The sequence below is a fragment of the Canis lupus genome, chromosome 11 (genome assembly GCF_011100685.1).
Source record: "Canis lupus familiaris isolate Mischka breed German Shepherd chromosome 11, alternate assembly UU_Cfam_GSD_1.0, whole genome shotgun sequence".
Taxonomy (NCBI): domain Eukaryota; kingdom Metazoa; phylum Chordata; class Mammalia; order Carnivora; family Canidae; genus Canis; species Canis lupus.
In genome coordinates this window covers 62,620,916-62,693,004 of record NC_049232.1, presented here as the reverse complement: position 1 = coordinate 62,693,004, position 72,089 = coordinate 62,620,916, and the positions used below count along the sequence as shown (strand labels likewise).

General features: G+C 40.2%; 1 long non-coding RNA gene across 1 annotated transcript; it reads left to right on the top strand.

Annotated features, from left to right (window-relative positions):
• The first annotated feature begins 54,232 nt into the window (after positions 1–54,232).
• LOC119873963 lies at positions 54,233–67,846 on the top strand. The gene is made up of 3 exons (XR_005367093.1): positions 54,233–54,345; positions 67,204–67,332; positions 67,717–67,846. It is a non-coding gene; the product is annotated as an uncharacterized LOC119873963 (long non-coding RNA).
• The last annotated feature ends 4,243 nt before the right edge of the window (positions 67,847–72,089 follow it).

Sequence of the window (72,089 nt, the reverse complement as noted above, 5' to 3'; positions counted from 1 at the left end):
CTTCCATTTGGACTTTTCCTCCTCCTTGGTACCAGGCACATTCACACTGGCTGTATTTAGTCCTTCTTGAATTGATCTGAAGTATCATCCACTTTGACATATGAACAAATTGAGAAAAGCTCAGGAATTTGCCCAGAGATACCTGACTGGTGAATGGGTGGGATGAACCCCAAATCTGTGATTGGGACAGTTCACTTGTTACCTCTAGCAAAGACATGGATTATGAGTCAATCACATCTGTGGAACTCAGCGGGTAGAAGAGATACTAGAGGTAACAAGGGCCTCTCTCAAATCTGTGGAGTATGGGTGAGTTTGAGTTCAAATCTGTAACAGCATCACTGGCCTGTGGAATTTTATGGTTGGAAGGGGTATTAAAGCCCATCTAATCCAACTCTCTAAGTGACACCCAAGGCCTGAAACCCTTAAGAATATAACAAATGGTTTTTAACTGGGGATGATTTTGACCTTCAGCATATGTTTGGCAATATCTTGAGACATTTTTAAGTGTCATAGCTTGGATGGGGGTATCAGTAAGGTAGTAGAGTCTAAAAAAGTTGCTAAACATCCTACAATGCTCAGGACAACCACCCCTCCTCAGCACAACAAAAAAGTATCTGGCTTAAAATGTCAGTAGTGCCTTGGCTGAGAAACCTTGATGTATGGGAAGGCAAAATAATAGACATAGCTACTGGCGATAATTTGGAGCAAGGCCTTTATAGTTATAGACAGAAATAAGAGGCCCAGAATGGTAAAGTCACTTACCCTTGATTACACAGTAAAATTTTGGTTGAGCTAGATTTGTACCCTATTTGATATTGATGCATTAAATATTTATACAATAAACATAGAAACATTGTTTTTAAATGCAATGCCTTTGTAGAAAAAGGTACAAAAAATATTGAGAGTCACGTAAATAGGACTAGGCATGGGGATAACAGGCATTTTGCATTTGGAGCTATAAAAAATATGAGAGGAAAATACTGTCCAGATAGAATTCCTATTTAAACTAGCTCAAACTCTCATAGCTGGCAAGTGGCGGAGCTTGGAATTGAACCCGTCTTCTCTAACTCTTAAATCAAAGGCCTGTGGGTTGATTAGCCTGAGCCTTGGTTAGTCTATGACTAAAGAGGCCTGAAAAAGAAAAGAAAGTTTATGTCTTTGTATGGGAGAACTGTAAGATGTTCAAACACCTTTTATTGTATTATACTCATCTACATTTCATATACCTTTGGAGTCCACTGCTGTGAAGGATGCTGCACTTAACCTCTGCAAGCACTTCTGTTGGGTGTATAAATTGCCCTAGAATTTGTAGAAGATAATTAAGCACTATGTAGAAGAGCCATCCTTTGATACAGTGATTTTACTCATTGGAATCTCTCCTAAGAAAACAATCAGAGCTGCAGATAGATTTACGTGCAAAGATATTATGCTAATAATAATGGCTGGGATTTATCGAGCTCATACCATATGCCAGACCCTGTGTTAAGTGCTTTACATGTATCGTCTTATTTACTCCTCATAACAACGTTGTGAGGTGAGTATTATTCTCATCTCCATTACCCAAGGGAAGCTGAGCTTAGGGGAGCCTCAGTAATTTGGCCAAGGTTACCTGGCTACTGTGTAATAAAGAAGATTCAAAGCAGGGCAACCTGATTCATAGAGTTCCTTCATTTTAATGATGATGTGAGACTGATTGATAGCAGGACATCACAACTTTATTGGGAAAAATTGGAAGGAACCTGGATGTCCAACATTAGTGCCCTCGGTTAGGTGAATAATGACCCGTTTCCTTCTTTTGGTGTCTTGACCTGAAATAACCTTGACTGTACCTTCCTTGGGTAACAAAGACATCAGAGGTAGATGTGCTCTACCTCTAGAGCTTTGAGGTAGAGGCTTTGCAGATAGTTCACGCTCCGGCATTAACATCATTTCGAGCTTAACTCTGGTCACAGGAAGGAGAACCACAGCCAACTGGAAATCAGACAGACCTGGGTTTGAATTCTGGTTTGGCACATCCTAGAAGTTCTGCCTCGGAGGAGCCACCTTTCCTTCACCAAACCTCACACTAAAATTGGGAAGTCACACCCACCTCTTGGGGTTGCTGTGGGAAGTCTCGACTTGCAGAGCCATTGGCCCAGTACTCTGGCCCCAGTACAGTGTGCGTAAATGCGCACGGAGTTAGATGACTGGAAACAGGCAGAGGTGGAGCCCCCTACTGGTTAGGGGACCAAGGAGCAAGGCCTGCAGTCGGAGGGAAGTGGATTCCTGGCTTGCTCTGGGATGAGGAAGTAAAGGAAAACCACCTGAGAACCTTGCATTCTTGTGGCAAAGTCCTGTGAGCAGCTTTAGAACAATGTAAATAGGATAATTGGGTGTGGGGATTTGCCCAAGCAGGAAAAACAGACTCTGAGAAATTCAGAGACTTGAAAGAGAGGGCTCTTTCTTTGGTGGAAGCTCTGACTGGTCTATTGGACAGAGTGTGGTTGTGCATTTGAGAGGGAGAAGTTTGGAAAGGTTTGTGTAATCAGGGAATAGCCTCTGACAGCTGCCTCAGCCTCAGACTGGACCTGCTGGTCCCCAACTCCTGAGAATGGATCTTGGGATGCTACTGCAGTGACTGCACTCCCATTTCTCGGTCGGGCCAGAATAATCTCAGCTTCAGAGGTGACTCAGCTTGGGAAAGGCCAGGGCTGGTGGCCCCTTATCACAAGGGTTTGACTCACAGAGTGTGAGAGCTGGAGGGGAAGTCTTGGAGAAAATCATCCCAGCCACCTCCTCCATTTGGGACACAAAAGAGGCTTAAAATGGAGAAGGGACTTATCTACTGTCCAACCAGCTACTAGGAGAGTACCTGAATACCATCCCAGTGGATGCTGACCCAGAGTCCAGAAGAGCTAGTACCTTAATGTTGCTTTTGCGTATTCCTGGAGTACCTACCTAGTAAATTATGTGTCTTTACTTAAGCATTTAAGGAGCTTACAGACTTTTTTGCACTCAAAATGTATATGGTGGGGGCCTGGGTGGCTCAGGTAGTTACGTGTCTGCCTTCAGCTTGGGTCATGATCTCAGGGTCCTGGGATGGAACCCTTGCATCAGGCTTCCTGCTTAGCAGGGAATCTGTTTCTTCCACTCTCCCTCTGTGCTCTCTCTCAAATAAATAAATAAGTAAGTAAGTAAATAAATAAATAAATACGATCTTAAAAAAATGTATATGGTGGACACTGAAGTATATCTCCATCCTGTCAACAAGTGCTGGCAATTCTAATCCAGAAATGTCTCTTTGAATCCTTATCTAATTCAGATATTTTTTTTGGATATTTGTAAATTCCTAATGCATGGTCTTATCTTCTGTAACCACTTCTCTTCTTGGACATTTTTTTTTTTTACATATTTTATGTGTTTATTTGAGATGAGAGAGAGAAAGAGAGAGATAGAGTACACAAGCAGGGGGTGAGGGGCGGAGAGGGAGGGACAAGCATATTCCTTGCTGAGCAGTGAACCTGATATGCAGGGCTCGATCCCAAGACCCTGGGGTCATGACCCGAGCCGAAGGCAGACGCTTAATAGACTGGGCCACCCAAGTGCCCGTGGACCTTTTATCAACCCTGCCACCTGAATAATTTTTCAGAAATCTTTCCATGATCCCATTGCTTCCTGGACAACTCGAATTTCTTTGGAATACACGTCCAAGGCCTTTTATAATCTAAGCCTAACCTCTGTTGCCAGACTCCCGTTTAACTCTTCTGCCCGCCCATGCGTGATACACTCTGGTCACACAGGACAATTCACAGTAGCTGCTTTGTACCTCATGCTGTTTCCCTACAGCATCCCCTTTGTCTAGAAGGCCTATCTTTTGTGCCCCAGCCCAGAGAACTTTTGCTCATCCTTTAAGCACAACTCAGATATCACCTTCTTTATGAAGTCCTCCTTCATACCTCTTCAGGCAAAACCCAACACCCTCACTGCTCTGTTTCTCCAGTGCCCTACACATACTTGATTACAGCTCTCAGATAGTATAGGGGTGAGTTAGTTATTTGCCTGACTCTCAGAGGAGGCTGTGAGTAGGCATTTTCACAGCAGGCACTATGTCCATTTCATCCACACCCAAGTTTTAGCAGAGGGCCTAACACAGAATTAGTGTTGAACAGTGTTTTCTGATTTAATGAATAAATTATTGAATTAACATAAATACAATCATATATTGCTTGTCTGTTGTCCTGCTAAGCAAAATATCTAGATAGATGTTCCCCAAATCTGGAGGGTATATCTGAGATGGTCTGATATAATTATAGCCTATGTAAGATAAAGAAATTTGCATGGATCGAGAAAATATCAGTTATTTTAAATACAGGCTCGCATAAAAATCATAAGAGAAGATGCTTTGAAATGCAGGTGTGGAATAGAAATGGAACTGCTTCTTATGTGGGCAGCTCTACATTGCATAGTCTGGGTGACTAGTGGCACATGTTTATTTTTTTTTAATTAACTTTTTAAAGGATTTTATTTATTTGAGAGAGAGAGCAAAAGCCAGGGGGAGAAGCAGAGAGAGAGAGGGAGAAGCAGACTCCCCACTGAGCGGGGAGCCTGATGTGGCGCTCAATCTTAGGACCCTGGGATCATGACCTGAGCCAAAGGCAGATGCTTAGCTGACTGAGCCACTCAGGTGCCCCTACATGTTTATTTAGTTAAGGAAGATGTGATGATTTCCAAATGCAGTACCATGAAAACCAATGAGAATGTTATAAAATGTTTAAGTGAGGCTGATAAATGCCAAAGTGTTGGTTGTAACATGATGTGCTCTAGACAATCAGTATGGGAGAGCTTGTCCTTTACCAAGGACAGCTTCTTGAAGGAGACACACCTGAGACAGACCATCACCACCAACATGGATCAATTATATGATCCCTCACGCTTTATATATAATCTTCTAGCTTACACGTGTTGGAACACACCTGAGTTTTGAACTTTTACGTTTTAAGGCAGCAGCTCTTAGGGGGACCTGAAGTTCTTGAATCAGACTATGTTCAGCGAAGAAATGAAAGCCAGAAAGTTTCAACCAGAATTTTCCTAGAGCTTACCTGTGACCCTCAAGTGATTTAATTGATAACAGTCCTTCAAGTCCTTATCCTTGTCACCCACTAATATTTTATATTTGCTGTAAGAGATATGGGAATGAGTGTAGAAGACACAAATGAGAAATGACTCCAGTACATTTTTTTGAAATCATTGTTTTTAGGGGTTGACATCCCTTACTAAAAAGATTTGGATTAATTATTATTTTTATCTGTCCATTTAGTCCTGTTTTTTATTTGCATGGATAGGTGAAAGTAGATATACTAGATTTCCTGATAGTAACAGAGCACATTTGTGAAATGCTCGCACATTTGCCATATTCCTATATCTTTCTAATAACCTGGAGGGAGGACTTAAATAGATCCATTCTACAGACGAGCAATATGAAGTGCAGAGAGGTTAAGTAGCTTTCTAGAATAAGTGAAGTGGCACAGATGACACTTAAACCTAGATTTTGTGACTTCCATTGTAATGCTCTTGGATGGCTCATTGCTAGGGGATTTCCATCTTGTCTCAACCACTTCTACTAAGCAATATGATTTGATGGGGGTGGGTAGCTGTGTGGAATGGGAAAAAATAAGACAGAAGGAAACCTAACAGAACCTCTAAGAAAGATGTTGTATTCCATTTGGCTAATTTCCATCTCAGAAAGAGCTCTAGATGGGAAATAAAGCAAGAGAATGTATTATATTATGAAACTAATGGTTCAATCTTTAATAAATTGAATGATTGCATTATAAATAATATATAACATATCAAGCCAAAAATGCTTGTTCTGTAGACCTGTTTATTCAGCTGCTAAGATATATATCCCGGTTCGCTTTCTCTTTTTCCCATTTTTTTTTCTTTTTCCCATTAAAAAATATATTTCATTGAAAAAATGCAACATCACTTTGACATAAATTCTGATGTAATTTTTCAGAAATGTGAAACTTGATGAAAATAGCCTCTCCACAAAGGCTTGCAAACAGCTGGTTAATATTTATCTCAAAGAACAAAGGAGGATGTAAAGTGAAACTGTGTGTATTTGGAGTAGAGTGGACAGGAGGTGTAGATTCTCGTTCTCTTTTACTAACTAGTTGTGTTACCTTTGGGTAAGTTACTACTAACCCCTCTCTGACCTAGACTTACCCCATTAGAAAATTGTGCTGTTTTGACTAGAGGATCATAGAATTCCTTTCTTGATATCTGGTGAAAACATACAGCAGCCGCTGAGGGCTGGAGAGGTCTTCAGAATTCATATTTTATAACCTCTTGCCCTAAATGAGCACCCAATGCTCATTGTCTGGCACTTTCGTTAAAAGATCACAAAGGAAAGAGATTCTACAACTTGTCTTCGTAACTCAGTCCACTGTTTAGCAACCCCTCCCGTTTACTGGAGTTCTTCCTTTTACATTGAATGTTGTAGAATGCTTTAAAGAACACACACACACACACACACACACACACACTCCTGACTGCAGAGGACTATTCAGATGCAACAGGTGCAATGAGTTATAGATCTTACAAAGAGCACAAAGAAGCACCCAGTCAGCAGGAACAGCGGTTGCCAAGAATTTAATTCATCAGTACAAATCCAAATTTACAAAGAACTAATCCCACATAATGGATAAAGGACAAAAAAGAAGGATTAATGGGGGAAAAGGGAGTTTCTGAAAATTCACATTTCGAGTCCACTAAACTCCTCATTTGGCCTGCTTCATTTTCCTTCTTTTCCCAAGACCTTAATTTATTTTTCTTAAGAAAAATAAAGTTGACCGTGATGAATAGTTGCAACCTAAGAACATGTATGTGCTCAACTGCTCTGAAGTTGGTCTGAATGTGTCTGCGTGTGGAATAACGTTAGTGTTGGGAATGTGGGAAGACTGCAGTTGAAAATAATGAATCCCTTCCTCATGACTTGCATTGCCCTTGCAGAGTCGGGGCAAAAATCTGTTTCTTCTCAAATGAAAAGAAACCTTCTTTCTCTCAGCTATGGAAAGAATATTTTCCTCGTGCCAATCCAAAATGAAAAGCTCAGTCGGCCACCCAACAATATTCTCTTCAAGACTCACTATCGGTTCTTTATTGGAATACAGTTCCTGCCCAGGTTGGAAATCATTTGCCCTATTGGTTTTAGAGAAAAAGTTTACAGTTTTTTCTCCCCCTGCCCCCTCTAGCAGCTGTACCTTGGGGGGTGACCTAGTTTATAGAGGAGAATGACTTCTCCGCAAATGCCCCCTCCTTGGCCTTAGGGACTTGGGTTTCTTTGCTGTCCCAATATTCTTTGCTGTTCCCTTTGCTGGACTTTTTTACCCTCTGTTTGTCCTAAAATGTTTCCCTCCCAGGATATGAGCCCCATTCTCTACTTTCCTCACTTCAAACTCTCACAGTTGTTGATCTCATTCATATCCATGACTTTAAACAGTATATCTTGATAGTTGGCCACCGAACCTTCACTTTCCATTTTAATTCTTCTCTCAACTTTCCAACTCTATATGAAATTGGCTAATTAAACATGGCTTTCTAGATGTTTTGTGGCCACATCAGGCACAACTTGTCCTAAACTGAATATATCATTTTCCTCTTTAAACAAACACCATTTCTCTGTTCAGTTGCCCAAAGGGAGAGACTCAGGTCTGTATTCACTCATACTGAAAAGTCACTTTACTTCTTATTTTTCTTGCTTTCTTACTGTCCCAAATCTTTGCTAGGTCTTTCATCTCTTCTTTTGTACTTCCATGCACACTGAGAGCATGCTTTTAGATTAATTCCTTCTCTCGCTTTCTTCATTTTCCACTTATTCATTTTTGAAGAAAAAATGGAAATATGCTAAATGTGCATTCTTTCTCATTTGTGGGGTTTATCTTTGTCATACCAAGCATTGAGTATGGTATTTAGTTTTGGGTCTCAAAATGGTGCCTAAGGGAATACTCAACCCTTTGGATGTATTTGGTTGGGCCTGCACAATATTTTTTGTCTTGCTTTGTTTTCTTTACAAAAGAAATGTCACCTTAAAAAAATTGAGACATTTTATACAAAATCTGTTTTTCAAATTTCCTTTGAATAATCAAAATGACTGATAATGCTGGACCCCCATTTCTACTCAGCAATAATGCATGGGGCTGTGAAGTAAGTACTAGAATTAAACATGGCATGTCTGCTCCAGTGTACCCCTCTCCCCACCGCTCTCTAGTGATCTGCAATACTCAACCCATTTAAGTCACCCACCTCACAAATCACTGGTAGGCATTTGGGTTTGTGCTTTCTATTGAACTCCAAAGTAGGTACTCAGAAGATGTTAGTTGAATGAACACTACAATGATACAGCATCTCAAAGATTTATCAGTCTCACATTCTCATTAGATGTCAAAGTCTCCACAGCAGGTTTGGAGATTCATCTCAATTCCCCCACAATTACTGTGATTGCATGTAAACTTTTGTTAAGAACCAGTTCTCTTCCTTCATAAGCAACTCATCTCTTCATAGGCAAAAAGCTCTAATTGTTGGAAAGGTCTTTCTCAATTGAATTGAAATCACTTAGAGATCATCATAAGGCACATATCAAAGTGCTTAGTGTTTTGGAGGAGTGAGAAATCCTATCAGTTTGGGAAGGGGAAAAATCATGGGGGTTCTTTGAAATTGGAGACACTTAAAAATGGGCATTGAAGGAAGGTTAGGATTTTGCCAGAGTGGTATGAGGAGGACTGTTTCCAAGAAAGAAAGCACATTGGCATGGTAAGTCTGGAGTGCACTGCTAACAGCTCAGGTGGTCCAGATTGGCTGATGCACAGCCTGTGAACAGGGGACAGAAGATGGAAGAAAGCCTATAGGTGAAAAGTTGGTGAGTTCTAAGGAGGGATTCATCTTCACCAGGCCTTTCTTCTGACTCTTACTTACTGCTCATTTCCATTTCCATTTCTAGCCTCACTGCCCCAGTTCCTAGTTTCAATTGCTTCCCAACTGTGGTGCAGGTGTAGCTTCCTTGGCTCATCCCTGTCACGCACTTCCTTGTTCTCTTATAATGCACCTTGCCCACCAAGGTCAGGAAATAACATTCTGATTAGGTATTAGGTAATTCTCCTGTCAGACACCTGCCTTTTCTGTTTTGCTTATTTTTAAACTCCTTTCCCTGAGAGTCAGTGATTTAAACCTGTGTATTCTCTCTGCATAAGCTTATTTTTCACTAGTTCCCCCACATTCCTCACTATGGCTAAAATGGACTCCCGATTACTGTATACACATACACACATAGTGAAACTCAGGCATGAGTGTGAAATTCACCTTCATTTCTTACTAGCTGAATAGGCTTGTATAAATAAGCTTCTGCAGGCACTACGCTGACTCAGAAGAGTGACTCTTGATCTCAGGGTTGTGAGCTTGAGCCCTATATTGGTGTAGAGATTACTTAAGAATAAAATCTTTTCTAAAGATTTGCTTATTTATTTGAGAGAAAGAGAGAGAGGAGGGGCAGAGGGAAAAGGAGAGAATCTCAAGCAGGCTCCCCACTGAGCATAGAACCCAGTGTGGGGTTCCAGTTCATGACCCTAAGACCATGACCTGAGCTGAATGAACACTACAATGATACAGCTGAAATCAAGAGTCAGTGGCTTAACCGACTGAGCCACCCAGGTACCCCTAAAAATAAAATCTTAAAAAATTAAGCTATTGAACTGAATCTTAGTTTTCAAATATTTTTTTTTAAATGGGTTTAATACAGCCTACTGGATGAGATTTTTGAGATTATTGAGGCCAGGTGACTTATATTCTTTGAAGCCATGTTGACCTCCCCAACAACTGAGCATTCCTCCTCTCAGCCAATGCCTTATTCAGAACTTCCATACATATCTTAACAGACTCTGTACCAGTTATTTGATAATAGCCACCCTTTCTTTTTTTTTTAAGATTTTATTTATTTATTTATTTATTTATTTATTTATTTATTTATTTATTTATTTATGAGACACACACACAGAGAGAGAGAGAGAGAGAGAGAGAGAGAGGCAGAAACACAGGCAAAGGGAGAAGCAGGCTCCATGCAGGGAGCCCGATGTGGGACTCGATCCTGGGTCTCCAGGATAATGCCCTGGGCTGAAGGCGGTGCTAAACCACTGAGCCACCCGGGCTGCCCAATAGCTACTCGTTCTGAACACTAATTTTCATATGTCAGGCACTGTGATAAACACTTGATATGTGTTTTTTTTTTTTTTTTGCATATAATCCTATCTATTATAGCCTCATGAGGTAGGGATGATCAGCATCCAATTTATAACTCTCTGAAGATAAACATCATGTCAAATTCTTTTTTGTATGTCTTCTGCCAAGCAAACATTCCCTTGGCAGATGACAGATCCTTGTGGTAGGCAGAATTCTGAGATGGTCCCCAAGATTCCTGTCCCCTGGCATCCGTGCCCTATATAAAAAACCTCCCTTGAATGTGGGCAGGAACTGTTCATACGATGGAGGTCATGTATGTGTGGATATGATAGATGTCACTCCCATGATGAGGTTACCTTATATGGGCAAGGTGAAGGGATTTCTCATGACTCCCTACCCTATAGGCAGGTTTGTGAGGCATCTGTCCACAGTTGATAGCTAAAATAATGGCAAGGCTGAGCTTGACAAGAGACAGAGCATAAAGAGAAAAGATGAATATAGGTAAAGCATTACCCATTGCATCTACACTAGTGAAATAGAAGAAAAATTCTTGAACAAAAAGAAAGAGAGGAGCAGCCTGGCATAATGCATTAGCCCATAAATTAACAAAGTAGTACTTCAAAAGTTATAAATTTGGGCTCTCAACTCTATGGTCAACTAGTATTCAACAAAGCAGGAAAGACTATCCACTGGAAAAAGGACCATCTCAGGATGTCTGGGTGGCTCAGCTGTTGAGTGTCTGCCTTTGGCTCAAGGTGTGGTCTTGGAGTCCTGGAACGGAGTCCCACATCAGGCTCCCTACATGGAGCCTGCTTCTCCTTCTGCCTATGTTTCTGCCTCTCTCTCTCTTTGTGTCTCTCACGAATAAATAGATAAAATCTTAGGAAAAAAAAAAAAAAAAAAAGGACAGTGCCGGGAAATGGTGCTGGGAAAATTGGACAGCCACACGCAGAAGAATGAAACTGGACCAGTCTCTTACACCATACACAAAGATAAACTCAAAATGGTTGAAAGATCTAAATGTAAGACAAGAATCCATCAAAATCCTAGAGGAGAACACAGGCAACAACCTTTTTCAACTTGGCCAAAGCAACTTCTTGCTGGACACATCTATGAAGGCAAGGGAAACAAAAGCAAAAATGAACTATTGTGACTTAAGATAAGAAGCTTCTGCACAGGGATCCCTGGGTGGCTCAGTGGTTTAGCGCCTGCCTTTGGCCCAGGGTGCGATTCTGGAGTCCCGGGATTGAGTCCCACGTCCGGCTCCCGGCATGGAGCCTGCTTCTCCTTCCTTCTGTGTCTCTGCCTCTCTCTCTCTCTATGTCTATCATAAATTAAAATAAATAAATAAATAAATAAAAATAAATCTTTAAAAAAAAAGAAGCTTCTGTACAGCAAAAGAAATAGTCAACACAACTAAAAGACAACCCACAGAATGGGAGAAGATATTTGCAAATGACATATCAGATAAAGGGCTGGTATCCAAGATCTGTAAAGAACTTGTTAAACTCAACATCCAAGAAACACAAAACCCAATCATGAAATGGGCAGAAGACATGAATAGACATTTATCCAAAGAAGGCATACACATGGCCAACAAGCACATGAAAAAATGCTGCACATCACTGACCATCAGGGAAATACAAATCAAAACCACAATGAGATACCACCTCACACCAGTGAGAATGGCAGAAATTAACAAGACAGGAAACCACAAATGTTGGAGAGGATGCGGAGAAAAGGGAACCCTCTTGCACTGTTGGTGGGAATGTGAACTGGTGCAGCCACTCTGGAAAACTGTGTGGAGGTTCCTCAAAGAGTTAAAAATAGATCTGCCCTACGGCCCAGCAATTGCACTGCTGGGGATTTACCCCAAAGATACAGATGCAGTGAAACGGCAAGACACTTGCACCCCAATATTCACAGCAGCAATATCCACAGTAGCTAAACTTTGGAAGGAGCCACGATGTCATTCGACAGATGAATAGATGAGAAGGATACAGTATATATACAATGGAATATTACTCATCCATCAGAAAGGATGAATACCCACCATTTGCTTTGATGTGAATGGACCTTGAGGTTATTGTGCTGAGTGAAGTAAGACAATCGGAGAAGGACAAACATCATATGGTTTCATCTATCTGAGGAATATAAAAAATAGTGAAAGGGATTATAAGGGAAAGGAGGAGAACTGAGTGGGAAAAAAATCAGAGAGGGAGACAAACCATGAGAGACTCTTAATTCTGGGAAACAAACAAAGGGTTGCGGAAGGGGAGGCGGGTGGGGCGATGGGGTAAGTGGGTGACAGGCAATGAGGAGGACACTTGATGGGATGAGCACTGGGTGTTGTACTATATTTTGGCAAATTGAATTTAAATTTTAAAAAAGTAAAAAAAAGAAAGAAAAAGCAGAACTCGTATAAACACAAGAGAACAAGATATAATTCTATACAAACTATGTATCTATCCAGAAAGAATACAGGTAATAAAACTTTAAACTTTGGTTAATGCTAGTAAAATACAAACCTGCATAAATAGGAAATCAATCAATCAATCACTATATAACTATAAAAAACAACAAAAAGCCCCCATAAAAGTTATAAATTATCCATCACCCAGTGGTTCCTAAATTCCTGTTAATTTTTCATTTTTTTATTTTCCTTGATTATCATTCCTAGCAATTAAGATATTTTTGATCAATGTCCTATTTTGCAAAGTGTTTTATTTATGTGGTCTTATTACATGTCAATAAATTAAGTGTTATCATTATTTCCATTTTACAAATCTGTGAACTAAAGTGTGTGGATATGAAATAGTTTGCCCAAAACTTAGGCCATTTAATCCATGATTAAATCAGGATTCATACCCAAGTCTCTGACTCCTGATGCCATAACGCTTCTAAAATCCACAAAGACAAGCATGGAGGTATCAGTGTCTGGGCAAATATAATTCAACTATATTCTGAACTGCTGACTGTCTCAGAGGCTGAGAGAGGTGTGAAGAGGAACAGACAGAAGAGGAGAAGGAGGAAGTTCTGAAGAAGGAGTAAGAAGGGCAACGTAGTCCTTCAGGGCACAACAGTTGGGAATCTGTTCATAAGAAGCAGTTGAAATAAGAACTAATAGCCTCGCAGGAAAGAGAAAGATATATATGCAGATGAAAGAACACACTTCTCTGAGCTACAAAGGGACTTAAGAATTCCCTTTCTTAAAATGATCAAGTAGGGTTGTAGCCTAGAAAAAATATTGCACAGAGAAGCTGAGGTGAGGTGAGATTAAATGACCCAAGGGTGGTAAAAGAGAAGTAGAGGAGAATATTCTAGATCTCCCCAGATTCTTCAACTGGCAACTCAATGAACTTTGCCCCAGGAATTTGGAGATGCCATTCTTGCCTCTGGTGGCTTCAGTGCTCCTAAAAGACATGGCACAGCTAACGTTTACTCATTTGCTAGTGTAGAAAATTGAGTAAAAGCTTTTCCATCTTCATATCAAGTATCAGTTATCAGCAAATTGCTTTTTCTGCTGTTGACAATTCTGTATTCAACCCAAGAGGCTTTTGCTTTTCTTACTAGGGGCACATAATAAGTAATAGTAATGATGATGATGATAATCATGATGGATATTGGATGCTTGCTAAGTACCTGGCATTATGCTGCATGGTTTACATATTTGATTTCATTTGGTCATAATTATAATCCTGAGAGATTTTAATTTTTATTTCTATTTTGCAAATGAGGAAACTGAGGCTTGGGAAAGTTCAGTGATGTACTGGAGGACTGTGGCTAGAGAGCCCACAGTAAAGTCTGGGGTAAAGACCTGATGCCACAGCCCTCTGACTCTTAGCCACTGGGCTAAAAAAGTACTTAGCTATGTGATCATTGAGCTATATGACCATGGACCTACATGACCCGTAGGGCAAGATAACCACGAGTTATTGGACTACAGAACTATATGACCACTGAACTAGTATGCGAAAATGCTGCTCCATACAGGTAGCTTTAGGTATAAAAATAGACACAGGGACACCTGGGTGGCTCAGTGGTTGAGCATCTGTCTTCCGCTCAGGGAGTGGTCCTGGAGTCCCTGGATGGAATCCCACATCCGGCTCTGCACAGGGAGCCTGCTTCTCCCTCTGCCTATGTCTCCATCTCTCTCTCTGTACCTCTCATGAATAAATAAATTAAATCTTAAAAAAAAGAAAATAAAAATAGACACATTCTTGGTTTAGCCAACTCATTTAGCATCTTTTTTTAAAAAATGAGACAGTAGTAACAATAGGTAAATAAACATTAATAGCGCTTTAAAAGGACATGTGATGTGGAGTCTGACATCTCATCTCTGTGCCTTACTAGCTGTAGAAACTTGATAAGTTCAATTCTGCTAATGGTTATTGAGCACATACTGTGTGCCAGCTGCTATGCTGGGTTCCTGCTTCCATAAAGCTTCGAGGGGAAGACCAGCTTCAAGTAAGTAGACATGAGTGAGTGGTAAAGATAGGGTACTCTGGAAATACCCAGCAAGGAGATCCATCCTGGTCACTTAATTGTTTGACCAATCTCAGTTTATTTGTCTAAGGAATGGAGAGGATAGTAGTGCTTGCTCCCCTCATTTCATAAAAATCAAAGTAATATATATGACTGTATCACATAAACTATAAAAATGTAAATGTTAATTATCCTATTGTCTGGAATTGTTATTATGACCTTGATAAGATTCCCTTGTGAGTTATTAATAGCCCTGTTACATATTGCTTGTCTGTAGGTATCATGTACCCAGCTCACAGAGTTCCCCCACCCTTAACTCACAGTGTTAAGAAATAAATTCTTAGAAGGTCTAAATTCAGTGCTACACATTAGCCAGAATGTGGACATCAGCCAGCTTATTGACTTTAGAACTAATGTGTTCATTAAAAACATAAGCAATAGAAATATATTAGCATTTAGTACCCTGAATTCACATAAATGCTGAATAATTGGTTGGGTGGGAAAGATGTATATGCATAACCCAGACATATAGTCAACTGGACGAAAGATAGCTGTGCTCTGTATTGATAAATTTGGTGGGAGATTTTACTCCCCCCACTTCTGTTTTCTTCCAGTTGTTCTAAGTGTTCGCCTCAAGAAAAAGAAATAGTTCCATTTACCCAAACACACATGCATTTCCCATAAACTCTGCAGTCATGATCTTGAAGTGAAATCTCAAAACTGAATTTCTAAGAGGATCAGTTGGATACTGATGCTTGATGTAGAGAAGGAAAAGCTTTTACTCAATTATCTACAATAACAGCAGGGGAAATGCTGGAAATTACTGACACAGTAAATGGATTTTTTGCATAAATGCTCTCTGTTTTCAAGTTTACCTTCGTGTGAAAGACCTTTATTATGAAGCAGTCCCTCTATCTCATCTCTTGTTTTTCAAGGAATAGGAGATGGATTTATTTATTTTTGTCAGGGGCCATGGACAAATCACAGTGGTGGATTGCTTGGTCTTAGACATCTGACAGCTCCCAAGATTTGATTTTCTACAGTTAGGTGGCCAGCATTTGGTGGATCAGACAAAGGATGATGTGACCTTAAATGGAGTGATTATCTCTTCTTATCTTTTTCCTTCTTAAAAAACAGCTTTATTAAGATACAATTTACATGGCACAAAGTTCAGCCATTGAAAGTGTACAATTTAATGGCTTTTAGTGTATTTACAGAGGTGTGCAGCCATTGGCATACTCTAAACTTAGGACATTTCATCCCCTCGAAAAGAAATCCCATACTGAGTAGCAGTTACTGTCATTTCCATCAGTTCTGCTGCCCCTCTCAACCACGAAACTAGTTCCTGTCTCCCAGGGCTTGTCTGTAGTGGACAATACATCTCAATCTTATATGTAGTCTTTCTTGATTTGTTTCTTTTACTTAGCATCGTGTTTTTGAGGTTCCTTTGTGTTGTAACATGTGTCAGCACTCTATTTCTTTCCATTGCTGAATCATACTTGATTATACGGATATGCCACATTTTGTTTACCCAATGTCGTGCCACTTGACTCTGTTGGTAATTCCTTGGAAATCCTTTTTCCCTTCATTTCTGTAACACCACTTTTGATTTTCCTCTTATTTCTTGGCTTCGTGGGATCCTCTCCTGCAATTACTTTGCAGCTGTTGATGCTCCTCAGCTAGTACCGCTCTCTAGACTCAGCACTAGGGAGCCCTGCCCTGACCAACATCCTTTAGAAGGTTCCTCTCAGTCAATTTATTGAAGAGCACAAGGGCGCTCCCACCATTTGGGATCCAGTGCTCAGTAGGGGCACACTGTGTCTCATAACAGTTACTCTCATGACTAATCTTGTTCAGGGCCCAGGAAAATCCTTCTCTGCTTCTTTTGCACATGGATCCTAAGCAAAAGTCAAAGCCCCATAAAGATGCCTGTGTTCTGCTGCCGTGGAAGGCAAAGGTGGATACTGCTTTGGAGTATATGGAGGATTTGAGTGGCAAAAGTGCTTAGAAGAGAAAAGACAAATTAATTAATGTGTCAAATCTTTTCTCGGAGATAACATGAATGCAATACATTCTTATATAATGAAGTATCATTTGTCCAAAGTACCAAATGTCCATTTTTTTTTTGCTTCTCTTCACTGTCTGATTCAGAATTCTAGAAATATTCATGAATTAATGTGGAATTTACAGTAGTGTCACAATGAGGCAGGGAAACATTTTGTAATATTCAACAACTTGTGTTCCTCTTAAATTTGTATATATGCAGGCTTAGATGTAATGAGCATGAAGTATATTGAATTTTTATATTGCTCTATAGATCTAGATACTACTCTAAGAGATAATGAACTTAAAATATTTTGTAATATTTTCTATATATTCTGTATATTACAATGCTTGGACATGATACGTAAAATGAATTGTTCATTTCTGAATTGAAGTGTTGGCTTAACATTTTTTTTTGACGTTTTCAATCACTACTGCCTCAGTTTTATATTTTGGTACTCCTGTGAGAAGAATATGAATTATATGAGAATCTTGATTATAACGACATAATTAGTGATTTTGTTGAAATGAAGAAAATACATTTCTTGGGATAAATGTATAATAACTCACAAAATGTGTATGACTTTTTTTTAATTCCTCAACTGCACATTGCTGGCCCACCAGAAGAACATGCAGCCATCTCAAAATAATAATTGAATTCACTCATTCTATTTTTTACCAAATTCCAGTCATTTAAAGCCATTATTTTACATATTTAAAATTGCATTGTTATGAAGATATAATATGAAAAGTAGGAGGATTAGACATTTTAATAACCTGTTAGTTTGATGTTTCACTTTCAAATATTTAAGCATATGTATGGGCACTGGTACTCTTGCCCAAGGCCCCACAAATATAGACTGTCTTCAGGGATCTCCACTAGACCTTCTCTCTGTTCATTTTATATCCTTTTTTTTGGGTGATATTTATTCCCATGTCTTCATATCACCTATTTGCTATGGAGCCCAAATTAATTTTTCCCATCTAGATTTTTCTCTTGAGCCTCAGATTTATATATCTTAATGTCCAATTTGGATACTCCATCCTGGACACAGTATGTCCTGCTAACTAAATGCAGTCTAATTCCACTCCTTCTCGTACTGATATCACCTGAACCCTGGACCTCGTTCCCACCTTCTGGTCTTTCTTCCTCAGCTCCTCATCTAATAGCATGTTGGCCATTATCGTCTGCTGATCCACCCATTTGACATCTGTCATCTATCCTCTCCTCTCCATTCTACAACCTTTGTTAAGTCATTCTGCATTTCATGTTTATTTTTCTACTCATCTTTCTGACTCTAGGCTTGGCCTCTCCAGCAAAAGTCTGGTCAGTTTACTATCCTGGTTAAAATTTTCCAATGTCACATCAGGACCCTTAGGAGAAGGTCCAAACTCTTCAATATGGCATAAATGGCATTTGCTGACCTCGCCTCCTGCCCCTCTGACCACATCTTGAAGCAGTTTCCGCTTACTCATTGTGCTCCAGTCACACTGGCCTTTGATTTTCTGAATTCCACCATTCTCTCTTCTGCCTCAGTTCCTTTGTATTTGCAATTCCCTTTGCCTAGAATGTTCTGTCTTTCTCTATTCTTCCCCTTTACCTAGTGTTTGGGTGAATATATAATAAAGTTCTGTCTCTTCCATAGACAGTCCTTGTGGGCAAGTTCCAGGATTTTTCCCATCATGTTTTCCCTAATGTTTGCCTACACAAAGTAGATGCTTAGTTTGTTTGTTAAATGAAAAAAAAAAAAAAAGGTGCATTTGTTTTTCTGTTCCCACCCAGTGCTTAGCAGAAAAAGTGGAAAAAGGAGCACCTGGCTGGCTTAGTTGGGGGAGCATATGACTCTTGGTCTTAGGGTCATGAGTTTGAGTCCCACAGGAGGTATAGAGATTGCTTAATAAATAAGTAAACTTAAAAAACAGAATGAGTGGAAGAGATTTTTCCCTAAATGCTGAGAAAATGAAATAAATGAATTGATGCAAGGTAGTTGTTTGAAGTGTGGCTTTCAGAGCTTGCCATCACTTGGAGGTCAAGTAACTTATCCCCTTTAATTCATGAAGAGCCTAATCAAGTGCTGGCTATGTTCAGGAACTTAATAAATGAAATAGATGGACACGGACAAGATCACCTAGTTTGCCTCTGTCTGCACATAGTCTAGATTCCCTCTCCTGCAAAACATTATCAGGGGGCTGGTTTAGCAAGTGAGTGTTCTTTATAAGCTTAAGGGAGGAGGGAAAGAGTGGTTTATGATTTGGGCCTGAAATTAAGAAGCTGTATATAGTCAGTAGATTTAACCCACTAAATCAGTGGGTCACACAGCTGGAGATGAAGGCCAGTGACACTGTCCTCAGCAGGGATATAAGACCAGGAATATGAGGGAGAAGTGGCCAAAATAGGTATCAGGTCTCACTTGTTTGTTATGATGCAGCATGTGCAAGAGCGATACTTAAAAAAAAAATCCTCCAAGGTTTCAGCCAACTCAATAAACCAAATGTATTCAGATTATTTTGGCCTCAAGTAACATAAGAAAATGAATTCTAAGTGGCTTACACAATAAAGAAATGTTACTTCATATTACAAGCAATCTGGAGATAAGGGGGTTCCAGTGTTGGTTATTCAGCAGCACAATGCTAGTATCAAGAATTCAGGGTCTTTTTATCTTTCACCTCTGCCATACTTGTCCTCGTCCTCAGGCTGAATTCTCTCTTGGTTGCAAGATGGCTGCTGCGGTTGTAGATATCGCAACTAGGCATGACAATGACTAGAGGAAAAAGAGAACAGCTTTTCCTATGTGTCTTTTTTTTTTTTTTTTTTTAATAAAGGAAAAGTTTCCTAAAATCCTCCAGCAGATTTTCTCTCACACCTCATTGGCTTGAATTACATCCATGCCACCATCTAAACCAATTACTGTCAAGGGGAATGGGTTCATGACCCATCCCTGGGGCTGGAGCTAAGGGCACGCATAGGTAACCAACAGTATCTGCTTTCCCGAGGCTGCCTTTACCTTGAACTTCTGACTTAAAAGCTTTGCCAAAGAAAATATAACCTTGTTCCTCCAAGCCCCCACTACACAGGAGGAGAAAGACTGAATTTTAAAAGAATTAATGAATTTTTGTGTGTAGACTCCATTATACATTGGAAGCATAGTCAATGGGCCCGTCTCTGTGGGTTGGGTGTAAGTTATGCAGCCTGGAGAGCAGTCCAGGGATGCTGGAGATTAATTGCACAATGCACGAGAGCGGTTAAGTTTAATCACTGCATTTTCTCCCCCTCTTACAAAGAGCAGCCTGGGTGGGGTTTGCCAATCGTATCAATCTGTTCCAGCCTCTAGGCCAGTAGTATTCGCAGTTATGTGGCCCTAGAGTCACATTTTCTGTCACCATTAACCAAAGGAGCCACATGAGCCTAGTATAACAGAATATTCTAATACAGAAATGAAAGGTCTTGCAGCCTTGCAGGTTGCGGAAGAAGGACCAACACTCAGCCTATTAGCTTTTGCCTGAGAGTGTGATTTTCTCAGACAAAGCTTCAAGCTGGCTTTGTATCCAGAGGGAAAGAAACTGGTCAAACCAGTTTATGTTTAATCCTTTGTTTTTCCTCCACCATTTTTTAACTTTCAAAACAATTTTGGACCACCATGCAGACAAAGTCATGTCAAAAAAAAAAAAAAAAAAGGAAATCCAATCAAGCTAAATGTTTCAGAGATGCTTAATTCGGTTCCAATTATACCTCTTGAGCACCTACGGTGAGTAAAGCACAGCACTGGGTACCATGGGGAGCATGCAAAATAGCAAACATGTCACTGCATGGACAGGTGTTCTCCAAGAATGCATTTCTGGTCAAGAACTTGGGTACACTTGGAGATGTAAGATAAATAAGAAATTTTTCTGTTTTCACAGTGTGCATGTGTTTGGAGTTAGAGGAGACAGTAATAGATAATTAAAAGGGTCCACTGCTAGAGACCAAATGTTCGCGTCCCTGCAAATTCATGTGTTCATACCTAATTTGAAGCATGCTGCTATTTTGGAGATGGGGCCTTTGGGGGTGATTAGGTCATGAGGGTGGAGCCCTCACAAATGGGATTAGTGCCCTTATAAGAGACCCTAGGAGAGCTTGCCTTCCCCTTCTGCAACCCTGTGAGGACACCGTGAGGAGACAGCTGTCAATGAATGAGGAAGAGAGCTCCCACCAGACATGGAAGTTGCCAGAATCTTTTGTCCTTGGAATTCTCAGCCTCTGGAATAGTAAACAACAATTCTGTTGTTTCTGAGATGCCCAGTTCATGGTCTTTTGTTATAGTAGTCCGAATGGACACAGATATCCATTAAATTTCATTGTGATGTATCAACTAAGTATTGGTTGCTGTAGCTTCAAAGGGATGGCCACACCAAGGATGAAAAGAAAGTGAGGAAAGTCATTTCCCAGGAAATGATATTTAATGGAGTATCAAAGGGTAAATGCCAGATGATCCTGGAGCTCCAATTTTCAAAAGCCGAGATACATATTTATACCAAAAGCTAAGTTAAGACAAAATGTGCAAAGTTCTCTAAGGGGGCATCATGGAATGCTTCAAGGAGGAAGGACTTTTTGTTCTGGGCTTTGGCAATTGAGTAGGGTATTGAATAGAAATGGGCAGAGGGTGTTCTGTGCAGAGCGTACACTGTTAATGTGATAGGAATAAGACAAACTATATTAAAAACCTCCCCTCCCCCCCGCAGCCCCTCCCTTTTACCCTGTCTTCTAGTGGAGAACTTTTTGCTGTTGGGTCAGCTCTGGGGTTCTTACAGGAAAATTCAAAGAAGCTTGGGAGGCTGAAATGACATAGATATGAAGAGCTTAATCAGAGAGGGGGACAAAAGAACCTGAATGTGGGCCTGAAGGAAGCCTTGGAGTAGAAGCTTAAAGCTGGGGGGAGGAGACTCCAGGTCAGCCTTGACACAGGTGAAAAAATGAGGGAAACGAATGGGAAAAAGACAGGTCTTAGGGCATTTTTCTGTGTTCCAAGCACGCTCTCCCTTTTGGTGTTTTCACAGAAAGACTTGTAAAGATTTAATTAATTTTACATTTTTGGGTCTGGGTTGATACTCAAGATGGCGCTATATGGCACTGGGCTTTGTGTGAGTGAGCTAAGCTAAGCTGTGAAGGTGGAAGAGCACAAGCAGAATCGGGGAAGCAAGAAGTCAGACTGGATGCTGAGAGATCGGTTGTTTGAGGAGAGTGCTGGGACAGAGGTCAGGTCTACTGCACCAGTGGAGGGCTCAGAAGTCTAGGTTGGGAAGGTGCTATGTGCTCATGGGCAGGGCAGAGCTTCTGAGATTTCAGAATATGGAGGTTCAGTACCAGAGACCTGGTTTAGGACAATTACATTGGCAGTAGAGTCAGTGGAAAAGGGAAAAAGGAGTAAGAGATATTACGGAAGATATAATAGTGCCAAAATAATAGATTTGGTAGATTTTTTTTTTTTAATGAAACTGGTTTGTTTATTTGAATCGACTAAGTGTTTGAGTTCATCGAGATGCAGCCTTACCCAGGGCTACAAGATGAAAATGCACTCGCTAACCTCATTACTATTTTTTATTTCTATGATTTAGGAGGGACAGAGGACTTACAAAGTGCTCAGGGTGGATCTGGAGTGCAATGCAATAGAGCAAGTTTTTATTGAGCCCTCACCAGGTGGCTGGCACAAGGGCCTTGAGCACCAGGCTTACCATATAATTAGACTTACCAGATCAACACACAAGCCTGCCCCCCAATGCAGAGGGAGACGGAGGGCTGTAACTTAATGAGAGGCAGATGTCAACGGGGAGCAGATGTTTGCAGCTCTTCAGTTCTATCAAATTAATCATCTCCTGACTTCAAGGTGCTTCTTGGAGTCCAGGAAATTTCCCTGTAATAAATTGCTCCTGGGATTGATTTTTAAAGTGAGAATGTATATGCCACTGTCTTGAATGCTTTAGAACAGTTCTACCTAGAAGCAGAAGAGGTTTTTTAGTATAGATGGAGGGGGAAAAAAAATCTAAATTCTCGGCCCTATTTCTAAAACACAGAGAGGCTGACTTTTTATTAATAAAATGAGCTGCTAGCACCACTCAATCAGTTTGCCGACCTTTTCATTTATTTAGCAAATAATTTTTATAGACACACTGTGTATTGAAGCTACAATAGTGTGTAGGAACACAGATGCTGACTTCATGGAACTTTCAACATAGTAAATAATGATGCAAACACATCCAAAATTACCAAAGTGGTAAGTGCTGTGAGAGAGAGCCATGTAGCTCTTAAAAAGAGTTCATGCAGGGATTTAGCTTAGATCTGAGAAATCGGAAAAGTCATTTCTGAGGAAAGGACAAGGGCAGAGCTATTCCTTCTCTCCCTTTCCTTCCCTTTCCCTTGTCCTCCTTCTGCCTCTCCCTTCCCCCATCCCCTTTGTCCTTCTTTCCCTTCCCTTCCTCCTGTCTGCTTTCTTCCATCTATCCTTCTCTTTCTTTTCCTCTCTCCTTCCCTATTTCCCTGCCACCATCCCTCCATCCTCCTCTTTTCTTTCCTTCCTTCCCTGTCCCCCTTGTCTCCCTCTCTGTCACCTTTCTTCCATCCTTCTCTTTGCTGCTCTGTCTCTCTGTCCACCTTCCCTATCTCTTTAGTTTTCTTTCTATTCCTTTCCCAAATAGTTGTGGAAAGCTTGCTGGGGACTCAAGTCCTGTGTGGGGTATGGAAGGGATCAAGGTGTTGGTGAACCAGACAGAGATGAGCAGGAAACTGTTCCTGTTCAAAGTGCCCAGAGACAATGCACAATTAGTTGAAATGCAGAATGGCAGGTGTTATGCTGGAGGTAGGAACAAGTGCTTCTGGGTGTCCACAAGAAGGGCATCGGACTCAGGCTGGAGTTTTCTGGGGCTGGGGTGGGTGTCAGGTGAGAAAATGGTTTTTAAGTGGTTGAGGTTTGAGTAAGTCTTTGAGAATGGTAGGAGGCAGAATGGAGGATCTTGAAGGCAGAGAAAAGCTCCCACATTTAAAAACAAGAAAACAGGCATGACAGGACTGTTACATCCTGGGGAAGACAAGAAATTCAGTGTGACTAAGGCAAGAGATGTGAGTTGGGAAGATCCAGGAGATGATAGAGTTGGAGAGGCGGATAGGAGCTAGATTGTGGGGAACCACACAGTATTTTGTCCTGTGTACAATCAAGAGGAGCCATTGGGGGTGCCAAGAGGACAATCACACAATCCAGTCTATCATTTAGGAAGATCTTTTCAGGCAGTGGTGCGGTCCTGCCCACTGTCATCAGATAAGAAACCATGCATCCTCACATTTGGCTTTTTCATTACCATAATTATGATAAGGTAAGCCATTTCTTTTTTTTTTTTTTAAGATGGGTGTTGCTTTTCAAGGTACATATTAAAAATAAAATAAAATAAGCCTGTAAAGCATGAAAGTTCAGAAAATATCTGTAATTCTAAACAGGGTTTCTCACTCTCAGTCCTATTGACATTGGGCTGAATAATTCTTTGCTGTGTCCTGCATTATAGGATGTTTAGCAGCATCGCTGGCCTTTACCCGTTAGATGCCAGAGAAAATCCCTCGTCAGTTGTGACAATCACACATGTCTCCAGACATTGCCAAATGTCCCCTGGAGGGCAAGACTGCCCCTGTTGAGAATCATTTTTCTAAACTGTATGGATGGAAGTGTTGTAGATAAGAAGAAATTCAGATAGCCAATGCTCGGCAAATTCTTCCCATGTTTAGAGTCACATCAGGAGGGACCAGTGGCATCTGATGTTAAATGAATTCCGGCGTTGCCTCCAGAAGCACCACATCTCCCCACTCTCAGGCCTCTGCTAATTATTAGACCACCTCTTACTTTCTTTCATCTCCAAATGCCTCTAATGTGTTATCATGGCACGGATCCTACTTTCTCTCCAATTACATGATCAGATGGACCTTTTTCAATTTGGCTTTCAAAGCTGGTTACTCCTAGGAGACAGCTTTGCTAAAAGCATTTAATGATCCTCGAGGTAGCCAAGCCTTAGAGGTGCCTCTCTGCAGGGTGGAGCGGGTTGGGGACACTGTCTGGGGTTCTGTCCACCTTCCAGCACTGCCGCATCTTCCAATCCTCTGTCCTCCAGAGTGGGGCTCGCTGGTTTTATTTAGGTTTTGCATTTCAGATGGCTGTTTGATATGATGCCAGCAGCGACATTTCAGACATTCCCAGGCAATACACGGGGCTGCTTTTCCCCGACTAGGTTTTGTATGCTGCAGTACAGCTTCACACATTACAATTATGATGCTTTGGAGTTGCCACTAGGCTGATGACTACATTTTAAGGACAAGGACTCTGTCCTATTTCTCTCTGTTTTCCCAGTGCTTATATCTTCTCTCACACCTTAAGGATGCTAAGAGGCGCCCTGCTGGGTGTTTAAAGTGGATGTCTTCCAGAACACACATGAGCCTTGGACTTGACACATTTGGCAGCAACATGGGGTGCTCGGCATTTGGAGTCTACATTATGGATGTGAACCCATATTTTGCCTGGAAACTTCAGCTGGGAGATTGCATGCTATTTTTAACAGTGTCCCTTTTCCCCCCCAACATGGTTCTTTAACAAGGTCGTGTCATTATCAGTTATTTAATATTTCTAAAATTAGAAACAGTTTCACCACTGTGGCAGCTTGAGCTTTAGGCCAGACACCGTGAGCCTTCTCACACTGGGGCTATTGATATAGTCTTGTGGTGAGCCTTCTTGTTCCTTCTTTTTCTAGCTTACAGTTGGCTCGAAATTCAGCCAGGCTAAACCTTTTTGCTCTCTTTTGGTCAGGATTTCTCAAGATTTTATTTAGGGAATTGCAATAGCCACCTTTAAGCCAAAGGGGTGGGATGTAGCTGCCTGGTTGGTAGTCAACATTCTGTACTCAGTGGTCTTATCCAACTAGCTCAAGATAGCACTCTGGCCAGCCTAGAGAAAACACAAAGGAGAGAAAGGGGTATAATAAGGATTCCTTCCTAAGCAGCCCTCCCTGCTGCTTCCTAATAAAGCAACCATGAGAGCTGTGGATAATTAAGAGGAATTGAAGTGGCAAGCAAGGAGAAGAAATAGAAAGAAAGATGCAGACTATTATTCGGCCGAAGCCTACTCTTCACCTGCAGTGTGCCAGCCAATCAGAAAGCATTACCTATGATGTGGTCCTGCCTTCACCCAACTCCTAGTCCACGGGCAAGGCAGTGGGGACTGGGAGCAAAAACCAGGGTCTGATGTAAGCCTATCTGAGAGGTTGCTCCTTGGCACTTCCTAGAATTTTGACTCTCTCCTGTAATCTCTACTTTGCCTGGGTGCTACCAATATCCCCATTTTATAGAGGAGAAAATTGAGTCTCAGACAGATTAAGTAGCTCATCCATAGCTACTTGTTCATGGTTACTTCACCGATAAGGGACAGAGCCAGGGCTGGAATCGGGATCTTCTGACTCCAAGTCCAGGGAAAGTTCTACACTCCTCCCTGTGTCCAACCTGCCTCCTTTCCCCAATACATCCTCAGTGTTGTTTCATTATCGATCTCATGGTAGTGTCTTTTGGTCTTTGTGCTATGTTGAAAGACAATATTTATTCCTCTTTCCACAGGGCTCCATTCTGGCAGAAGCGCTGCTCATTAGGTGTTCAAGAAATCCATAGCCCACCTTTGAGGGCAGCTTTAAAGCAGGGGTTCCAGGAGGGTTATTGATCAGTCTGTTTCCATGTCCCACTGTGGAGCACCATTCTCAAACACCAATGAAGGGCTTTGTGCCCATAAATCAGTTCCCTGGAAGAGTAATTAATAGGGCAATCTGCGGAGGGTGAATTCTTTTTTTCCCAAAGAATCTGAATAAATGGGTCATGGAGATGAACAGATCTGAAAAATGAGGAGGGTGGTGCTCAGGCGGAAATATGTCATCAATTTTTTTTTCTTCTGAGGAGAAATGAGGAGAGTTTCACTAGTCCAAAAATGGATTCAGCACAGTAGGATATAAATGCAAAAAGAAGTGTATTACACCTACGACGTGGATAAATTATTTACCCTATGTTACAGGGAAGAAAACAATACGTGAAAGTTTTAGTATTATGCCTAGAACATAGTACACACTCAGTAAATATTGGTTGTATATGGAATTAATAAATAAATGACTCACTGCCAAGAAATCCACTCAACATGGATCCACTTAGTGGGTCAATTGGGCATTTTGACTACATCCTGCCAAAAAAACCAGCCTTACTGACTTTTTCCCCCAATGGAACTGGCCCAGTGCTGACTACATATTTGAGACAATTAGAGATTATGTGGGATTTTAGATTTGGTGCATGTACCAATTTATGCACATGACCTCTAATTACTGTGTGGGACAGTGAGAAAAATCCAAGGGATTCAGACTCAGAAGATTCAGGTTAAAGTCCTAGTTCTGCCTCTTATGAGCTTTGAGATCTTAAGCCAATCATTTAACCTCTCTGAGCCTCAGTTTCTTCCTCTGTGGATGCACATGGCATCAACAGAGAACTCAGGTGTTGATCGATGAGTAAGTGCTGGCAATGACTGTGGAAGTGCACTCTCTACCATCCACTGAGATGCAAGTGTGACATGAGTCATATAATTAGTTACCAGTGTTCTTACCAGCATCGAATGAGTAGAATGAGTGGCCAGTTCTCTGGATTATGATGTTAATAATAATCATCGTGAATATTAATTAATTTGAAGTGGCTCAAGTCTTTGCTCAAATGTGTCACCCTTTGAAGCTGTAGGAACACCTCCCTGAACGTTGTTAGAAAGCCATGAAAAGTGGGGGTTCCACTTGTCCTCTGGGTCCCTGTTGGTTATTCTGGAATCATCACTGGCTGACAGCATTTGAGTGAAGAGCTGTGTTTTCCCCCACAATGTGTTGTGATCAGAGGATATGGGACAAATGACTTCACTGAAGCCAAATAAGGGCTGTGTGCTTGAGCTGCAGTTTGCCAGTGCAGATTCTTTTCTATAGCTGGCTCCAAAGAGGAGATGAAATGGATGCTTCTGACCCTAACAGAACCCTATATGCTGAAAGGTAGTCAGAAAGTGAGGAGGACTTCTCGTCCTCCATAGGTTTGTCCTAACACCTCTCTCTCCCAGCAGACATTTGGGTTATGGACTCTGCCCCAAAGACTATCACAGGGCAAGGTGAGAGAGCAGAGGCAGTCCGCTCCCCTGTCCATGTCTCATCTTTAGAAAATTGGACATTGGAATGGAATAAGAACATAAGCAAACATATTTCAAGAGGGGGCTCCATATATCTGTTTAAAAAGCTAATCTCCTTTGCACCTCGAATTTTCTTTTCCCAAGAAGCTTTGTTTTGCCACCACCTCAGTAATTTGTATCTCTGCTAGCTCTGCCTGACTTGATCAAACTAACCTGTGTAACGTGTGAGCTATTAAGAGAACACACCTTTTCCTTGGGGAGTCATTTATTCCCATGATCATTGATAATAGAAAGTCCTTTTTCTGGGCTTGATGCTAATGACTTCTCAATCCAGACTGGATTCATTTTCTCCAATTGTTGGTTATTCTCAAGCTATTACTTGCAGTCTTGTGGAAGCAAGGATGGAATATGCTTCATTGACCCATTCTGTGCTCTGTTTTGATTATTGTCAGCAATGTGGATAAGGCAACAGAAGTAAATGGATGTTGAATAATCAGTTTTATTGGAGATTAGACAAAGAAGACATGAAATGCTCTTGTTTTCCTTCTTGTTTGTACTTTAAAGTGACTTTATAAACTACAAGAAGGTATCATTAGACTTTACTACTTCACAGTTCAAGTCTAAGTTTGAAAAGGGAGATTTCTCACAGGCAGAGTTTGAAACATTTTCTTACTCTTTAAATGTTTAAAACTGAGTTTGACATCATTCCTCATATACTGGCTGTCTCTCGGTGGAGCCATTGTTATTCCATTTTAAAATTTCAGAGTCTTCTATATCTCCTTACTTAGCCCACATATATGGAGTCTTGCTTTTCCATATTTGTTCTTATAGTTTTAATTTTTTTGTCTTCTAATCTCTACTTACCTAGGTGAGGTCACTATTAGCTTGCGCTGAGTCGACTGAGAGCCTTGTGACTGAGCATCATGGCCCCAAGCTCTCTTGACTTCAATGAGTCCCGCCCTGCACCCATTTTTGAGGACAGTGTTCTGAAAGCAACACTCTGCTTGTATCACTCCCTGCTCCAAATCATCACTGACTCCCCATTTCTAGTAAATGAAAGCCAGACTTGCCAGTGTGAGATGTAAAGTCATTCATAACCTGCCCCAATCTACTCATATCTTTCCAAGACTCTTCCCTTCCCTTCCTCTAATGTCCAAGCACACTGACTCAGTCATGCCCTATAATAGCTTTGTACTTTTTGCCTTCAAGTCTATGCTCATATGACTGTCTTCCTGGGATTCTGTTCCTTTTTATCCTATTGTGTACTTTTTAAATACTTCTTCTTTAGGGACACCTGGGTGGCTCAGTGGTTGAGCATCTGCCTTTGGCTCTGGTCATGATGCCGGGATCCTGGGATCAAGTCCCACATTAGGCTCCCCACTGGGAGCCTGCTTCTCCCTCTGCCTGTGTCTCTGCCTCTCTCTGTGTGTCTCTCATGAATAAATAAAGAAAATATTAAAATAAATACATACCTCTTCTTTAATTCTTTTAATAATCAATGCAGATTGATTAAATTACAGTCCTATGCATCTCTATTTTATCTCCTCGTAAGACAATTAGATGGTAAAGGACAAAGCTACGCTTCATATATCCTTTCTACGATGCTTTCGCCTAATGTCTTGTACAGAATTCACTGTCGATAAGCATATTTACTGAAAGAATGAATGTAGAAATAGAGATAGAATCAACATATTGTTTAGACTTTGGGTTACATCATATACTAAATGGAAACTCATGGAAAATGAACTGGTAGTTTCAGAGCACAATAGAATTGAGAATTTGAAATATTTTTAGTCTCACCAAGGCCAGAGCTACCGACTGTTCTCTTGTTTAATCCTCTCCTCATTTTCATTTCATTGGACTCCTACCCCTTTATTGTCTCATAAATATAGCATGATATACAGAAAAAAATGGTTTAAAGCAGTTAGCATTTAAAGATATGTGGCAATCAAACTCCTTTTCCAAAACTCTGCCATACTGTCTCCACCATTCAGACACAGCGTGTAAATAAAGACAGCTCTTTGTGATCAGATCATTGGCAGAACCACGCAGTGGGCAACTCCAGCTAAGACCATCATTAGAAATGGCAGCCTCCTGGAGACCTCATCCTTTTAGCTGCCTTTAAATTGACATTCTCATCTTCTAGAAAAATGTCCTCCTCCTGATGTTGTAGAAGAGTGCAGGATGCCATGGTGCAGTACCTATAGCTGCTGGGACATATGGACATCTGTACATATAGGTATTGTGTGTGAGAGCATGTCTATTTGCATTTATGGGTTAGCTTTACCCAAAAGTTTCTGAGATCTTTTGAGACAGAATGAAAGTGCAAGTCTCAATTTAATCCTTCTTAAAAGAAGGGCCTGAGTCCAAGGACTCAGAGGTTTGGTTTGGACAAACACCCAGAAATTGGGATGACTATCTGAAGCTCTTGCATCTGCAAATTTGTACTGGATCAATTGAGGACAGGCGTTGTCAACATTTTCAGCGCTCCTCACTGCCATTCAGACTAGAAAGGAGTATCTCCTTTACTATAATACACGAAGATTTGGGAAACTGGAATAACAAACAGGAAACATAGAGAGAAGAAAAAAGGAAAGTTGGTTTGATTTCTTTAAGAATTGTCATTCTTTCATTGCCTCCAAAGTGGTGATTATACTGCTTATAGCTGGGTCAGGCTATGACACAAATGTGATGAGTTAATAATGGGCAACTTTACAATAGATCCATAGATCCACAGAACTTGAGAGCTAAAGGGGACCTTGGGGACTTTCTGCTCAAACCATCTTTTTTATACAGATTATAAAACTGAGGCTTGGAGAGGAGACATGGCTTGCCAAGGACTCAGAGAACAGAACTGGGATTTATTCCAGAGTCTTGACATTTAGTCAACATAGTTATTCTAAATCATCACCCAGTCAGTTCTGTTGTAGCACATCCTGATAGATTCAATGGGCTGGGATCAGACCGAGGCTGAGTTTTACTGTAATTCTCATTTTTTATTTAAACCAACTTGACTTTGGTCAATTTGTTTGTAGAATGAGGGCTTAAAAGGTGGGATGGATTAATAAGTGTGGGAGCTATCAGCAGGGGGCAGTAGGACAGTCATTGCTGACATTCATTTGCCAGGAGGGAGCATTATTGAGAGTTCTGAACCAGGAGAGGAAATGCTTTCCGTCAAGGTGGAAGATGGCTACCAAAGATTGGATGAGAAAAGCCAATTTAGGGAAGCATATGTCATCAGCCAGAGAATCAACCAACCAGGAAATGAAGGTAATGGGCCAGGGTTCCAAGAACCTTTAACCAAGCAAAGACAGGAAAGTTAGGGAGTTTTGGGATCGGTCCCAAAATAAGAAGAGAATTACAGGCAAGTGAGCTGGCCAGAGGGTCTCAAAAGGCAAGTTGCTTCTGCACATAAATCTGTGGTTACAACCATATTCTGGAGCTCCTTCTTGCTCTGCATTTTTTATGTGTAACAGTTTCAGAAACCTCCTGATGGAAGAAATTTTATGTGTTTGTGAAACTCGGTTTCCTAATTTATTGATGCAGTATATCTTTCAAATCTTCCTATCTTGAAAAATCAGAATAAAACATAGGAATATTAGTGAGGCTTAAGTCCATCATGATGGGATCACAGAGCAGGAGGGGTAAACTTAAAACATCCCCAGGCAAGTGTTTTGAACTCCATCTTAGATGAAGCCTCCTGAACTGTAGACCTTGTCCATGAAGAAAATCAAGCTTATTTAATTAATTTCTTTGCCCTCAGGCATGTGAAACTTCTTTTCCTCCCCCTTATCTTTTTTTTTTTTTCCAGTTTGGGGAGTAATATCAAATATATTAGATGATTGATTCAGTACCCAAGGAATTTCAAGTCTGAAACTGTGAATGGAGAAGTCTAAAGACATGAGTAGTGTTATCCTTTGATCAATGATCAAGGTTCTACTATACCATATGATTTAGCTGTGTGTGTGTGTGGGGATAAATGATGAATTAGTTAATCCACATACAATTGATTAGGAAGCGGATAAATGTTTATGGAAAAGAGGGCAAATGCTATTAATTATAATCTTAAAAGTTTGTTCCCAGGGAGAAGTCTCATATAGTTCATAAAAGAAATTATGAACCTTTGGGCCCAGAATGGGCCCACTGAGACCTAGACATGCTGGATTTTTTTTTTTTTTTTCAAAACTGGCTAACAAGAGAGGTGTCTGTACTTCCCTGAAGACTATAGAGTCCTATGGGTGGAAGGGGGGATAGGCATAATTTCATCTTCAACTTCATAATTTATGAAGATGATAGCAACAGACACTATAATTAAACTAGATAGTAACTAATCAATGAGCATCCAGAAAGTGTCATTACTGGATATATGGAAACCTGGAACTCCATATGATGCTTTTCTTAGTAGTTTCCAGTTTAGTATTTTATATTAAAAGAAGACTTGTTGGGCAGCCTGGGTGGCTCAGCAGTTTAGAGCCGGCCTTCAGCCCAGGGTGTGGTCCTGGGGACCTGGGATCGGGCTTCCTGCATGGAGCCTGCTTCTCCCTCTGTCTGTGTCTCTGCCCTTCTCTCTATGTTTCTCAAGAATAAATAAATAAAATCTTAAAAAAAAATAAAAGAAGACTTGTTGAGTGATATTTCACATGGCAGTTGGGAAGTGGTATCCAATACAATGATAAGGGAATCAGTATCTGAGATTCCCCAGATCTGAAATTATCGGGAAAATATTGGAAGAAAAGTGATAGGGATAGACGTAAAGTGCTGGGAAAAATATTGAAGGTAGAAGATAGGAAAGATATGACTGACATAGCACCCAGCACTCTGTGATGGTTAATTTTATGTGTCAACTTGACTGGGCCAGAGGACAGTCAGATATTTGGTTAAACACCATTTCTAGGTGTATCTGTGAGGGTGCTTCTGGTTGGGATTAACATTTGAATCAAAGACTAAATATTGCAGGTTGCTAGCCTCCATGTAGGTGGGCCTCATCTAATCTGTTGAAGGCCTGAAGAGAACAAAAGGCAGAATAAGAAGGAATTTTCTCTCTCCACTTGACTGTCTTTGAGCTGGGATATCAGTCTCCTGTGTAGGGACTCAGACTCAGAATGGATCTTACACCAATGCCTCTCCTGGTTCTTAGGCTTTTGGACCTGCACTGGACTTTACCAGTAGCTCTGTTGAATCTGGTTCTCTCAGCCTCTATAATAGCATGAGCTAATTCCTTATAGTAAATCTCTCTCTCTCTCTTTCTCTTTTTTCCCCTGGAGAACCCTGACTAATGCAGTCCTCTCCCTGACTCCCTTCCTCACCCCCAAAGAGGGGGGAGCAAATGCTAGCCTTGGTATTAAGTCAAGAGCGTAAATGTCTACTAAAACATCAAAATTAATCTTGGGTCCAAAACAAGCAAGGCAATATCTTACTCATTATTCTGCTCTGACCAGATTATATCTGGAGCATCATGCTCAGTTCTGGTAATCCCAACATAGGAGGGAAAAGGTCAAACAAGAGGAAGTCCAGAAAAAAATCAATCAAGGTGGAAAATGCATCTAACGACATGACAGTGAAAAACTGTCACAGAACTTAGGATACTCTTGCAGGGAGAAGACTTCAGAGAAAGATACAGCAGCTATCTTCCGATTCTCAAACTGCTATCAGCAAGAAGAGGAATGATGTGGTCTCAGTGTAACTCCAAGGAGCAGTGACACAGAGTGCATGTTCTACGAAGAGAGAGTTCAGTCCATTTTAAGGAAGCGCTTTCCAAAGATGGACTGGACTGAAATGAGAGTACAAGTTTTCTCATGGAATGCATGTGACACACCAAGTGCTGCGTAGTTTGAGTTTCCTGGTAGGAGTAAGATTGGCGTCAATTACTTTAAAGATGCTTCTCAATGCCTTTTTTAATCTATAAAATTGCTGTTCGTAGGGAAAGTGATTGTTAGCCAAGCAAATACTCTGGTGTAATGGAATATTTATACCATTTAAGAGAAGACACTTTTCAAAGGACATATGCATTTATAAGCAAACTGTTACCTATTTTTTGAAGTAGGTCCCTAGGAAACTTTCTGCATTAAGACATTTTAGGCCTTTCGGTTTACTTTTGTTACTTTAATTTAAATACCCATATCTTTTTGAAAGTAACATAAAGGATTATTATAAGTATTTTTAATCTACATTTTTCACCAATTCAAGCATATTTTTCCTTAATTATCCTGACTGAATCACTCTGCTCTGAACAAGTGAGTGACACGTACTACGGAAACACCGTAATAACAACAGCAGCAGCTTACCTTGGTTCGCAGTGCTTATTATGTGTTGGGCATGGTTTTAAGCATGGATTCACTCATTTACATGGATTTACTCCCTTAATCTTCACCAGGCAACTATATGAAGTAGCTGCAATTATCATTTCCATTTTTATTAACGAAGAAACTAAGCCCCAGAGAGGTTACACAATTTGTCCAGGGACATATTGTTAGCAAGAAGCAAAGCTAGGATTCTGGTTCCAGTGTCAGCCTCTTTTTTTTTTTTTTTCCCTTTCCTTTCCTTTTCTCTTCTTTTTCTTTCTTTCTTTCTTTCTTTCTTTCTTTCTTTCTTTCTTTCTTTCTTTCTTTCTTTCTTTCTAGTCAGCATTCTTATTATCACATTATTTCTGTTTAACAATTTTCTGATTTTACAGCATTACACTTAGAAGCAGAACATCTTTGTGATCTAGTAATTAGTTGATGTTTCATTCCAGATCATCCCCCAAGGATGTTGCTTCTGCAGTCTGCAACCTAAGCTTTTAAGGTGCTTAGGTTCTAAAATCGCACGATTGGAACTCAGTTGCATCTGTCTTGTGAAATTGGACTGCCTAGACCTGAACTCAGATCCTAACTTGGCCTCTTACTGGGTATGTGGACGGGGGCAAATGATGATTCCGTGTGATGGCTTTGTCCTCTACAGAGTTTTTGTTTCTATAAATGAAATAGTAGATGTAGGGAATTAAGAGGACACTATCATAATGACCCTATCATGATGAGCACAGTATAGGATTGTTGAGTTATTAGATTGTACACTGGAAACTAACACTGCATGTTAACTCTACAGGAATTAGAGAAAAAGAATAAATAAGATATGCATTAACTCCCTTCTGAAGACCTGATGCATAAAATAAGTATTCTAGAAGTGGGAGTTCTTCTTTTTATTTGATAAATGCTATTTATTCTGCTTAAGTTTTTTGGATTCTGCTGGTTGAAAGAAAAGTTACTCCTTGTAATTTGAGTTTCTGTTGGGAGGTAAATAAGAATCATATTGAAAATGGCTTTCAAGTAGTTGCTCAAGTTTAAGTAGTTCCTGTGTGCCTGTGGTGGGGGTAGTATTCCAATGCAATGTGTAATTGGGGATTTTTTTCATGCATTGCAAAACATCCTAGTGTATCTTAAATTTCCCCATTATCGGTATTAATGACATGATTGTGTTTAGACATGGCCACCATGTCAAATGCACTTTCCATGTGATACCATCTTTCTATAAACACATTGAACAACTATATTCTTGCCTCCGAGTGATAGGACACAATGTCTAGTGCCTATGGTCTAGACAAAAAGCTTTGGAACCCAATGTGAATGTAACAAGGTAATGTTACAAAGTGCTTTGCAAACATGGAAAATAAATAGGGGCAGACGAAGGAAGTCCTTCTACCTAACCACAGACTTAAGAATTCAAGAAAAGAGCTGCACAAATGAATAGTTTTGTGAGTTGTGGGTGGATCTTACCGTATAACTTCTTGCTTTTTTCAGAGTGCCACAAACAGATTATTTTCTCCTCTGGGCAACTGGGTTCATGATTAATTCTCTGTCTCTCTTGACCTTTATAAATAGAGGAGAGTATTTTGATTAGGTGGTTTATGGATATTTATTTTCCCTTTTTTTAAAAAAAGAAAAATTAATATTGTCTTAAACTAGTACATACATGATGCTGCAAATTAGAAAAAATCAGAAAAATACAAAGAAAAAAGTGAAAATCACTTGCAAGCCGTCATGCAAATGTCTCTATTAACTTTTGAGAGATTGACCTCCATTTTTTCCCCTATAAACATATATGATACATAACAGAGTTATATTGCCATTTTTAAACAATGTCGTAATATGTTGTGGATATTTTCTTGTGTTGTTAAAAAAGGGAGGGGGGTATAACCACTATGGAAGAAGATCTGGAGGTTTCTTATTAAAAACACATATACACCTAACCCTATGACTCAGCAGTTCCATCCTAGGTATGGTACCCAAGACGAAATATATAAAGCATCTGTTCACATAATTACTAGTACAAGAATATGCATCACAACTTCATTCATAATAGTAAAAAACTGGAAACAGCTCAAATATCCATCAACAGATGAATGGATAAACTAGTCAGCGATAAGAAGGAACAAACTATTTTTTAAATGAAATGAAATTTTTAAAAGTTTAATTTCAGTCTAGTTACCAGTGTCATAATATTTTCAGGGGTACAATACAATGATTCAACGATTCTATATATTACTCGGTGCACATCATGATAAATGTACTCTTGATCTCCTTTACAGGTTTTACCCATTCCCCCTACCCACCTGCCCTCTGGTAACCATGAGTTTGTTTTCTTTAGTTAAGAATCTGTTTTTTGGTTTGTCTCTTTTTTTCTTTGTTTTGTTTCTTATAGTCCACATGGAGTAAAATTATATGGTATTTGTCTTTCTCTGACTGACTCATTTCACTTAGTATTATACTGTATAGATCCATCCATCTTGTTGCAGAGGGCAAGATTCCATTTTTTATGGCTGAGTAATATTCCATGTTGTGTATGTGTGTGTGTATGTATATATATATATACATATATATATGTATATATATATATACATATATATATTTCACTTTTTTCATTTCAGATTTCATTTTTTAATGGCTGAGTACTATTCCATGGTGTGTGTATGTATGTATGTGTATACATGTGTGTGTATATATATATATATACCACATCTTTTTCCATTTATTTATCAATGTATACTTGGGTTGCTTCCATAGTTTGGCTATCTTAAATAATGCTGCAATAAACATAGGGGTGCATATATCTTTTTGAATGAGTGTTTTCATTTTCTTTGGGTAAATCCCCAGTAGCAGAATTACTGGATCATATGTTAATTCTATTTTTAATTTTTTGAGGAACCTCCATACTATTTCCACAGTGACTGTGCCAGTTTGCATTCCCATGAACAGTGCACAAGGGTTTCTTTTTCTCCACTTCCTCACCAACACTTGCTGCTTCTTGTGTTTTTGATCTTAGCCATTCTTCTTCCAGGTGTGAGGTGATATCTCACTGTGGTCTTGATTTGCATTTCCCTGATGATGAGTGTTGTTGAGCAGTTTCATGTGTCTGTTGGCCAACTGTACATCTTTCTTGAAGAAATGTCTGTTCCTGTCTTTTGCCTATTTTTAATTGGATTATTTTAGATTATTTGTTTCTTTGGTGTTGAGCTGTATAAGTTCTTTATGTATTTTGGATATTAACCATTTATCAGCTATGTCATTTGCAAATATCTTCTTTCACTCAGTAGATCATCTTTTAGTTTTGTTGAGTGTTTTCCTTCGTTGTGCAGATTTTTATTTTGATGTAGTCTCAATAGTTTATTTTTGCTTTTGTTTCCCTTGCCTCAGGAGACATATCTAGAAGAATGTTGCTATGGCTAAAATTACTGCCTCAGCTCTTTTCTAGGATTTTTATGATTTCAGGTCTCACATTTAGGTCCTTAATCCACTTTGAGTTTATTTTTGTGAATGGCATAAGAAAACGATTCCATTTTATTCTTTTGTTTGTAGCTGTCCAGTTTTCCCAATACCATTTGTTGAAGAGGAACTACTGATACATAGAACAATGTTAGTGAATCTCAAAAACACTATACTAAGTGAAAGAAAGCAGACTTTAAAAAAAAAGCATATATTGCATGATTCCATTTTTATAAAGCTCTGGAACCAACTAAATCAATCTAGGTTGGAAAAAACAGAAGTTTCCTCTGAAGGGTAAATTGGGATAAAGGCAGAACTGACTGGGAATGGGCATAAGAGAACTTTCTAGAGTGATGACACTCTTTTGTATCTTAGTAAGGGCTTATGTTACATAGATATATGCATTAGTCAAAATTCATTAAATGAGAGGTGCCTGGGTGGCTCAGTCAGTTAAGCCTCTAACTTTTGATTTCAGCTCAGGTCATGATCTTGGGGTCCTGAGACTGGGCCCTGCATCATCAGAGAATTTCTGTGAAATTCTCTCTCTCCCTCTCCTTCTGTTCCTGCTCACATCCTCTTTTTCTCAAGAAAAAAAGAAATCAAATGATACAGTTAAGATTTGTGTATTTCACTGCATATAAACTTTACCAAAAAAAAAAAAAAAAAGAAAAAACACATACTGAATTTTAAATTTCTATTTCTTCATCAATGAAACTAAAACATGGAATTATATTTGTAAAGCATAATGCCTTTATATATAATTACTCTGGAGGTTACAACAATCCTTTAAAACATGAATGTTCCTTTAAAACAAAGGTTTAATATACTTAATATGTGTATATATATAATAGTATATGTATATACACACACTATATGTGTGTGTATATATATATATATACACACACACATACAACTCATTAAAAAGAAACCACTGAAACTTCAATGGAGAAATAAGAAAAATAAGTGAGTTTATTTATTTATTTATTTTTTTAATAAGTGAGTTTAAAATTATTATTATTATTTTTTGAGTTTAAAATTATAAGGAGCAATATACATAGCCAGAAACAAATTTTGTTCAAACTCATTAGTACAACAACAAAAATCTCTTTTTATTGAAGATCTACTAGGTTTAATGCATGATCTCAACTAATACACATGATTAATACACTTATCAAACATAATCAACCTCACCAGTATTCCAAAAATGAAAATTAAAATAATAGCTAACATTTTTTTTCCTCACAAAATGATGAACTTTAAAAGCATATAATAATGCTATGGAAAGCGTGATTGAATAAACACTTGCAAATATTATCAGTGGGATGTAATTTGTTGCTACTCTTTTGGAAATCATCGCCTTTTTCTCCCCCATGTGGATCAAGAGTTCAAAAAGAGAATATATGCTTTGTATGAGTAATTGTGTTCTAGGATCTTTTCTAGGAAACCCAAGAGTACAAAAATGCAACTATAAAAATGTTCACTCCAACATTATTTATAATTGCAGATGACTGAAAACAATCTGCATGTCTAACACAAAAGGCTGGCAGATTATTTACTGGAGTATATTCATATATTGGAGTCATGGGGATCCCTAATTGTCATCTGATCAGTGATCAAGGTACCTGAGGGGTACAAAGAGAGGGAAACTTTTCTTTTCCTTGTTCTGCCCTGGAGACTAGGGGAACAATCAGGACCAGATTTACATGTGGTCTTCCAAGCTTTTGCACATTTCTAAGATAGGAATACCAGGGTCTCTGGGCACTGAACGAAGCAGAAGATGCCTGGGCTATGTCCATATGAGGATAGCAGATGGGCTGTTGCAAATACTATTAGGACACCCTTTCCTATGCTCCTACAGCTCACTACACACAGTCCAATCACCCCATCTATATCACTTTGTATCATACTCTCCACTTGTTTACTTTTTTCATTAATTCCTGGAGGCCAGGAGTTTTTGTTCATCTTGTTCATCTTGACGACCCAAGAGTAAGTGTTCAATATATCAAATTGGGAGATTTTATAAAATACCGGTGAAGTTCTATATTCACACTGTTTGTTTTTTTTTTTGAGGAGTGCTACCCCTGCCTTTTTTTTTTTTTTAAGATTTATTTATTTATTATAGACAGAGAGAGAGAGAGGCAGAGACACAGGAGGAGGGAGAAGCAGGCTCCACGTCAGGAGCCCGACGTGGGATTCGATTCCGGGACTCCAGGATCGCGCCCTGGGCCAAAGGCAGGTGCCAAACCACTGAGCCACCCAGGGATTCCCAACACTGTCTGGTTTTTAATCTTGGCTTTGCCATTTCTTAGCTCTCTGACTTTAGATAACACATTTATCTGAACCTCAGTTTCCTTATTTGTAAAATGTGATTAGTAAAACTCACCAAACTTAGGGAGTAATTGAGTTTGTCTCAGAACAATGCCTAGAAAAGAGTAAGTCCTCAAAAAATGTTGACTGCAGATATCCTTAGCAATTATTCTTTTTACAAAAAATGCTCTGTTGAGATAGACATAGCCATACTTATCAAGGAATTCTAATCACTAAACAATCCATGAACTTACCTTGGGGACACAGAAACACATATTTGTCTCTTGGAATTCATTCCATGTGCTTGGCACAACTTTAGGTAAATAGTAGGTGCTCATTAAGTGTTTAATGAATAGATAAACATATGGATTAGTTGCAGACCAAAACTAAGAAAAAGGAGAAAAATCTGTGGCTGCTATAACAAAATTAAATCCTCCATTTTTGGTGTCTTAATGACTAGGAAAGTTCCCTGGTTTGGAATTGGATGTATACACATCTTTCAGGAGGAGGCCATATGGCTTAATGGGAAAAGCCAAGGGGATGGAGTCACACGATTTGGCTCTCCTCTGCACTCTGCCACTTAGCAACTGTGTGACTTCAAACAAATTATCTAACTGGTTTGGTCGTCAGTGTTCTCCTTAATAAGATAAGGTTAATTATTCCTACCTCTTGGAGCTATTATTTGGTTATTGTCATTGTTGGTTTGGTTTTTGTTTGGTGTGACAAATTTTTATTTCAACGATTTGTTAAAATACCATTCATTAGCTTATTCCTCAGGACAAGAACAAAGGTTTCTGTGGAACTATGTATAGAATCTTATAGAATAGGGGACAACAGACTGAACCCAGACTGCCAACCAGATAACTTAATATAAGGTTATTATACTAGATACCTTAATATAAGGTATGTTAGGATAGTTTCTATAGAGTATTGGAGTTGTTATTTTTATTCCAGACTAATTTATGTCAGGTACAAGGACAGGGGTGAGATTCCTGGAATCCATTTTTCTGTCTGGTAAACACTAGTGGAAATTGAAGTGGTCATGAAGCTCTCAGAGGTGACATGTAACTGAGAACATGGAGGGCATTCAAATCAGATCAACTATTGAATATCAACATGGAAAGAAAATTTGTTACATACGGACTTAATGGAAACTATGCCCTAATTTATGTTAAGCTGATTCAAGAAGCCTCTCCTAAAAGTCTGCCTGGAATTGTCTGTGTGATGTGTCATGTAAGACATTGTATTTTGATTATATTTCTTTAATTCAATCAAAGGAGTTGCCTTGGGCTGACCTATAGTAGATTATGACATTAAATCATTATCTGGAGGAAAATACAGGGAACAAACATGGGTTTCATCTTTTGGCTTAGGAGGCAAAGATGTTTTATTGAGACTACCAGCAACTGGATTGTCACTCAAAATTGTTTAGACATTTGGAGTACTTGGTTGTGTATTCAGAATTTAGATTTGCAGGTTTTGTATTCATTAAACATTTCATTTCTCTAAGTGCTTACTGGGTGCCAGGCACTGCTCACGGTGCTAGGGACCCAAAAAAGGTAGAAAATCCAGGAAGATCCTAGAGCTTACTGTAGCTGGGGAGACAAAAGTAATTTTTAAAAGTACAGTTTTGCACGTGTTCTAGCAGAGATGTGTGTAAGTGCTACGAGGGCACAGAAGTACAAGCACTCAATTCCTCCTGGGAGCATCGGGGAGGAGGTGAGATTTTGGGTGGCTCTTGAAGCACAAGTAGGGGTTCAATAGAGAAATGAGGGAGGGGTGGTCATTCCTGAGAGAGGATGGAGCACTGGTTGAAGGAGCATAGAGGTGGTGGTGGTGGTGGTGGTGGTGGGAACCCAGAGCACACAGGAGAGTGGTGAGAGGCAGATGAGGTCACATTATTGAAGGCTTGAACTGGTGACTTTTTGGAAGATTGAAAAATGCTGACTCTAAAGTGACCTAAGTAATCAAAATAATGCTTACTGCAAAAGTCTAAGATAAATTACCAAACTGCCTGAAGTAAAATGTTAAGTTCTAGATTTCTCACTCTTCTAGTTTCCAAATCCCACTTCCAGAGAGAATCATGATTGACAGGTGGTTTTTTTCTTTTTCATAATATTTCCTTTTATTTTCTACGCATATATACCATACGTGTATGCATGTATATGTGCATTCATGTACACATTTTCATGGAAATGCAATCAATGTTTATGTATAACTTGTTTTATTTTCCATAGAAAGTTATATTTTAGACATCATTCTCCATGAATCCATATATTTGCATCTTCTTATTTTGGATGGCTGTCTGGTATTCCATCAGTGAGGTGGACCACAATTTGACTCAAATGATGTTTAAGGTTCTTCTTCACTTATCACTCTGGGAAATTCCACTGCCTTTCTTAGATTTCAAGGAAGGAGGCAGTAGGATGGTATTCACAACCATTCAAAATGTCGCTTTGTGTTAAAACAATCCTCCTACTGGGAGAGGAGGGGAGGAATGTCCTTCTAGGTCTCTGCAAGTTGCTCATCTCCACAGAAGTACCATGCTATTTGGTTTGATAAGGAGTTCTCAGAACTTTTCTGTTACTGGGGCTCCCGCAGGAGAGTTGGCATTTGGAGAGTTGGGGAAGCATCAGCAGGGGTTCCTCAGGCAGGAAAGCTTACTCTGTTCTGAGCAGAATGCTGCTGGACTGGATTCAGGTGGGAGGCTGGCTGTTTCCTCATTTTAATCGGTCAATCAACAAACAATTTTTGAATACCTGCCGTGTGCTCAGTGTGAACCAGCAGGGGAAACATGATTCTTGCCTTTGAATAACTTATAATCTGGTTAGGGAAACAAGATTCATGAAGCAGTGAGTAAGATCTATTAAGCAATATGTAAGCAAGTGTTGTCGAGTTATGTCCTAATAAAAGTGCTGTAAGGACCGCTGAAAAGGATAATATGAGTGTGGGCTGGGATAATCGGGAAGATCTCTCTGGAAAGGGTGAGATGTGAAATGGCTCTAGGAGATGGGTAGCACTCCAATAAACAGAGTACTTAAGAGGGACTTTCCAGCCCCAACCAGTGTGCAGACCTAACCTTGCAAGTCGATTGGTAGGAATACTGAATTCAGTTATTTGGTCTAAGTAACAGGAGAGGTCTAAGTTCTCTGTGTGAATTCCCAGATACGGAAGCATCCTACAATTCTCCTTTGCTCGCGAATCACAGATCCCTCCTGGTGAATAAAGAAAATAATGATTACTTACTATCATGAAAATAGGTTGCAGGGCTTTGGTGGTGTTGATGTTTATGGCCTGCCTCTCTTATTTTCAGGCACATCATCACTCTTACTTACCAGGGTTGCTGGAGAACTTTGGTTTCTGCTGCTCCCAAACCAGAGCAAAACATTACATTTGAGTTTCAGATATTTTGACCATAATCAGAAGACAGACAGTCCAAGATTTACTTGAAAATGGATATGATGCTCTCATAAATGTTGGTCCATTGAAAAACCATGGTATTGGTGACTTGGCATATCCCTTTGAGCCTAACTTTACTCCGAGTATGTTCTTAGTGTTGTATTCCCACAGGGTTTCTGTAGATGTGTGTGACAGAGATTTCTCTTTTAACCAGGGTTGTAGGAAACTAAGGAGGTCTTAAAATCTAAGTGATGTGGGAGAAGGAAGATCTGCTTTCCTGGGGGTTTGCCTTAGAAACTTGGGCAAGTTACTTCACTCACTCGGGAGGGACTAATTCTGCAAAAGTAAGAAAAAGTATTTGCTGGGGCAGAATGTAGTGTCTTGTTCTTAAGTCGTCTCAGAAAAACAAGGTTGAACTGACTCAGGTGTTCTTATCCTAGGGTATTTTGGGTGAATGTGAGGGCAGTCCTGAACCTCTTCAATTTTATGCAAAGCATGGTACATGTGTGTATTGCCGGAAAGAGACTCCAACCCCATAGCTTTCATTAGATTTCTAAGAAGTTCATGCCCTCCTCGAAGTTAATCACCTCTGGATATAGGAACTCTAAAGGCTTTTTAATGTTTGAAAATTTTATCATTCTTTGATGTTCCATCTTCATAGTAAGACTTATAGAGTAAATATTTTTACAGGGAGAAGGATTTTCACAAATCCCTTTAAATCACACCTTCTTCACTTGAATCTGAGGCTAATTCTATATTATGGAGGAATGTTTTTTACCAGAGAATTCTATGAGACCCAAGGTAATATAATTTTTGTTCCATTAAACTTGGGAGTTGTTTATATGTCAACAATGTTGTTTATTGCATTATTAACACTATCTACTCTAAATGACTTTGGGGAGAAAACATTGTTCCTTCAACCCAAGTGGTCCTCAGAGTTCTCAAAGATCTATCTTTGCATTAAGAGGTTAGGTATTCCAGGGTAAAAATGTGTTCATTATCTTACTTTGCTTCCTTAAAAAAAAGACTTCTCTGAGTTACTTACTCTTATTGCCTCAGTGGTTTTTTTTTTTTTTTTTTTTTTTTTTCAGATGGCCACTATAAGGCTGTTCACGTGCAGAAACTTTCTGTGTCTTTCACAGAAGCAATGAGAAGGCATTGCCCGATGACACCCAGTGTCTCTTTTATAAATATAGTCAGGGCCACCTGGGTGGCTGTCAGTTAGGCATCTGATTCTTGATTTCAGCTCAGGTCATGATTTCAGGGTTGTGAGATTGAGCCCTGCGACAGGCTCTGTGCTCAGCATGGAGTCGGCTGGAGATTCTTTCTCTCCCTCTCTCTCTGCTCCTCTCCCCACTCATATGCACGCACTCTCTCTCTCACTCTCAAATAAATATATAATAAATAAAAACTAAAACATATATATAGTCAATGAGACCCTCTTTGAATTTAAAATCGGGGGAAAAAAGATTTTGAAAGATCAATCTGAATTTAAATATCCCCAAAAGAAAGATAGATTTGTATTCTTTCTGTTAAAAAATAACACATGACATTTATTTCTCTTTTTGCTTTATCTGCTGGGACTCTCAGAACTAAAGTCAATGCCTAAATGTAATTTGCAAGAGGTTATTCATTACAGATACTTGTACACATCTCTATTTTCCTACATTTACTCCAATGCTACAATTTGTAATTTTTTTAAAAAAATTATAAAACAATATGTTTTCACTGAAGAAGAATGTAGAGGAAAGAATCATGAGTAGTTTCATGCTGAGAAATAACACCTGTTAACTTTCTGGTCTTCCAGTGTTTCTTTTATGCATAGATGTACTTTCACAATGTTGTGATCGATTGTACATGTTGTTACATAAACTCCCCTTTTAATTAATAATATACTATGAGATTTTCAATTTCTGTTACTTTTCCTTAAGAACATGATTTTTGACAATCGTTTGGTACTCTATAACAAAGATGCTCTGTTATTTTACGCTAAAGTTGGTATCTTTATACATGGAGGCTTAGGGCTCCTTTTTATTAGAATAAATATCCTGGAGTGGAATTACTAAATTACTAAACCTATTTTAAAGATTTTCACTAATACTGAAAATTTGCTTTCCATTACTGTGGGAACAATTGCACCCCATACCAGCTGTGTTTGAGGGTGGCTATTCCTGTACACCATTGTCAACACTGAATAGCCCTTTTTTCTTATAATCTTAATTTCTTTAATAGAAAAAAAAGGTATATCATTCTTTGAATTTATGTTTCATTGATTTTTTTTTTTGTTTCATTGATTTTAATATGATTTAATATTTTAAAAATGTGTCAGCCATGTGGAGGTTTTTATACGTGTGAGCTGTCCATTGTTGTCCTTTTCTCATTTTTCTACTGAGGTGTCTGCCTTTTTTCCTATTGTCTTGCAAAAGCTCTCCCTATAGTTAAAATAATACTTCTTTGGCATCTATCTTGCATATGTTTCTCTCATTTGCATGCCCATTGCTGTGAGAGGCATGTAGTACCGGGAGTACAAGTAAAGAGACTCCAGAGCTGGACTCTCTGGGTTCTTAGCACAACTCAGAAATTATTCCACATCTTTGTTCATCTCCTTCCTTATCTATAAATTGGGCTAGTAGTGCTATCTTTCTGATATGTACAAAACTTGGAATAGTGCCTAGAGTATAATGTGCACTCAATACTAACTAGTTTCATTAATTAGAAGTCTATTTTCAAATGCCCTGCTTTATATTGAGCCAACTGAAGAGTTGTCTTATATCTTTTTAAGGGAAAGAGTTGTGGGAGGAGGGGGGGAGGATAAAAGGAAAGTAAAAAAATGTCTGTGTCAATACCATTTACACTTTGTGACAGCTTTGCAAAGAACAAGTGATACTTCTCCAGATCCAAGTTTGATTTACACCCGAAATAAATGTAGGTGCAAAGGGAAAGAGAACTCAATATACTTGGAATGTGCTGGTCATCAAATGCATAGTTATTGCATCTATTTGATTGTTTTGGTTTAAATGACAGATGATGTTCCAGTGGCCTTTCTCTTGGAGGATCTCAGGATGTGTCACAGGTCTTTAATTTAAGCCTCATCTTTTCCACCCAGGAAATAATCGGGGTAGGGCTCTCTTGCTTAAAGGAGGAGAAAATGACAGGCACAGTGTGAGGCTCCTCCGTGAGGGAGCTGCTGCAGGTGAACCACCAACCCTGGAAGGGCAGACATCAAATTTCGCTGGACACCGGAGACCCTCCCCACTGAAAATAAAATAAATTGTGTTCCAAATGTGGTTTCGAAACGAGGAGCGAAGAGCCTCCAATTTGAAAATCATCACATCCACTGTGTCTTCATCCTCCAAATGAGGACTCTCTTACATTTTAGTCAGTGTGCCATGTTCCTTTTATATCTGTTCTCGAAGTCTTGACATCACTAAAAATAAATGACTCAATTACGCTTGTGCAGAAGCAGCTGGAAATCTACCCAAATCTTCCCAATCTCTAAACTGTGTAAACAGAGACACCAAAGAGGGGGGGAAAAAAGAGAAAAAGAAACAAAAATGAAGACAGTGAAAGAGTTTTAAAAATAAGAAGTTCTCCAGGAGAAGCTCAGGGAAGAGAGGAGGGTGCTTATACTCCTTTTTTTTTTTTTTTTTTTTTTTCTTTTTTTGTTCCTCCACAGCACACTGTCCTCCCTAAACCTTCGGGTCCAGGAAGCAAACCAGGTGGAAAAAAGGATCAAGAGACTTTATAAACACCTGGCAGAGAAACGCGCCCAGCCAACACACATTCCAGTGCTCACGGGAAAACGTTGGCAGCCGCCTCTGGTCAGATGGCCCAGGATCTTGGGGGCCTCGGCTCGCACTTGAGGGACTAATGGGAAAGATGGAAACAGAATCCTGGCCGGCCAGCAAGCCCCAAGATACAACCACAAACCCCCTCAGTTTCCAAAGACTGGTCTTTTGTGGTGGCTCTCAGCTCAGAATGCACAATTACAAAAATGAAATGTTCCAAGCGTCCTATACACCCACAGCATTCTTTCTTTTATTTACTGTCTTGGGTCGAAGAATATACTTTGTCTCCTCGTGTCCTTTTGCCAGGAAAGAAAAGCAGGTTTGGCCAGCAGAAAACCTGATCGTCTCTATTCCTTCCTTCATGTTACTCAGGAGATGAAGGAAAAGGTCAGAGCAGTGGTGCAGCTCGGCTGCCTCACCCCTGCGTCGGGCTGCACGTTGTCTACACGCTTCAAGGGGGAGAACTGCACTGGAGATGAAAGTAGGTCACAAGGCGGTGAAAGGGGACCGAGACTTAACCGAGGAAAATGAGAAGTGAGAGCTGGGTTAAACCCGGGGCCTAGAGCCCTCGGTGCTTCTTCTGAGAGGTTGACCAGAGAGCCGAAGGCCTGCGTGGCCCGGTGACCCCTGTCTCCTTCTCCTGCTGCCCGGCCCCTGCTCTGCTCTCATTTCAATCAGTAAACGCAGCGCCTGTGGGAGCCAAGGAATCCGTGAAGGGACCCTGCGAGGGCAGTGGCAAAGAGCTTTCCTCTTTTTCCACACAAAGACAGGCCAAAGGGGAATGGTTTAAATTGCTTCCAGCAGGATTTAGGTTCGGCATGAGGAAAATCTCTCTGAGTGCGATGAGCCTCTGGAATGCATTACTAAGAGAGGCACAGGAATCCACTTCAGAGATCCCTGAGGACGCCATGGAATGCTAATCTTTCCTTAATGGCTAATATTTTGGTGTAATCAGAGGCGGAGGCATGGATGAGCTTTCAAGTCCCTCTCACTCCTGAGATTTGAATATGAAATCTGGCAGCAGAATGAAAGAGCAGTTGTCCTGTGGCATCTTCAGCCTCCGAGCCCTGCTGCATTTAGGTCACCTGAGGCCCTGTGGGTACCTGCCCCCGCTGGTGACTGGGTGTGGGTCCTGCCTGGATAGGTCTGGAGGTGTGCAGAGGCCTGGGGAGGGCAGGGGTATGGGGGAGAAAAGAGTCACGTTGAAAACAACAGGAGTGGAAGAACCGGAAAGTGAGTCTGAGCCAGAAGTTTTAGGAAGCGCTGAAATTTGAGTGAGGGAAATGACAATAATCTATCAAATATTGCAAGAGGTAGGAACCAGACCAGAACTGGAATGCAGAGCCAAGGCTCCCAAGCTAGATAGAAGGAAGATGGAGAGGGAGGGTATTAAGGGCAGACTTTTACCTATGGGGTGCCTGAGACTCACCATCTCACCACGGGTAAGTCATAGGAGTCAAGAGTGAATGCATGAAATGCATCAAATATTTGTTATCAGCAAAAGTTGATATCTAGAAATTTATAAATGAACCTAAGAATGGCTTCAAGGGTATCGTTATTAAGAATAAAATAATTATATCAGTCTTTGGCCTTTTGGTTTTCTGGGGTAAAACCTAATGGGTAGGGAATTAGGATAATTTAGTATTTGATCTTGAAAGTGCTTCATGTAGGTAACGGGGGCCACATGTTTAACAGGCATGGACTGGCACTCAGTGAAGACCCTGTGGATGGATCCTGCGGCCACAAGGTCATCAATGGGGAGTAGGCAATTAGGTGAGTCGGTCAGGCCACCCGGAAGTCCATAGCTTAGTACTAACATACTCATCAGTGTGTCTTCATTGTGATAACATTTGCCTGTGCAGGGTCAGCATCGCTTTTCCTTGATGGTTTTCTTTCTCCAGAGCAACTATGTCACACAAGAATGTTCATTACTATTGATCGGTTTGGTAGAAACAACCTGTGTGTTTATATGCTGGGGTATGAGTTAGCCAACATGTTGCTCTCCAGTTTGTGAGTTGTTGAGCTAACAAGCAAAGAGAAATGGTTGGCCTTCCTATCCCTTCTGCTTCACAGTGACATTCATGCAACATTGTGTACCACGAACTAGGCTGTGGAATAGGGAGTCAAAGATGAATAAGGGAGGTTTCCTGCTGTCAAGGCAATCTATTCGAGAATAGCCATTAGCTTACATCAGGCCTCTGTGTCATGGAACCCATGCTGAGAGGAGAGCAGGAATGAAGCCATTATTGATGAGCATCGTGACTCCTGGCATTACATTTTGTTTGGCTAAGACACTGATTTAATGAGAGAATGTAATCCATGGAGGTTAGTAGAAGTCATAACCCTTGGAGAGGATTGGTTAACACACCATACCATTTGTTTTCCTTCCCCGCAGGTAGAGTTTTAACTGGAATACTTGAAACCCCATCATTCTCTAAGATGAAGAACAAAGAGAATAAAACTAGTCAGAAACCCAGCAGCCAAGGTGCTCTAATCCTCTAGGCAAATATTTAATAAATGGGTTTCCTTCCATGATGCCTCCATCAGAATGGCTCTTAAGGCAAGAGGTTCTGAGACTTTCTGCTCCTCAAGGGTGGGTGGAGTGACTTTATTGTTGATGTCAGGGATGATGTTAATGATGGTGGTGGGGGGGTAGTTGTTGAACTGGTGGTAATTGTCTGAATCTCACCACTGACATTTCTAGGAAGGAATTTTGGCCTTCGTGATTTTGGCTGCAAAAAGTTGGTAAGCTAACCTTCCCTTCCCCCTTCCCATTTTCAGCTCCTTTGGGGGAAGAGGAAAACCCCAGACACCAGCTTTCTGGTAACATAAGAAGCTTCCCATAACCATGTACTATAAATTATAATAAGCACGACCCTTCTTTTTCTCTTCCTCTTTGTTTCGCTCCCTGAGCAATATTGTAAGAGTCTACACAATCTCATAAGGGACTTGGCTGGCAATCAGTTGAAGATACTGTTCCTTTGGCAGCAGTTCCAAGCAACTAGACTAATGTATTCCTTTTTGCTTAGTTTCTACAAAATTGCATTATGGTTCTACACAGCTGAGGAACTGGAAGAAGAAACCAAAGCGTAGAGAAAGTTAAGGCACAGACTGGCAAAGCCACTCAACCAAGCTGTATTATTTCACCCGCTTTATGTCATGGTTGTACACAGGTGGAGTGTGAAGTTGCTGTCTCTTTGGGGTGTGGCCTCTTGGCAGTCAGTGAGGTTCAGTGTCACCGGTTGACCAAGAGGCAGCTAGCTAGGGCTGTGATGAATCTTTATGGAGGTAAAATCTTTTGGGCTGATTTTTTTTTTCTTTGTGGTGCATTCCCTTTTAGCTTCACCTTTGATCTTGAGGAGTCTGACTGTGTTTGGGCCTGGAGGATACACTTAATGCACAAACACCCCTGGAACAAAGACCTCGGGCCAGTTTGTGCAGGCAAATCAGAGGAACAAGACTGTTAGGCCATTTGCTGCCCATCTTGCAGCCTTAATCAATAAATACTCTTAACACCAGCACTTGCTACCTGTGCAATCTGGGGTCAGTTGTCAGCTTTTTTTGCCCCTACAGTCCTTCATTTGTAAAAGGAGGGTAGGAGGCAAATGATCTCTGAGTTCCCTATAGCTCACTTAGAACAAGCCTATAAAAGTAAGTCAATTTCTCTGACATGCATTATTAGTAGATGGAAATACTTTCCCTATCTCCTGAAAAATAAATAAATGTACATAGAGTGTTATCAAACTTAAAGTTTCTAGCCATTATTTTAAATTTCATTTCATAGAAACTGAAACAAATTCGGACCAAATGTATTATCCACATGAAATAAATGAAGCTTTAGTCTGGCTCGGTGTCATAAACTGTGTGAGTTGGACTAGCCTGGGTGGGCCTCTCTCTGAGGCTGGGCTACATCCACAGATAATGCAAGGAAGTTCAATCCAGCTTAAAAGTGAGGCCCGAAACACATGTACTTCTAGCTCCCATGGCCTCTTGCTAGCTTCTCTGCTTACCCCATGTACCTGATAGTTCAGTAAGAGGACATCTTTTTTTTTTTTCTTTTAAGATTTTATTTATTTATTATGGAGAGAGGGCACAAACAGGGGTAGCAGTAGGCAGAGGGAGAGGGAGAGGCAGGCTCCCTGCTGAGCAAGGAGCCTGGTGTGGGGCTCATCCCAGGACCCTGGGCTCATGACCTGAACCAAAGGCAGACGCTTGGCTGACTGAGCCACCCAGGTGCCCCAAGAGGACATCTTTTACCTGTGTCCACAGTTTTAGCTCTCAGCCTCTTACTCTGAATCATTTATTGAAGCTTGTTCTCTTTTGCTGAGGATCCACCCTATTGCTAACCTCAGTACTCATTCTCTGTTTCTGTGCTTGCTTTGCCCTCTGGACTTTATGGTGGGCATTATAGTCCCAGCTAAACTTCCTTCCATAAGATTTCATTTCACCCAGATAGACTGCTTGTAGACTTCCCTGGTTGAACCTAACATTGGTCACTACCCATGTGAGCTCTGCAGCCATGGGCATGATGCTTAGCAGTTTTTGCTAACTTCCACTGGCAGCCCCTGAATGTGGTAATGGGTAATAGGTGAAGTAGAAGCAAACGGAATCAAGGACCTAAGAAAATTTTACCAGGGTTTCTGATGGATGAGCACAGAGTGGTACCCCAAGATGTAGGTGTACGGTGGGAAACAAGGATGGAGAGTAGGGCCTCATCTACTGGACGAGAACTCAGAGTTTGGGCTCTAATTCCTGATGGTGGTGGTGTTGAGGATTCTGACACGATTGAGGTTCTAATGGCTCCAGAGATCCTACCGGGTCATAATAGCATTGCCAATTAAAAAAACCTTATTATGTCTGCATCTTTACCTGCAGGGTTATAATAGTTACATTTCGGGTAATGAATCCTAGCCATTGTGAGCAGGCAGGCAGTCTGCAATCTCTGAAGCAATACAACCATGACCTTTAGTCTATGGATAGGTACCTACTGGGGCTCTGCTCTGTCTCCCTTGTTTTTCTCTGCAGGTGGCAGGCTTAACTCACCTGGTCCAAGTACATGATATTTAGCCAGGTGTTAGAAATTTTGATGGTTTCAGACCATTCTGGGCCAGGTCAATTACATGAAGCCAGAGTTTCCTCTTGTGAAACAGACAGGAGGAGGGCTGTCACCAAAGGAAGTGAGTTGAGCAATAGGTGGGTGAGTGAGGACAGCATGGTGGCATGGGGCGAGACAGGGAGGAGTCTAGTACAAGAGTCAACAATGAGTTAGGGGGGGATGGCACTCCCTAGGGACTCAGTAAGTACTTGGGAATGAGTGCATGAATAAATCATTCCAATTTTTCCCAGACTCAGGATGAAAGATCCAGGCTAAAGATTAATTATCCAAACTGACATACCAGGTCATGGTTGAACTATTAGCAGAAGTGACTCAATGTTGAGTCCCATAGCGAGAGACTCCTCCTGCCTTGTACCTCTAACCCCTGCTTGTTGGTCTTTGGGGGAAGGTTGAGTTGTGGGAAGGAAGGGGTATGAGGAAACAGAGCTGGATAGGGCTTTTCAGGGCAGTGTTTTTCAGAGCCAACCCATTTCTGGCAAAAAGTATTACTCTCTAGGCAAGTGTCTATTTGCTATGTTGATCTAATACAACATTAACTTCTGAAACAGTTGCACTCACTTTGCCAATTTTCCAAGCTCAAAACAGGAATGGAGTTAATAAAGTAACAGGCATTTTGGATGGTGAAGCTTTACTTTAAAAATGCCCACATGTGCATAATTTTCCACTTTCTTCCTAAATTCCTATGCCTGGAAGGAGCCTTAGAAATCTAAACCTCTTGTTTACAGATGAGAAAACTCAGGTCATGAGAAGTAGAGGATTTGCTCAAAGCCACATGGCTATCTAGGGAAAAGCCAGGATCAGAATCCAAGATCTCAGACTTCCGGAAAGTGCTGTTTTAATTCTATTCCAATCTTTTAATTCATGAATGGATACCATTGAGGGGTTTGGAGATACTCTTCAGCATCAGGGAGCAATCAGCTTGCTCCTGCACACACCTCCTGCAGTGGGCAACTGCAGCCATGAAGAATCATGGTCTTCTCTTAAGGGGAGTTTCCTAAGGTTTGGCAATGCAGTTGGGAAGTGTTATCTGAGCTGATATTTTATTTTATAGCAACTATTTTATGTTGTGATATTATTGATTATGATAAGCTGGCTCATTCACATGTTCAGTCTGCAAATACTTGTGGATACCTATCATGGGCTTGCACCATTTTAGGGACTGGTAGGAGTGTGGCAGTGGTGAGTATGGCTTCCTTGATCGTTGGCCCTATGGAGCTTTCAACCTAATCAAGGGTCTGGAAAGCTGTGTTTTGTTCATGTCCACTTTGCCATATCAACCCAAAGTCCCCAGTTGGATTAAATCCTTGTCTAGCTCCCTGCCCTGACACTCGAGTTGATAAAAACGGACTTCAGAAGAGGAGAACACATGCTTTTTAAAAATTATTTAACCCTTTGTGAAGCACTTCTTAGTGCTACTAACTCAGAAAACAAAGCGAGGGGAGGTTGAAAGCCCTTAAATGTCAGGAGAGCATAGAAACTGCAGGAAAGTGACTCGTTCAAGGCCTTGAATGTTGGTAAAGTCAAGAAGGGAACCAGATTCCTGGGCTCTCATTTTATGACTCTTTCATAAGAATGGCAATCTTCTAAAAATCCAAAAACATTAAAAAAATTTGAAAACACTTCTATCTCTTTACACAATAAGAAACTCTCCTGAGAAGACTATATCACTTGTCCCTATTGAGTCTGTGTGTTTTCAACTATCATCCTAGCACTTGGCAAACTGCCCTATACAAAGTAGGCACCCAATATAATTGTTTAATGAACACATGAATGAATGAATGTTATAGACATTGATATAATGTACTAACTTACTTTGGTCACTCAGACATGTGTGAAGCATGGTTTGGAAATTCATTTCACTCATTATGCTCTTAGAAGAGCTTTGCATAGGATTTTTTAAAAATCTGTTAAATTCTATAAGAAAGGGAAATGAAAACTATTTCTATGTACTTCTCTCTTCATAGGTGAAATTCAAAATGGGCTCTTGATGTGGAGTGTCAAGCTGGTCTCGGATATAGGACCCCCTTCAACTGGTGGTTGACTGACTATTACTTTTCAGAAGAAGGTAGAAGGTAGGAGTTGTCCTGTCTTCCTTTAAACACTGATAAGGGGGGTTCCTGGGTGGCTCAGTTGGTTAAGTGTTTGTCCTTGGCTCAGGTCATGATCTCAGGGTCCTGGGATCGAGCCCTGCATTGGGCTCTCTGCTTCACGGGAGTCTGCTTATCCTCTCCTTATCCCTCGCCACTGTCATCTCTCAAATAAATAAGTAAAATCTTAAAAAAAAAAAAGTAAAACACTGGTAAGTCTGGGAGAAACAGAAGTACAATGGAAGGAATGGAAAAATATGGAAGAAAGGAGACCAATGGTAGTACATTACTATTTATACAACATTTTCATATCCACCATCTAATTCACTACTTAAAACAATTCTGAAGATGCTATTATTATTCCCATTTTACAGACGAAGACACTGAGGCATAAAAGTATAAGCTAGGAAATGGCAGAGCCTGCACTCAAAGCTAATTCTCCCGACTTTAGAGCTGGTGCTGTTTCAAGCCCTTAGCCCTTCTTTGTAAACATGGCAATATCACAGCCACCCTGTGACGCATTCAGACTTTCATCTGTGGGTCACGAAGTGGAAGATTTCGTGGTGAATCTGTCTTAAAAATGATGGATGCTCTACATTGGTGCACATTCCCTATTTTAGTTGACAGCATCACCTTGTGGATGAAAATACATCTGGTGTGTGTTTTTATTTGTAAATATATGTATACTCTGTCGATTAGGGATAATGAGCCAAAAGATTAGGCCATCAATCAGAATTGTTTAGGGGTTAAAACTTCTTTTCCAGAGCTTATATTTTGTTAATCGACTATTAAAGAGTGATCAAAGGGACGCCTGGATGGCTCAGCGGTTGAGCATCTGCCTTCAGCTCAGGGCATGATCTTGGAATTTCGGGATCGAGTCCCGCATCTGCTCCGTGCAAGGAGCCTGCTTCTCCCTCTGCCTGTGTCTCTGCCTCTCTCTCTCTCTCTGCATCAAATACATAAAATCTTTTTTTTTTTTTTTTTTTTTTTTTTTAAAGAGTGATCTAATACTAATACTTAATTGATGAGGGAACAGAATGAAAGCTGGTTTGTTTTTGGCCACCTTGGTTAAAACTCACTGCAATTTTGTTTGCTTAAGTCATAGTTTTTGAAAAGTGGGGATGATATGGTATTGTGGCTTAATGGCAAGAACTACAAGGGACAAAGTGAAATCAGAGGCTTAACAGGATCTCATTGTCTAAGACAGAAGGACGGTAGGGTCTTAAGTCCAAAGGCCTTCGAGGTCTACCATTTCATCTTGGGGTCATGTAAAGCCCTCTGGGCCTCAATGCATTGATCTCTAATGTAGGGAGAATAATATCAAGCTTTTGGAATGGTCATAACATGCCTGGTACCCTGGGCCCATGTTTTTAAGATTTTAAGAGAAAGAGCTCCTGGATTTAATGACAAGGAATGAAAACTCCAAGACAATCCTCCATCCAAGTGCAAACAGAATCCATGCCACTCAAGCAGAAATGTAGACACATGTCAGTAGGCATCTTAGCTGACTTGAGTTCTTTTGCTGCTGCAGTCTCTGGTAGACAAATCAGTTTGTAAAAAAATATTTTTGTGATCAACGGTGAAAAATGTGAACTATCTGGATTTTTTTTCCCCCCGGAGGTCTCTCAAATTAGAACATAAAACTAACAACACCACAACTTCTCGACAGCAAAGTAAGGACAATTTATCCTAACCTGGTGGATTATTAATAATTGCAATAGGTTACATTTTCATCTTAAATTTAATCATTTGGTAATTATTAATTCAAATGATGATTTGATGAAGAATTTAATCACATGTTTAATCACATGATACATGATGTCCTGATTAAACGTTTCCTTCAGAAACTTTATTAGAAAAAAGGTTTTGCTTTTTTTTTTTTTTTTTTGAATTCCCTTTTTCTTGTAAGAGAAAGCCTAATTGGGCAATCCACAAACAGTGGGAACGGATTCTCCATCACGTCTCCTGTTCACAGGGGCTGGGAAGGGCCGGCCTGGTTAGCTGGAGAGCACCAGCCACTGCAGACTGCCAGTCCCCCTCTGGTCACACTCCCCGCCCCTCCCAAAGTCCAGCCCTCACAGCTGAAGATCTTTAGGGCAAACTTTTCAGTTTAAATTTCCCGGCTTTTTGTCAGTTTGTGTCAAAGCCGTAGCCACCTTCTCCTGCTGACTGTGGTGGCTTTGTTTGTTCCTCCCCTCCATTTGCTACTGGTTGGCCTCCCTGGACTGTGTCGGCACACTTACAGTAGGCAGAGTGCTGATGACAGATGGTGGGGGGCTGGGAACTGGGCTGCCGTGGCCTGGTGCCAACGGATAGGCCTTGCTGCCCAAACGTGCAGCCCAGAAGCTTCTCCTTGAAGCCTTGTCCGTTTGGTTGGTTCTGTGGGCGTGTTTGTGTGTGCTTGTGCACACGTGGCGTGTTTTGTTGTGGTAGTGGTGGTGGTTGTGGCTGTTTTTGTTGTTGTTTGGGCCAACGACAACAGAGGCCTCACTGGCTGGCTGCGGCTTTTCACTCTTGGCAGTTTCCAGACTCCCAGGCAGGAAATTCTCCCAACGATTGCAGCTGTGAATTGGCCCATTTTTTTGGAAAGAGGATAAAGAAAAGAGTTTTGTGGGTCTTTTGCTTTCCTCGCACAAGCAGGGGGGTGTTGAATACAAACAGGGAGGGATACATGGGGGAGGGGAGGGAGTGGGTAGGAGAGGGATGGATGGCTCCCTTGGAGCATACACAGGGCTGGTGCATGGAGCCAGATGTGGGGCCACCTCAGAGGTGAGACTGCCCTAGGTCTTTGTGGGGTTTCAGCAGTTTGACCCCTTTGACAGCAAGAGACACTCATTTCCATTCATCCCTTTAACAAATATTTGAAAGCTTGCTTTCTGACCAGTGGTTTACTGGGAGGTGAGGATACCAGGAAGCAAAACAGACAGGGTCTATACCTCATGGAAGTAACAATCAGATGAAATGAGAGTGAACAAACACATCACAGTCTCACACCCTCCTTAGAATTTTCCATGCAACTTAATAGGTTACTGTGGTGGAGGACGGTGATGATGATAATTATTTACAACTTTCAACGAGTATTTCTGTGCCAAGCACTGTTCTAAAGGCATTTCTCATTAATCTTCAGAATAATTCCGGGAGGTAAATGCTATGAAATGGACATTTGGGGACAGTCAGAAAAGGCCTCTCAAAGAAGGTAAAATTTGAGTTGAGATATGAAGGATGCAAAGGGGTCAGTTATTTAAAGAGTCAGGGGAAGGAACAAAGGTCCTGAGGCAGGGAAAAGCTTAGTGTATTCAAATTGCCAGGAAAAGCCTGTGGAATAGGGTGTAGAAATAAAAGGGGGCGGTGGACTGGGGAGATTGGAGTGAGGTGAGATCAGATTGGAGACATAGATAGGGGCCTTGTGAGGACTAAGTCCCGATAAGGGATATGAGAATGCGAAGCTGTTGCTGGATTTGGAGTTGGGAAGAGCCTTACTGGAATTGCATTCCTGAAAGATTTCTCCATCTGTATTGGGGAGATGAAGTGGATTAGGTAAAACCAGCATGGAAGCAGGATTGTAGGAGGCCATTACTGGCCAGAAATTATGGTGACATGAATGAGGGTGGCAGCTATGAACACAGAGCAGTGGAAGGGGTTAGGTATCCAAGTTGGAGATGGACACAAGAAGTGCCAATCAACTGAGTTGATAAGGTGGTAAGGCAAAGTAGTCATGGCTGGCAACGTGGTTTCTGGTTCTGGCCACTGGCTGGTGGCGGATGGTGTCATTCCCTGAGATGGAAAGGACTGATGGCCGAGGGCACGGAGGTACCCCTTTGAACACTAGAAAGGTCAGTGCACGGAGAGGACATCTGATGGCCTGGGACAAAGAGGAAATACCTTCTATGGAGGGGAGAAGGAACCACTGAATCGCAGCAGGAAAATAATTTTCTTACATTTGCAAGGTGATGTTTGCACTTTAGCTTCTGTCCCTTGTCTTATTCGATCTTGACCATAATATTGCAACATAATTATGATGACCTCAATCTTATAGAGGGAGACAGTGAGATCTATAGGAGTAAACTGACTTTTCATAGTCACACAGCGATAATACTAGTTATTGCTCATGTTGAGTGAAAGTCTACTTTGTACCAAGTACTGGTCCATGCACTTTACATATGCTGAGTCTTACTCTTACCCCATTTTTCAGAGGGAAAACTGAAGCATAGAAAGTTTGAATCATTTGTTCAAGGTTATACAGCTAGTATATAGCCTTTATCACTGTAAAGAATAAAGCCGGGCTTCAAATCCAGCTCCCTATTTGTGCTCTTAACCACTGTGTTATACTAAGTATAACTGAATTGGGGCTCTGAATCTCACAACCTCTTGACTATCCTGAAATGCCTCCTTGATGCTACTTCTGATTCCTCTTTCCCTGCAATGGATTTACGTACCACGGCAGTTTCAGCATTGCTTTAGTTAGATGCCCATTCCTCAAATATTTTCCTCCAAAGAGCAAGCACCAAAGGCACCAAGATGTGACATCTGAAAAAGAGACTCTACCTTGTAGTGACATAACTTTCAATAAAAATTTAAAAAAGAAAAAATAGTACCTATCAAATAATTTGGTCTATATGTATCTATTCATTGGAAAGTATTTTTCTGTGTTAAGAGTTAATACATATACCATGAACGTGACTGCTTATTTTCTGGGAAGTCCTAGAGCCGAGTAGGAAGGCAGGCATATAAACATTATATCTATTTCATTTTCATATCTCTTAAAAGATGATCTATGCACATAACAAAGATGAAAGAATTAGGCCACAAACAATCTGCACGTATACCCCGATGAGGTCCCACAGGTGATCATCTTGGCAGCATCTTAAATGTACTTCATGTCACAGTTCTTCACTGAGGGCGAGATAGGAGAGAGACTATTTCAACTTTATTTGTTCATATGTATTCAATCAAGCACTCTAACTGCCGGTGAGAGAGTGAGGATGAGCAGCCACTGCACTGCCTTCCAGAAAGCAGCTCTGTTCCTAAGTAGGGTTGAAACAACCACAGATAGTTCTTTCTTGCTGTTGTTTCGTTGAGTAACCAGGGGGCTAAGTCCTCATCCTGAAATGCTCTAAATTGGTGTCTCATACCCAGATGATGGGGAATAGTTGCCTCACCAGGCTGGTTCTGAAGATGAAGTGAGGTGATTTCTCCATTCTGGCCATCAAGTAGCAAGGACAAGAGAGGCAAAATGGTTACCCCAGATTTCTCAAAAGGAGCACCACACATCGTTGGTTTACATTCTATCCAAAACACGCTCTGGGTTAGGTTTGGAAAGTGTTGTGTTCTATTCCTGCTAAGGATTGGCATATTAAAAGCTCTGATAAGCCCTACGTAAAGAACATTCAAGATGCTGCCAAGATGATCACCTACTGGACCTCATTGGGGTATGTGTGCGGATTGTTTGTGACCTAATTCTTTCATCTTTGCTATGTGCATAAATCATCTTTTAAGAGATGAAAGTGAAACTGGTATAATGTTCGTATGCCTGTCTTCCTACTTGGCCCTAGGACTTTGAAGAAAACAAGAAGTCACATTTTATGGTATATGTATTAACTCTAATTTAGAACACAAAAATATTTTGCTGAACATAGCATTTCCGAAACTATCTATTGCCATCAATGCTGTTGATCAGTTGTGTGATTAATGGCACCGACAGATAATTCTTTAGCCCATTCAAGGTATGTTGAGACTAAATTTTCCTTTAATAAAGCCCTAACAGAAAAAATAGTGTCTGAAGTACAATGTTTCCAGTCAGATGAACTGGGACTCAGGTACTGGCTTAGTCTATAAGAATTTCTAAAATTTTGGGCTATCATACTTAAAGTCCCTGACTGCCTTCAACTACAAATTGGTAAAATGAAATTTTTACCTTAGAACATGGTTGTGATTTGTTTACTGAGTGAACTTATTCATTTAACAAATGTTTATTGAGGGGCTCCCTGGTGGCTCAGCAGTTTGGAGCCTGCCTTTGGTCCAGGGCGCGATCCTGGAGACCCCGGATCGAGCCCCACGTTGGGCTCCTGGCATGGAGCCTGCTTCTCCCTCTGCCTGCGTCTCTGCCTCTCTCTCTATGTCTATCATGAATAAATAAATAAAATCTTAAAAAAAAACCCACAAATGTTTATTGAACATCTTCCCAGTACCAAGTATTGTGGTATAGGGATTCAGGAGTTAGCTAGCTGTATTTATCAGGATTTTCCAGAGAAATAGAAACAACGGGAGATATTATCTAAATAGAGATATATAGATATGACTTGTAAACATAAAAACAAACAAATACGATTTTTTATAAGGAATTGGCTCATTCAATTATGGGTACTGAGAAGTCCCGTGAGCTATTATCTGCAAGCTAAGGACCCAGGAAGGCCAGTGGTGTTATTCAGTCTACGTTCAAAGACCTGAGAACCAGGAGCACCCAGGGCAGGAAATGATCAATGTCCCAGTATCCTGGCTCAGACAACGAAGCAGGAAGGGCCAAATTCTCCCTTTCTTCACCTTTTCGTTCTATTTAGGTCCTCAATGGATTGGATCATGCCTATGCACACTGCTTTACTGAGTCCACTGATTCAAATGCTAATTTCATCCAGCAACACCGTCACAGATACATCCAAAAATAATACTTAGCGAACTACCTGGGTACTTTGTGATTCACTCAAGTTGAACATATAAAATTAACAATTCCACCAGCCCACTAGGAACTTAATTGTTTACTCATGAGAAGTCCCTGATCAACATTTTGTACTTATGTTGGGGCATCAGTGACTTGTCCTCTTTTTGGTATCACATTGCAAGAGAGATTCACCAGCAAGAGTGGTCTGTATCAGACCAAGCCAGATGTTTTTCAAAACTTTTAAGCAGAAAGGAACGTCCCTTAAAGGAATGTTACCCAAATATGGGTAACATAAAAAGTGCCAACATGAAGGCAAGTTATTTGTCAAGATTTCTCCTACAAGAGGTTTAAAAACACCCTTCCAACTTCTACCCTTTGTACTGTTGTTGTTATTGTTTTAATCGTGGGGTTTTCAATCTGTGAAGTTTATTTTAACTCAACACAGGAAGATTTTCCTTTGGAGACAAATACATTGCTAAAGGGAAAGGAGGAAGAGGAAGACTGTTATTACTGGTTCTTGGGTGGAGAAGATGTTTGATTTCCTCACCTCCTCCTTTCTTGCTGCCCTCCTTGCCTTGAAAAGGAGCCCTGTGTTTTAAGTGAGGCCACCTTTGTGGAAAGTACTGAATTAATCATACAGTCCATGTAAGATCAGGGGAGCTAGACAGAGGGCATATGGACCATCTTGGTTTTGCCTACGGACATTGGCTCCTCACTTACACGTCTAAGAAGAAGGTCCAGTAAGTTTGTCAACACTCATAATACTGCCTTGCCCAGAGCTTCTGGCTCACAGATCTAGGGAGACTTGTAATACTTAAATCTGGGATGGATGCAAGAATTAAAACAAAAGCAAAAGCAAAAACAAAACCTACTTCATCTTTGTGATAACTCAGAGGGAGGGCAGGAAGGTTAAAAGGGTGAACATAAATAGAAATTAGGTGGGAACAGAAGGACTAGCAATTTTTTAGCCTTTTGTTGAATATTGCTCTAAAATAGGGTTTCTCAAACTCAGCATGACTGACAGTTGGCCATAATTCTTTGTGTGGGGGTGCTATCCTGTGTACTGTAGAATGTTTAGCAGTATCCCTGTCTTCTACCCACTAGATGCCAGTAGCAACTATTTCTGGACGTTGTCAAATATCCCCAGGGGACAGGGGCAAACTATCCCTGATTAAGAACCTCTGCTCCAAAAGCAAGAACTCTTTAAATTTTTGTGGCAGTGGACCTCTTTGGTGATCTGGAGAAGACGAGAGACTCTCAGATTAATGTTCTTAAATGTATGAAGTAAAACATATAGAATAAGATAGGAAAACATTTATATTAAAGTTATCAAAATATTTTTAAAAACCCACAAATTTGTGCTATGGTAATTTATGTATTTCTTTATGAACATACTAAATAAAAATATCTAAAAGTGGACCCAAATAACTACCTTACTTTTGAAGTAGTGGTGAGCTCATATGATATTTCAGGAAACCTGTAACAACTGTTATGTGATATGAAGACATCTGTGATTTTAATTGTGACAAAATTCTAAGACTACTATGGATTTATATTTAAAGGTAATGTTAAATTTTAGTTCAAGACGGATGGAAATTAAGATGTAACTTTTTCTTTCTTTTCTTTTTTAAAAGATTTTATTTGTTTATTCATGAGAGACACATAGAGAGAGAGGCAGAGACATAGGCAGAGGGAGAAGTAGGCTCCATGCAGGAAGCCTGATGTGGGACTTGATCCCGGGATTCCAGGATCACACCCCAGGCCGAAGGCGGCGCTAAACTGCTGAGCCACCCAGGAACCCCAAGATGTAACTTTTTCTTATCCATGTTCACAGAGACCATGAATTCATAGGTATTGGATATAGAACTCCTTTTTCTAAAGCATGAAGGAAAGAAGCCATGTAAGCTCAAGTTATTTTTATGATATTTAATTCATACCCCAAATTCCAATCAGAGTGCCTGAAGTGAAGGGAAGGCTCTGACATCAGGCAATTATGGGCCCTCATGAGTGCAGACACAATCTTTAAATCCAAGAAAGCATAAATTTTATAGGCATTACCTGAAATTCTTCTACAAATGAAGAACTCAGAGGTAGCAGAAGGAGGACTATAAAATGGGCCAAAACCAAAGAAGGTGTCCTGGTATGGCCAAGGGGCCCAGAAGATCTGCTGGGCTCTAGGTAATGGTGGAGATAGTGGTAATGCTGGGAACTGGCTCAGCCAACAACTAGGAAGTTAGATCCCTCTAGGCATCTAGGAAGTGATGGGCTCAGCTTGGACCAATGTTGATGAAATCTCTGCTGTTTAAGACATGGTTTAAGACTTTCACCTACACAAAACTCATGGAGGCTAACAAAATCCACAGAACAGAGTGCTGTAAAGGTGAAGAAATTGGCATGGGAAGAGAGGTTAGGTCAAGTTGTTTAGTTCTGTAGGTAGTTAATGGAAGAATTGAGTGATTGTTGGGGCTAGGAATTGGGTTTATTATTATTATTATTTTTTTTGGAGTCTTAGCAAATGTCAGGAATATAATAGGTCCCCAATGAATACTTGTTGAATGAATGAATGAATGAATGCATCCATAAATCACCAAGTTCCATTTTTAATGTTGACTGTGTCAACCCAGTTACCTAACATTATATTTAGTTATAAATATATTTCTATATTCCTCTTTAGGCAGAGGAACTGTGGGGACCATTTTTTATCCAATTTGCTACTTATTGTGTAATTCTAATATATTTACTCATAAATCACACACACACACACACACACAGGTTTGTTGGTTCCTTTGGGATAGAGGATTCCTGGGGCATCTTCTAAAAGGTTCCTTAGAGCCTTAGCCAGATTTTTTTTTTTTTAAGATTTTATTTATTTGAGAGAGAGAGAGAACAAAAGTGGCAGGGTGGGAGGGGGCAGAGGGAGAGAGACAAGCACGCTCCCCACTCCCTGGGCAGCCCAGCTTGGGGCTTGATCCCAGGACCCTGAGATCATGCCCTGAGCCTAAGTCACACTTAACCGACTGTGCCATCCAGGCACTCCAAGAACTGTAACCAAGTTTCTGTTGACAGCAGGAGGGCTCCTACAGGATTTATTGCCATGTGATATTACCACCCTACTGAAGCTAAGCTACTGATAAACTGATTGGGCCCGTGAGCATGCAGAAATAGAAACTACAGCAGAGAAACTGCATAATGAAAATGGTGGAGGGCAAAAGTAGCTGAGCTAAAGAGGGAAATCTAGGCTGGCTTTCATTTGAGGATTTTCTTTTGAAACCTAGCTTTTTTTTTTTTTTTTTCTCAGTAAGGGGAAGCCCTAATCAGCTATGGAGCAAAGTGAGCCTCTTCTCTCTTGTTTTGCAGAAAATAAATAGGCTTGATTATGGGCACAGAGCTCCACAGTTGCTGCAGTGTGTGAAGCATACATAAATTGCAGACTAAGGGACTCTGAAGCAGAAATTGGTGGGTTTGAGTTCTTGTGTGAGGGTGGTCAAGATACTCTACTATCTTGAACTGAAATTATTTCTTCTGCCAAATATGGTTGTTAAACTAGCTCCAGGATTGCAACTCAAAAGGCCTACTGACAGGGACAGAAATGGGTGAAGCATAAGACAAAAAAGGGAAAAGTGGGGACTGTGGCCAAGTAGAGGGTATATGTCCATTTGAAAGAGGTGCTACTACCTGCTTTTAGTCCATTGTCACTGCACTAGAATGTGCATCTAATGTTGCCAGATCTTCTAGACTTTAAAAAAAATCTGTGCTTTCAGTTTTAAATGCTGACAACTCCTTCAAAATTTTAAAAGACATAGTGCAAGCCAGATTTGACCCTGGGTGGCCACAGATGATCTCTAAAGGCTTGCAGTATTAACAGTTGAAGAATATAAGTAGATATGCTTTATCATCTGTGAAATAATTCTTTAAATTCACTTAAAGTAAAATAAATAAATAAATAAATAAATAATAAATAAATTCACTTAAAGTTTTAGTGTTTTTTTGTTTTGTTTTTTTGTTTTTTGGGGGGGCTTTTAAAAGTTTTTAATTAGTTAATTAATTAATTAATTAGTTTATGTATTTTAGTAGATGAGGTGGGGAGGTCACAGGAGACTGCTTTCCAGGGCACGTGCAGGTGCTCCACTTGCTTCTCCAGTATGCCTGCCTTCATTGCCCCCACCCTGAAAGTCTCATTCAAGTTCAGAGCTAACTTATTTTCATGTCTGGTCTCAGGTGCCCAGACACCTGGGAGATATAGGGCTCCAGACCTGGTCTTCTCCAGTCTACCCTGGGGAAGTCCTGGGCAGCCAACCCTGGGAACTTCGAGACCCCTGAAGTTCATCAGCCAGCATCTCTCCCCTCCGGATGCTGTCCACCTGGGCATGTGGCTAGGAGACCTAAATTCACTTTTTATAGTGCTTCATAGTTTGCAAGTCACTTGCATGATTTTATCAGTCTCATGAAAACACTGTACACTGGTGCTACCCCTGTTTTATAGAGGAGGAATCTTAAATTCAGGAATGTTAAGAGACACATCTGCAGTCACAGCAAGGAAGTTGTAGAAGCTAGATTCATTCTTTCATGTTGGACTCTCAGCACTTCCGCCAAGCATACAGCCTTGCCCCAAAACGCAAGAACTTCGTAGCCCTACTTTGCATCTCTGGAGGTCAAATAAAGGAAATACCACTATTCCAACCATTGATCTGTGGAAGTCTGTCCTTGGAACAAGGAAGGGTTATGAGATGACTATTCTTTAAGAAAGAACATCTGAATCTCCATTCTTGTACCAGGTGGCATATCAGGTCAATGTTTCTTCTAAACCTTGGCTATCCCTCCATCATTCTCAAAGTAGAAATAGGACTGGAGAAAGAAGCCTTATATTCTCGCCATGATTCAACTGCTAACTGGCTATGTGACTTTAGACAAAAATTCCTTTGTCCTCTCTGTGAACTCTAGGTTCCTCATCTGTAAAACAGGAACCATGATACGTGAGTGGTAGAGCTGGAAGCCAGATTAACACCCCATCCCATTCCATGAAACACCACCAATTTATCCTTAGAGGTCACAGGCAACTGGGGGAAACAAACCCCAACATATAATAACTATACAGGATATATGCTACTAATCAGGGATGAATGGGGAGTTACATATAAGGGAGATACAGAGATAAATGGTTCCTATTAGTGGTGATGAATAAATGTTACATAGAAACTGACTATTTTTGTTATTATCTTACTGCCTTTTACAGCCCCCCTCCCCCCCGAAGGTACTGGTCGCCAGTGGGTTTTGCTGATTTACTGAGACACAAACTTAGCATAAATATCCTCCATGGCAAAAGCCTCTTAATACCTTTAGAAAGGATTACAAATTGTAACTATAAAAGGATATACAATAGAAAGGAGTCTCCCTCTCACCCTGACCCTTTCCAAAAAGGTAACTTAGATTCTGTGTGCCTTCTCAGCATATTCTGGATATACAAAAGCACATATGAATGTGGTATATACCTGTATCTCTATTTTTGTCTATATCTATTTTTATAGTCCCCGTTTTTTTCACAAATGGGAACATCCTTCTTGAATTGCTTTTCTTAGTTAAAAACTTAGTTAAAAAATTTCCATATCAGTACATACAGATCTATCTCCGTCTTTGTAGTAGCTGTATAGTATTCCACCACTGTATTTTTTAGATACCTTTCTTAGTCAGTTCCAGCTGTTAGAACAAATTGCCATAGACATGGTGGCTGAAACAACATTTATTTCTCACTTAGTTCTAGAAGTTGGAAAGTTTTACATCGTGATGCCAGCATAGCTAGTTTCCCGGTGAAGGCACTCCTTCTGGTTTACAGAGGGCTATCTCTTCCTTGTATCCTTACATGGCAGAAAGAGAGGGAGAGGAAGCAAATGCTCCCATGTTTATTCTTATAAAGGCATTGATATCATTTATAAGTTTCACTTTCATGACCAAATACCTCCTTAATAAGACCCCATCTTTTAATGCCATCACATGGGAGGTTAAGATTTCAATATATGAATTTGGGAGGACACAAATATTCAGTCCATAACATTTGTCCACTTATTTCTAATTGAGAAATATTAGTATATGTCTATTCTTTTGTTATTTCAAATGTTCTAATATATATCCTTGTATATATCCCTGAATGCAAGCTCAATATAAAATAAATTTCTACTACTGTTTCATTATAGGTCTTGAGTACTGATATTGCCCTCTGAAGAGACTGCACCCTTAATACTTCAAGGAACATTTCAAGAAAGTATCTACATATTTTTACCAATATCCTGTATTATAAAACTTTGATTTTTGTCCACTGAGAGGTAAAAATGTTTTATTTTTATTTGCACTTACTTGCTTTTAATAAAGTTGAACATAAAATCCTGATAAGACATATCTTGTGATATGTATATCCTGTGAAGAAGCCTGCTCATGATCTTTATTCATTTTTCTACTGGGTGGTTAATTTTCTTTCTTATTGAATTATAAGAGCTCTTTATATATTAATGAAACCAGACTATTTATATGAAGTCATATGTCATACTTGTTGTAATTTTTTTTGTAGTTTGTTATTTGTCATAATACTTCCAGATGTATCTTTTTAAAGGTTTGCTTTAAAAATCAATATGTACTGTGATTATATGGCTGTTGCTTCTGAAAGTTGGGTTTGTACAGCTTTACCAAGAAGCTTCTGCTTGTCATCACAGGGAATGGTGTAATGCTTCTTGAATAGGACCTGGTTTATGCCACTGTGAGTCATTCATGTTACTGGAAAAACTGACTGACCGCCGGACATTACTGGCACATTTCCCATAATTCTCCATGGAACTGAGGGCATTCAAGAGGGAGTATTTCTCATTTCCTATGTAACTAGTCATTGTCCTGATTGACTTCAAGACTTTGTCTCTGTGAGAAAAAAAAATAAAGTATCCCAAAGCAAAAAAGTTTCACAAGTTATTTTGAGTTCATAAAACATAATGGTCATCAACTGAAACAGAAATTTTAGAAAAATGATCCAGACTTATTGGAAAACTCAACACCATGGTTTACAAGTTACGTGATGAAGTGCTTAAAGCATCCCAGCCAGAGAAGAGAGGACTTTCATTAATCAGGCAGAGAGAGTGACAGAAGAAAAGAACTTGACTTTAGCCTGAATGAGTGAAGATAAAAGTCATATGTAGTCACTGAGGAAAGAGGGGTACTATGTTTTTATTCTGATCCAGATTTGATAAGATAGGACACAAAACAAGCCCCTCCCTACAGACATTGAGGATGGACTGTTTGTTCAAAAACCACTTGGCACTGAGCTGTCAGATTCACCATCTGAAACAGCATCAGAGACAGAAGGAGAAAGATCTCTTTTCTTCCAAGTTCACAACAACCACCAAAACAATGTGCATCCATTGCCACAAGGCTCCTAGCTGATCGACCAAAGACCATGCTTAATTAAAGGGTAAGGTGGTAGTGTATACACTACACTGGTCTGTATGTGGCATTTGCCTCTGGTAGCTTATTACTCCTGGTTGTACACAGTGGAAATAGAATGTAGTGAGTTTTACAGTTCTTGGCTTTATTGGCTTAACCAGAGATCAAAATTCTACACTAAGTGAGGTAGAGTGACCAACTGTACCCTAAATGCCCAGGACTGTACTTGTTCTAGTACTGAAAGTCCAGTGTTCTGGGAAACTCCTCAGTCATAGTTCAAAGTAGAACAATTGGTCACTCTGGGTCTTGGTCTCGTCCAGCGGATTCTTTCTTCAGTCATGTTATTCTATAGAAAAATTAAATAAGATAAAATGAGCTTAACTGTAAGAGAAAATTCGGTAATACATAAATAGGATCACAGCTTTTGGAGTGAGAAATGCTGGAACAAGATGCATAAGACCATACGCTCAGGAAGAGAAAAAAATTTTTTTGAGGTAACTTCTTTGATTCTGTGATTCTATATCACTATTTCTATCATCTTAGAAAAGTTATATGAGCCATAAGTAAAATAATCTCTATTGCCATTTATTGATGATTGTTGGGTACTAGGCACTGTGGTGAACTCTTTGATGTTATTCTGATGATAGCCTTAGGAAATAGATATTATTAGATATGATTTATAGGTGAGAAGGCAGGCCTAAACAGATTATGTCTTGCCCAAAGTTATGCAGGTAGCAGATGGTGAAGATAGGATTTGAATTCAGATCTGTGTGGTTATAAAACCTATGCTCACATACCCCATCTTCCATTATCCACAAGTAGTTGTGAACAGTCATTTCTGCTCTCTCCATGTTCTGAGGTTATCGGTACTACCTATAATATGATCCCTGGAGACCAGAGAAATAGTAACACTAGCAATATGAATTTGCATAACATCTTTTACATTTCACAACACTGTTACTTCTATTTTCTACTATCATCATCCTAGAGATGCTGGGAAGTAGCTAATGTTGATCCTTTCTCTATAACACATAGGAAAGAGAAGTGTGGATGAGTAGGGTCAACTGTTGATGGATACATGGGTGATGCAGTGGCAAACTGGACTCACATCTACAACTCTTGATCTTAATTCCTTCTGAATACTACATCTATTCAGTAGAGATTAAGGGATTCTGTGACTTTGTATCAAAGGCCTTCCAGACTTCTGTGGGAATTGGTCCAACTTTATTTCCCCTAATTGTCTGTCTCCCACATTTCACTATACGCTCTGGGAAGGCAGGTTCATGTGTTTATTTTATTCATTTCTCTATCCTCAAAACCCGACACAGAGATTCTTAATAAATATTTGGTAAAAATGACTATCCTTTGCAAACCTTTCTCCTAATTCAGATGGGGTAGATACCCCATTATCATGTCACGTTTTCTTGCCACCACATCTAATTTCACACTGTTTTCTCCCCTCATTGCCACATGGTCAAAGACTAAGGGCTCTTCAAGGTGCAACTGAAATACCACTTCCACCAGGCAGGCCTCCCAGCAGTGAATTTTCTTTCCTTAGTATCCAGAGTCCATCCCTAGCACACTCCTCTTTTGTTGCACCTACCAGTGTGTCTCTCTTATTATAGTGATTTGTAACTTGCACAAGTCAAAAGGGAGTAGGAGGGACTGGACCTCTCTTTATGCTGCACAGCCCCTGTGAGTAAGCTCTTGAATTATGAGTTCATGGTTTGGATTTTAGGACCTTCACCAAGCCCAGGAATTTCTGAAAAGAACCCAGAATCTCTGTATCCTAGAACATCAGCCTGCACTTCAGAAAGAGTGCCACAACAGTCTCTGTAGGCTATTCCAGTTATGAGAAGTGAATTGAGGATTGGTTGGTCCAAACGTGATGCCTCTATTTGGACTCAGAAGAGGAGGAGTTGAGATTAATCATGAAGGCTTTTGTTATTTATTAATGAAATATTTATTATTATTCTTTATTAATGAGATAGCATTGCTACATAACTTGCATATACCCTCCCCATATCTATTTGTGGGATCAACTCAATAGGATCATTTCTCAGTGAGATTTTAAAGGGATGTTTGTTATTATTTTGTCCAAGTGGTGGGCTGAAGGAAATATATTAAAAACTATGGATCCAAGACAACTTCGGGCCTTTGAGATTTGCCTCTTTGCTATTGTTACTTCAAGATTCAAATAAAAATTCACAAAACTGCTTTCTCCAACTCAAAAATGTAGACATCAAGAGATTCCCTGGATAACCAAGCAACCCTGAGGTTGCAGCCATTTGGGCCAGGTGTTCGCTTTCAGCACAATACTGCTTGACCTCAGATTTTTGTTTTAGATTTTCTGCTATAAATGCTAGCTGATAGCTAAGATAAGGCTCATTGAACCAGAGCAATATAAAAGCATTGGCATGACACTCATGAGAGAAACCAGAAAAATTTAGTAGTTTATATACTCAGGCAAAATAAAAATAATTTGCTACTTTAATGCATTTTGTTATAGTGATGGTTTATTGTTGTGGGTTTTCTTATCACAAGGTATAGCTATGCAGTTTTAATAAAATATGTTGGTTTTCATTTAAAAAGAAACCCACAACAAACAGAGCAGAAACAGAACCTCCACTTCCCCACAAAACCCTAATGCCAGTAAGCCTATTAAATTTTCTTCTCTTGTAACCTTCAAAATGGTTCACCCTAATGATCTGTGGGCCAAAAATGTATTAGCCAAGTAGCACCCCCTGCATGGTGGATGGATTCATAGCAGATGGCAAAGGGAGGTGTCTTAGTCAGTCTGGGCTGCTATAAAAAAGTACCATGGACTGGGTAGCTCACAGAAAGCAGGAATCTATTTCTCACAGTTCTCGAGGCTACAAGTCTAAGGTAAGTGCTGGCATGGTCAGGTTCTGATGAAGGCCGTTTTCCAAGCTGTAGACTTCTTATTGTGTCCTTACATGGGAGAAAAGAGGGCTAGAAAAGTCTCTGGAGTCCCTTTTTGAAGGACACTAACCCCATTCATGAGAATTCTACCCTCAAGACTTAATTATCTCCCAAAGTCCCCTCCTCCTAATACCATCACATTAGGGATTAAGATTGCAACACATGGATTTTGGAGGGGACACAACCATTCAGTCCATTGCAGGGGGAATTCAGAGCGGGAACTGTGGCAGAGGGTAAAATTGGTTTTACACAATCAAGTGGGAGGAAGCTTTCTACCCAGCCCCTTGATTCAACATGCACGTAGCTGTAGGCAGGCTGGGTCTGGGGAAAGGGAGAGCACCTCAATACCATCCCAAGGTCTTTCTGGGAGATTCCAGTTTGTGCCCATTGTTTCAATGTAATTACTGTAAGCATCCCCTTTATTCTCAAAGGTGTCATGATGAGGATAATAAGTTAGTTATATGTTCATCCTAGACCAGAGGCAGCCCCTTTTACTCGTTTTCCCCATGGTAAACCATCTCATTTAATTAGTGCACAGTTTTTGTTTCACTTAAGGTAAAGTCATATTCCTTATAAACACAGGCACAAACATTGGAAATTTATATGCTGCATTGATTTTTTAAAAAATCATTATTTTAACTAATAATGAGGATATAAAGCATAAAACTATTAGAACTGCACAAAATAAAAGCCTTTTGCACGGCAAAGGAAA